The 72089-nt window shown below is 35.5% G+C and overlaps 1 protein-coding gene, 1 non-coding gene and 1 pseudogene across 2 annotated transcripts; all 3 read left to right on the forward strand.

Moving 5' to 3' along the window:
• Nucleotides 1-22439: 22439 nt before the first annotated feature.
• On the forward strand, nt 22440-23835 carry LOC116639325 (annotated as a pseudogene).
• Nucleotides 23836-32543: 8708 nt separating this feature from the next.
• On the forward strand, nt 32544-32631 carry LOC116639644. Its single transcript, XR_004300891.1, has one exon. It is a non-coding gene; the product is annotated as a small nucleolar RNA SNORD79 (small nucleolar RNA).
• A 5298-nt stretch (nt 32632-37929) lies between these two features.
• Nucleotides 37930-38415, forward strand: LOC116639584 (peptidyl-prolyl cis-trans isomerase A-like). Its single transcript, XM_032416100.1, has one exon. It carries the CDS (start codon nt 37930-37932, stop codon nt 38413-38415), a length of 486 nt encoding a protein of 161 aa, XP_032271991.1.
• The last annotated feature ends 33674 nt before the right edge of the window (nt 38416-72089 follow it).

The raw sequence follows: 72089 nt of genomic DNA on the forward strand, positions 1-72089 counted from the left end.
TTTCAAATAATCAAGAGCCACGTGTGGATAGCAGCTATCATACTAGACAATGAAGATGTAGCACATTTTGAATATGTTACATATGTAACACTCCATCATCTACTTCATGAATGTATCCAAAAGTGGCTGCTCAAACCAAACTTTTTTTTTTTTTAAGATTTTATTTATTTATTTGACAGAGAGAGACACAGTAAGAGAGGGAACACAAGCAGGGGAAGTGGGAGAGGGAGAAGCAGGCTTCCCGCCGAGCAGGGAGCCCGATGCGGGGCTCGATCCCAGGACTCTGGGATCATGACCTGAGCTGAAGGCAGAGATACTTAACGACTGAGCCACCCAGGTGCCCCTCAAACCAAACTTTATAGCAGTTCCTAGTTATAGGTACTAATGGAGACTGAATTGTATGGTTTTCCAATTCTAAATTGCTGAGGAAGGTAATTTGATGGCTCCAGCTGGGTCTAGTAGCTGAATTTTATCTAATCAATTGAAGCAAAGGAACAGGTAGATTATATAATATAAATATAACCAGGATATGATCCTTCATTGGGAACAATCTCAGAAAGAAACAGCTCAATGCATATTGCAAAAGCTAATTAAAAAAGAGTAAATATTAATGACCCATAAATTTATTTAATGTTTAAAGAAATGTAAATTAACTGCTAGATTTAACTAACAATATAACTGCCAAATTGCTAGTTTTGTTTTATGTTTTGTTTTTTATAGAAGATCCAGTATTGGTAGGGTTGGGCCAAATGAACTCTCATAATTTTCTAAATGCACTGTAATTTAATATGATATTGTTGCAGTGCAACTTTGTAATATTTGCCAAAAGCATTTTAAATGGTTGTATAAAGAGAACCAGGAATTTACAAAAAAGCAATATTCAGAGAAGCATAAAAATGTTTATATAATCAAAACCTCTAAGTTTTCAGTTCTAACAGCTAAAAATGAAAACAAATATAATGCTTATATCAATCAAAGTCTAGGCTGAATCCATAATATTCTGGCAGAGAATGGGTGCCCAATTAATATTGCTTATAATGGTTAACATTTTTTTGCTATTATTATTTATGAAATGTTGATAATGCATTTCAAATAAGATTATAGAAGTATACCTAAAAATAGGGGAAAAAATGGCTGGATGGGAATAATATTTATCTCTGGGAACTGATACCATGAGACATTTTTTATTGTGCCTTCATATATATGTTAGGTAGAAGATAGATGTAAGCAGTGGAAGGAACCCCTAAGGAGCATTCATCCCTTGACCTGAAAGATTTTAGAGTCCCCAGTTCTTGACGGGGGGAGATAGAGTAGGCGGTTAGACAGGAGCTGAAGGCAAGGATGGTGATAAATAGGTTACACATTAGAAGCCCAGGGACAGGACATCCTGACCTTGTGGCTTCCGAGACCCTGGGGCTAACAGACCAAGAGCCACAGGTGCAGAGCATGCGCTCTCCTCCTGCACCTGTGACCCAGGGTAACCCCTGGATTCATCATGATGCATCCACAGCGCAGTTACAGCCACCCTCCCCACCCCCGCATGGGGGAAAGCCTGCCATGACCAGTCTGGTACAAAACTTGTAGGGTCAAAAACTCCTCCTCCCAACCTGTGGGAGGAGTCCCCCGAAGATTGGAAGCAGCCTCCATTAGAGACCACCCTACTGGACATCACAGCTCCTCCCAGCCCAGAAAGACCAAATAAAAATCCAATTCCGAAACAACCAAGGGGCAGGTTCCAGCTCAGGGAACCCGCCGGCTCGCCCCTAGAGAGTGTACTGATGGCTTTAATCATACTATTTTCTGCTCTCCCTTGGGGCCCGGATCTCTAATTCTTTATTGCATCCGTGACAAGAGCTGGACCACAGTGCTTTTCGCGCTGACATATACATCCTCATTTTATTTCAAGTTTTTACAGAGAACTTGTGCTGTTTTTATAGTAATAACTTAAAATCAATGCTATTTAAACATCTGATATTTTTAGATTTGTGGTCTAAAATGATAACATTCTTGCTCACCTGATAAAGTCCCTTTGATTTTCTCATTTTAAAAAGTCATGAATGTTCATAATTCCAGGAAATTTTTCATCATAGGAAACAAAATATACCCTTTAAACAAAAAAGAAGAACTTTCCTACAAGTGCATGTCTAATAAAACTGACCGAAGCAGAATACAATGATCTCTTAACACTTTGTTTTCTGAAACGGAATGCATGACCAATTTGAGCCTATTTTGTTGACCTCTAAAACACAAAAGAACTAGCTATTTTACTGGAAAAATGAGTTTATTCAGGAACAGCAGAGAATCACAATTCGGGAAGAGTGAGCTACGGTGAACCATAGGCAAGCCTGGGGAACAGAGGAGAGGGAATTGCTTTTATACAGGCAAAAAGGAAGCTGGAGGGGTTGCTGCAGCTTCTTACTGGCTGGGTGTGACAGTGTCTCATTGGCTGGGCTCCTGCTGGGCAAGGAGAAGTTGTTTCTTCCTACGACTGAGGTGTGTACTTCTTCCAGTTGGGGAATTTGAGATACGCTTCTTAGGGTGGGTGGTAGTGCATGAGAGCTCCCCCTTCAGGGATGCCCAACTCCAGTTTTTTCCAACTCCATTTTTAATGAGGTTTCCTTTATTTTCACAATTAGTTTGTAAGAGCTGCTGTTACAAAGTACCACTAAATTGGGTGGCTTAACCCACAGGAATGTATTATCCCACAGCTCTGCAGGCTGGAAGTCCAAGGTCAAGGTATCAGTGGGCTGGTATCAAAAGCTGTGAGGGAGAATCTGTTCCATGACTCTCTCCTATTTTTTGGTTGTTTGTGGACAATCTTTGGCATTTCTTGGCAAAGGGTGCATCACCCTGGTCTGCCTTCAACTTCACGTGATGGTCTCTGTGTCCAAATTTCCCCTTTTTATAAGGCATATTCGTATTGGATTAGGGCTGCCCTAATGACCTCAGCTGAACTTTGTCAACTGCAAATACTCTATTTCCAAATAAAGTTACATTTATAGGCACTGATGGCTAGAATTCAGCATATTTTTGAAAGACAAAATTCAACCCACAACAGGAAGTAAATCAGAAGAAATAGCCCACTGGGGTGCCTGGGTGGCTCAGTCCTTAAGCATCTGCCTTCGGCTCAGGTCATGATCTCAGGGTCCTGGGATGGAGCCCCATATCGGGCTCCCTGCTTGGCGGGAAGCCTGCTTCTCCCTCTCCCTCTCCCCCTGCTTGTGTTCCCTCTCTCGCTGTCTCTCTCTGTCAAATAAATAAATAAATAATAAAATCTTTAAACAAACAAAACAAAACAAAACAAAAAAAGAAATAGCCCACTACTCTCTGTTTCTACATTTGATATTTAAAGCCATTCTAATTAGAATCCTGAGCAGCTACTACCATCATTACTCTCCAGTTGCTTAAGTGCTATTTCCTGAGGAAATTTGCTTTTTCCCCCCCACTTTTCAAACACCTGTCACCAACTCTCTCATTATAATCATTAAGGGACTAGGGCATACCCAGAAGGAAAGGGGAAGAGACAGTAGAACCTTGCTCAGAATAAACATGTAATCCCTTTGAGAAGCAATTCCGTGTGAAAGACTGGGGAATTTCCATAGGATTTCCCAGAGTGGGGAGGATTGACACCGAATTTCAGTAGGTAAAACAGATAAATGGGAGGTAAGGGAATGGAGAATATCACCTGTGTAGGTTACCATGTCAGAAATCTTGCCTAGGAAAGAATAGGTAATATTGAGGAAGTTGTTATGGAAGGTTAAGGTTTTTAATTTGGTTCGTTAGTTTTAAGGAGAAGAGAATTCCGTTGAAGTCAAGGGTATAATGAGAGAAATGGAAAACATATTTTAGAAAGGAGAGAATACATGATAGAAGTTCTAGGTAGAATGGGATTTACAAAAGTGGAACTATTAGTCTCAGACATAGGCTAAAAGTCTTTTGCCCTGTATTACAAAGAGGGCGCCCAGGATTGCAAATGACAGAAAATAAACAAGTTTTTCATTACAGAATTATTATTGCATATTTTTGTAATATTTTGTACACTTTTTGTATCAAGTGCTATTTATCCCATGTCTTTGTAATCCCTATGGTAGCAAGATCACATGTGGGAATCTGATCAAAGTTGGTAAATCAAGGGCTAAAAAATAGTGCTGTTACTCTGGATTTAGTTATGATGATGACTTACAGCTCTAAAAATTTTAGTAAATAAATGATAATAAATGAAAAAGACTTTAGTGGCCTTATTCAGAAGCAAAGAGAGAGACCTTCATTGTGAAAGAACTCTATTTTGTGTTTCTGAAGTTCCATTTCCTAAGTGATAGTAACTTGAAGTTACTTTCTAATGTGTGTTGTATCGATCATAAAATATAGAAAATAGGGCTAGCAAACATTTTTTCACATTTATCAAGTTTTATCTCTAAGTTGCATTTATTTTTTACAAACTTCTTTCTCTACCACAGTACATTTCCATATGAATTACAGTATAAAAATTAGTATGCCCATGCAGCTATTGATTGAAAGGTAATTTGTAGAACACCTATAACTGCTATCGTCTGCTCTATTATCCTAAGCTGTCATTCAAACAGTATCTTCTGGTTATACTTAAGAGTCAACTCTATTCTCCCTGATGACTGACAGTGCAATAGTGCTTGCTAAATACTGCATTTTGAATTTCACCTCAGGTTTTGAATAATTAGTTTATTTAATAGTTGACTAATCAGAACCCAGAAGAGAATTTCTGAAATGAACTGATCTGAGCCTCCCTAGCTTGCTCTTCCAAAATGCCTCTGTAAATGGAGCAGGCTTGACATTCATTTGAAAGTTGCTGTTATTATAGGTAGCATTAGCCATGAGCCAAAAAATGTGAATTCCCTTACTAGAAGAACATATAATACCGTTGCTACTAGAACTCCCCCAGAGGAGTATGAGATAATTCAACATTTTTCTGGCAGCAAGGTATTTTTAATATTAAAATATAAGATTTTTTTGAGATATATTAATCACATTAATGTTTATCTTAGGTTTTTTTTGTAAGATAGCCAATATACCCATTTTATTAATATTTTTCTTTCTCTATTGCCTTTGATAATAATTTAACTTTAACTTGTTACTGATTCTTTCCTATTTTCATATTTATATGAAACAAAGAGTCCTACACATACTTATTTAGAAATTAACTAGTTATCATTAATTAGTTGCCACGTAATATGTCACTAGCTTCATAATGTGAAAATAATGTTTGGAGAAAATGTGAAGAAATTAGTATCTTGAAAGATTTTACTTTGTCAAAAATATTTCAAAAAAATGAAAATAATCTCTTCAGGAGAACATAAATAACTGCAAATAAACGTGTCAAAGATATGATAATTTGTAGCCAACCAAAATTGGGTTACACTAGCCAGCATTATTGAAAAAAGCACTATTCTTCATTTGCTGTACAAATTCTATGCTTAAATTCTTGATTAGAAGTGAAATTTGAAACTATACATTTTCAAGAACACTCTAGCAATATTTGAAGTTATCTATACTCTGAACATTTTAAGTGCAAACAAAAGGATTAAACCTAAATTTAAAAATGTATTGTTTACTAAATATTTAATATAAACAAATATTTCTATTTGTATATTCTTGCATATGTGTATTTATATATAAATGTGTATATTATATATTTACTATATTTATGCATCATAGTTATATATTGCATTTTATGTTTTATGTAAATATGTGTTTATGTACAAATATGTATGTAGTATGATTATATATAAATATACATAATCAATATTATAATATACCTATTTATGTACCTATATATAGTCTGTTGTGCCAATCAGCTTTTTTTTTTTTAAGATTTTATTTATTTTGGGGAGAGAGAGAGTGCAAGCAGGAAGGGACAGAGGGAGAGGGAGAGGGAAAAAGAATCTGAAGCCCATTCACACTGAGTGTGGAGCCCTACACTCGATCCTACAACCATGAGATTGGGACCTGAGCCGAAGTCTGAGATTCAACACACTGAGCCACCCAGGAGCCCCTTGGCAGTCAGCTTCTAAGATGGCTCCCAATGATCTTCACCTTCTAGTATTTTAGTATTATACATAATCCATACTCCTTAGTGTGGGCTGGACCTAGTAACTTACTTCTAACGAATAGAATATGGTGAAAAGCTCAAAGATTAGGCAACAAGAAGACCTTGGCTTCTTTCTTGCTCACCTTCTCTTGCTCTCTCACTTGTTTTGATGGAAGCCAGTTTTCATATTGTGAACTGCCCTGTAGAGAGACTCATGTGGTAAGTAATTGGGCAAGGCCTCTGGCCAACAGCCAATGAGAAATTGAGTCCCTCACCTCAACTACCCCTAAGGAGATGAATCCTGTGAATGTTAATGACTGAGCTGGGAAGCAGATCCTTCCCTGCCTCCAAGCCATCTGGCCTGTTGAGCCTTCAATTAAGATCACGTTCTTGGCCATTATCTTGACTGCAGTCTTGTAAAAGATCCTGAACCAGAGAACCTAGCCAAGATGTGGCTGAATTCCTGAACAACAGAAACTGTGAGATACCAGATTGTTGTTTTAAGCCACTGCATTTTGGGATGATTTGTTATGCAGCAAAAGCTAACTAATGCATCTATGTATTTATCTACAAATGCACATAAAATGATATAAATATTGTTTATTGGAGTATTTACTACCGATTCTCCCACTTCCAAAGGTAGTGGTACAAATCTTGAGTTAAGCGTCATAAAATTACTCTGGTTATTTCTGCTCCTGTTAATTATTGCAGAGATAAATTTAAATTCTAGATATTAGGAAATATATGCTTTTCAAATGTGAACTATGGAAAATATTGTCATGAAAGCCTATAGATACCTTGTGGTGACTCTTCCTCTCTGCTGTTTCAGCAATAACATATTTTTAACCTTCTCTGACTTTGCAGGCTGAGTGCTATTTCAACATGTCTTTATTTTTTTTCTTAAAAAAAAAAAAAAAGTTTAACTTGCGTCCTCTTGCTTCCCACCATGAAATGACATTCTTACTTCTTTTTTCATACTCTGCTTCTGATGTAGCAGCATGATGCTTTCCTTTTTAATTATATCATGTGTTCTTATTTGGGTCTATGCTGACTTTTGAAAATTAATTCCGGGAGTTTATAGCTATATGCTTCAAAGATAGCCTTCTCAGAAATGAAATAAAAAAGAAAATGCTGAAATTCATTTCTCAATTCACATAATGATTCAATGTTTTAAGGAAACTCATTTTATGAGTTGCTTACAAATTGAAATATTTTGCTTTAATTTTGGTTAGTAATAATACTAATGATAAAAGTAATATTTATGAGCATTGAATAACATTTATTGGTTTTCACATATTTTATTTTCTCTTAATTACAACTCCCATACTAGCTACTAGTATTCTCATTTTTCATATGAAGAAACTAATGCTCAGAGATGTTAATTAACTTATATATGGTCACAAAGATGGTAAACAAGTGTGTTAGAAAATGAGTTAGCATACTTTGAATTCAAAATTCTGTTTTTTATAGCAATTAAGAATATTTACCCTAAACAACTAATATCCACAATGAAGTTACCATCAGTTCAAAATAACATAACTATGTTTTCCTTTTCTTCATATTCTTATTGGTATTCTTATCAATAGAATAATGGATTAGATTGGATAATTTCTAATGAATGTAAAAACTGTAATATACCATGATTCTACTCAGGTGCCCATTCACACTTGATGGCAAAACCTATCACAGTGTGTTGAAATAACAGCCTAAAGTATGTTTACTTTACCTTACACCTGTCAGAATAGCTCAAATAAGAAATAACAAGTGTTGAAAAGGATGTGGAAAAAACAGAATCTACATGCACTATTGGTGGAAATGTAAATTGGATAGCCAAAGTGGAAAACAAATGGAGGTTCCTCAAAAAATTAAAAATAGAAATAGCATATGATCCAATAATTCCACTGCTGGTTACTTATCCAAAAAAAAAAAACCCAAAACACAAATTCTACTGCTGGCTATTTACCCAAAGAAAACAAAATCAAAAAGATATATGCACCCTTATATTTATTGCAGCATCATTTATAATAGAAAGGATATGAGAGAAACCTGTGTCCATCGATAGATGAATGGATAAGGAAAATGTGGAAATATTGGAGATGTTCTAGAGTATTACACAGCCATAAAAAAGGATGAGAGTGTGCCATTTGTGACAATAGAGATGAACCTAGAAGGTATTATGCTAAGTGAAATAAGTCAGAATGAGAAAGGCAAATATCATATGATTTCACTCATATGTGGAATCTAAAAAACAACAAAAAAAAATGAATAAACCAAAAGCAGAATACAGAGAACAAACTGATGGCTGCCAGAGGGAGGGGGTGGGAGGATGCGCAAAATCGGTGAAGGAGAGTGGGAGAAACAGGCTTTCAGTTACAGAATGAATAATTCATGGAATAAAAGGCATAAGGAACATAGGTAATGATAATGCGATGGCATTGCGTTCGACATATGGTAGCTACACCAGCAGTGAGCAGAGCATAATGCATAGAGAAGTCAAAGGCTGCCTTTTGGTTTTCTTGATTGGTTTCCTTTGCTGTGCAGAAGCTTTTTATCTTGATGAAGTCCCAATATCATTTTTCTTTTGTTTCCCTTGCCTGTGGTGATGTGTCTGTAAGAATTTGATATGGCCGAGGTCAAAGAGATTTCTGCCTGTGTTCTGCTCTAGGATTTTGATGGTTTCCTGTCTCACGTTAAGACCTTTCATCCATTTTGAATTGATTTTTGTGTATGGTGTAAGAAAGTGGTCCAGTTTCATTCTTCTGCATGTTGCTGTCCAGTTTTCCCAACAGTATTCGTTGAAGAGACTGTCTTTTTTCCATTGGATATTCTTTCTTGCTTTGTCGAAACTTAGTTGACTATAGAGTTGTGCGTCCATTTCTGGGTTTTCTATTCTGTTCCATTGACCTATGTCTGTTTCTGTGCCAGTACCATACTGTCTTGATGATTGCAGCTTTGTAATAGAGCTTGAAATCTGGAATCATGATGCCTCCAGTTTTGATTTTCTTTTTCAAAATTGCTTTGGCTATTTGGGGTCTTTTGTGGTTCTGTGAAAATTTTAGGATTGTTTGTTCTAGATCTGTGAATAACGCTAGTGTATTTTATGGGATTTCATTAAATGTGTAGATTGTTTTGGGTAGTATGGACATTTTAACAATGTTTGTTCTTTTAATCCATGAGCATGAATGCTTTTCCATTTCTTTGTGTCATCTTCAATTTCTTTCATAAGTGTTCACAGTTTTCAGAGTATAGATCTTTTACTTCTTTAGATTTATTCCTAAGTATCTTATTGTTTTTGGTGCAATTGCAAATGGGATCAATTCCTTGCTTTCTTTTTCTGCTGCCTTGTTATTGGTGTATAGAAATGCAACAGATTTCTGTACATTGGTTTTATATCCTAAGACTTTGCTGAATTTGTGTATGAGTTCTAGCAATTTTTTGGTGGACTCTTTGGAATCACTATGTTGTACACCTGAAACAAATGTAACTTTGGGTGTCAACTATACTCAAATATCTAAGTAAATAAAGCAAATAAGCTAGTGTTACAACAACAAGAAAAAGAATATTTACTTTATAAAGTAGATTCTATTCAAAGGTGAGAGAACACTTTCCAAATCAAAGTTTCTGAAGTTTGAATATAATATGTTAAATAGCTTACATTTCATATTTTAGCAAGAAATCCACTCATCTCTTTTTTGAAAAAGGAATGCTATAGGTTATTACATAAAATAATCTAAATGTAACAGAAGATTAAATTTCAGGAAACAAAATTATTGGAGATGTTCTAGAGTAAAGTTATATATTGAAAAAAATAAAAAGAATTAAAAAAGACTTGAGGTTGATTTGCTGATTATTCTCCTCTTGTCTCCTGACCACATACTCCCTCTTTTGTGCTTCTTTCTTATAGATGTCATATTCTTCATTTACAAATTGTGACTTTAAATCTTATCATTGAAGTTTTTTGGTTTTTTATTTTTTTAATGTCAATTTGCTTGGTCTCCACACAAATAATCAAACATCTTGATTGTTCCATTCATTTTCTTTCTCTGGTGATTCCAATATATGATCCTTTTGAGGATATTATTTTGTTGTCATGTGTTGACTTTTAACCATTTTAATCATTTGGCTTTCAAGCAATTTGGTAGGGGTTTTTTTGTGGGTTCAATGAATTTTTTTTTTCAGTTGCAAATTTTCCATGGATTTTTTTTTTTTTTTTGGCAGAAAATTGAGACCTGGATATAAATGATTCCTTCAGAGAGAATTTTACTTTTGTTTCAGTGAAGTTCCTGGCTTTACTACGAGACAGGAGCTACCTTAGACAAAAATTTTTGTTCTTTTTTTTTCTTTAAACCATACAAATCTTGTGAATTTTGTCTGCAAATATGCTTGATAATTTACAAATCCTCAGAGGAGTTTTTTTTCTCCCTTGTGCTCAGCAATAGTGAAGGAGGAATAAGGTAGAGGTGTGTGTAGGTGTGGTGATAGGTGTATGGATTTATTATGAGCTCATATTTGTTTTTGTGATGATGCTATAAAGCCCATCCTTATACAGATTCATCCATCAGCCACCCCTCTATGAATTGATCCTTCCTCTACTTTTGGTTCCCCAAGCTCCACAAGACCACGAACAGTGATACTTAAATTCACCAAGTTTGATAAATGCCCTCAAGACAACTGGTCTCAATGCGGATTCTAGTCCATGTGTATTCCCTTTTCCATAAAAACCCAGCACTGAATATCATGTGATCAAATTATGCTACTTACTAATACCTCATGTTTGTATTCATTCACTGGCTTTCAGGCCATTCCCTTTTACTTCTAAACTCATTTAGCTCCTGGCTCTTTGTAATTATCTCCAACATCATTCATAATTTAAGGACTGGTTACTTCAGTAGTGACAAGATGATTCCTTAACTTCTCTCTTATGATTCAATCTCAACCATTCAGTTTCAAGTGTAATGCCCTCTTGGAGCCTGTCAGTGTCAGGAATGTCCATTCCTTATTTTTTTCTTTTCCCATTTTCTAAAAAACAGCAAAACAAAAACAAAACACCTTATTTTTCTGGCTCACTTCCTCAATTTGTTTGTCCATCTCTGACAATTCCTAGGACCCTTTAGGATCTTACTCCAGTATACTTTCACTTTTCAATGCACCTTTCTGCCTCAGTGTCTTTCTTCCCTGCTTATCCAACCCAACGGTCAATCATAGTTTCCTTGAATGCATTCTTCACTCTCTGTTCTTTCTGTGCTTCCTCAAACTCAAATGGAAGAAACAGAATCCCAGTTAACTGCTTATCATTGCCTTTACCTATCTAGCACGATAACCTGCACTTACACCTTTAAAATATATTTAGAGTCCAATTACTTTTCAAAACCTCCACTGCCATCACCCTGTTCAGAGCCACCATCCTTTCTCAGAGATTTTGTAGAAAACTTGCAGAAATCTTCTGACTTGTCTCCTTGTTCTCACCCTGGTTTTTCTACCATCTGGGCTCAACACAGTAACGATGGTCATCCCTTTAAAAATTAATTCAGATCATGTCACTCACCTGTGCATGCGCATGCACACACACACACATACACACACACAAGGAATATCTCCCCACTTCGCTCAAAAAAACAGGAAATGTATTAAAATTATGTACAATTAAGGGGAACCTATGTCTTAGTTTGCCCAAGAAAATTTCAGATTATGCCTATTTTCTTTGCATAATTATTATTAGTTCATATTTTCATTCTTAAAAGGGTCTTAGTTTATGCAATTAACTGTATTATTATTGCCTACCCTTAAGGCCCTATAAAATCTACCTTACTTCCATTATTTCACCTCTGACTACATCTCCTACTATGTACTTATTTGATCACTTACCTTTGATTTCTCTCTTGATCATTACCCATCCATGCTTACCCCCTTGAACAATGAGGCATGTTGCTGCATGGGATCTTTGTGTTGACTGTTCCTTTTTCCTGGAAAACTTAACCAGATAATCAAAGAACTATTTCCTTCATTTAATTTCATGTCTTTTTTTTTTTTTTTTTTTAATTTCTCTTTCCCAGGACAGCCCATCCTAACCACCCTATTGAAAATTGCAATCTGCCTCTGTAACCTAAGACTTCCAATTTCCTTTATGCTGTTTTATTTTTTCCTTGGTCATTGATCACTTTTTAACATTCTTTGAAATATGTATATTTTAAAAAATCTGTCTACTTCCATTAGAATATAAACTGCTTAAAGGCACAGATTTTCTGTTTTATTCTCTCTTGTGTTCTAAGTATCTAAAACACCCTGCAACAAAGTAGTTTCTTAAACTATGTAATGAAATAAATAATACAAATAAGTTACCTAACCGAAAGACATTATTTTCTAGATTGAAAGGATCAACCCATCAATAATCATCCCAGTACATAAAAAAATCCTCATACCAAGCAGAAAATATTCAAAATATTATAAAGAAACAGTCTTAAAGCTTACACAGAAGGAAAGAGACACAGTTAGAATCAAAGTTTATAAATAAGAATGATATAAGAATCTTTTGTAGCCACATCTGAAGTAGAAGAACATGGAGAAAAGCTTTAAGTGTTTTTAGGTAAATGTCCAATCTAATATTCTATCCCAAGGCAGTTCTCCCATCAAGGATTCATATTGAATAAGGATATTGTAAGGTATCTAAGGTCTCAAAAATTCACCTTTTATTCATCTTTTCTTCCTTTCGGGAGCTAGCGCAGAATGTGCTTCACTAAAAGAGTAAACCAAGAAAGAAGAAGGTCCACAAGTGATAAGTGAATAGATATCTCAAAAGAAATAGAGGATGAAAATCCAAAGATAGCAAATTTGAAACAGAGTGGGAGGGCACCCAGAACAGGTTGGAGCATGGAGGCCTGGGGTTTTGATTGTCATTCAAGAAGAGTTGAGGCAGTAAGCTACATATTTTTAAGGAGCTGGAGCTGGTCTTCCTGAAGAAAATGAGGAGTCTTGAGAGGTTATGCCATCACAAAAAAAAGAGCTAGTAAAATTCTATCCATAAGCTTGATCGAGAGAGCTTGATAACATTTCAAGACAATCGCTCAAAAATAATTAACTGATGAGAAACTGAAACCACGGATCTCAGATACATGTAGTAGTGGGGTGCTAATTCTTAACAACTGATTGTATGTGAATCCTCAAGATAAGGACGTACTATCAAACTGCTCCGTAGCCTTAAGGCTTTTATCTGTAGAAAGGATGAAAGGAATAGAAAATGGAACAGACTGTGACAAAAGGTGGTAACTAGAATAGAATATTAAGTCAAGGGAGGTTTATGAATATAGAATAGACTTCAACCTATGTGAGGACAGAGAAATTGTGTTATAAATAAGGAACAGCTAAATATACAGGTGAGTTAGGACCCAATAATGAGGTGATAGTTCTCTTTGAGTAGGAGGAGAGGGAACCAGAAAACAAGAAAGCAATCCTTCCTTTGTGACAGAAAGGCAGAGTATCAATGAAGATAATGAGCAATAACGTATTTGTGATACTGAAGTATATTTAAAAACGTTTAGACACTCAGACACTGTTATTGAAGGTAATTAGTACAAGACTAATGTGCTTGCAAATTTATTTTATAAAAACTTCTTAAAATTATCTTAAGAAAAGAGATTGAACTTTTTCTTCTAAAATTAAAGTCAACTGTAAAAAAAGAAACTACCATATGCAAGATCAATTTATTTAATAAGTATTTACGAAGGACCCTACTGTATGCCAGATACTCAATTAAATGTTAATTGAATAAAGATAAAATGGTTGATAATTTGATTTCTATCTTTTTTCATACTCTAGTGCTAGTTTTTCTTGAATAATATTTAATTCACTGAGGTGGGGAAATTGTGCAGAGACTTCATGAGAAAATATATTTAGTTTGAGGATAAGATCAAGATACTTTATTTTGGAAAAATATCAAACTATATTAAGGGAGAATGGCAGTTCCCACTTTCTATAATGATACTAAGTTATATAATCTGAAATTGTAGAAATTACGTTTGAATATGTTGACATTTATTTTTTGAAATGGGGTGAGACTCAGTCCTATTTTTCATTTTGTGTTTTTTTTTATTGCAGAAGTCAACCATTGTATAAACAACTGTTTGTTAAGATATTGTCTGGTACATTATACATTATATAATTTGTTAAGATATTGTCTGATACATTTTATATTATATAATTATATAATTATATGTATAGTTAAGACTCTTCTGTATAATTGGTGATATTATATACACCAATCTCCCTTTAGCAATTATTCTCCCCACAAACATAAGAGAAGTCTTATTTATGCAGCTTTGTAAAAGGGTAACAGCATATTATTAAGAGAAAATACACAACCTACACCTTTCCTTTAGTCTTACAAAAGATACTTCACTTAAATTATACAAGATACTTTCTTTTTTTTTTTTTTTTTTTTTTAAAGATTTTATTTATTTATTTGAGACAGAGAGAATGAGAGAGAGAGAGCACATGAGATGGGGGAGGGTCAGAGGGAGAAGCAGGCTCCCTGCCGAGCAGGGAGCCCGATGCGGGACTCGATCCAGGGACTCCAGGATCATGACCTGAGCCGAAGGCAGCCGCTTAACCAACTGAGCCACCCAGGCGCCCCCTTTTTTTTTTTTTTTAAGATCTTTATTTATTTGACAGAGAGAGACACAGCGAGAGAGGGAACACAAGCAGGGGGAGTGGGAGAGGGAGAAGCAGGCTTCCCGCAGAGCAGGGAGCCCGATGCGGGGCTCGATCCCAGGACCCTGGGATCATGACCTGAGCTGAAGGCAGACGCTTAACGACTGAGCCACCCAGGCGCCCCTATACAAGATACTTTCTTAAGACAAAGATTGTTTGAACATATTTCAGATAGAATGTGTATATAACTCATGATTACATTTCAAGATACAGTGTTTTAAATCCAAGCCTTTACTGGGTTTGAAGTCATTATTGTATTATAAAGAACCAAGATTTAAAACAATAATAATAATAAACACACTTATCATGATGGAAAAAATAAAGTGGAAAAAACCAAAAAATATATAAAAAATTAAAAAAACAATCAAATGAATTTTTCAAAGTACTGCATCTTGAGGATAATTATATATATATGTATTTCAAAGCTGCATTTCAAAGGTATCCTTAATATGAAAATAAAAACCCAACAGAACTTCTGTTGAACCACTAAAGACTTAGAAGAATCAAATAATTTTTCAAAGTGGAATTTCAAAGCAAAGTATTGATTTGCACAATATTTATTAGCATTTTTGTACCATATATGAGACACTCTGGTAAGTAGGTACTATGGTAATGGAGATGTCTGTAAATTATCACTTTTCCTCAATGCACAGACTAGTAAGTAAAATAGATTACTGAATACTTACTATATACAATAGAAAGTAATAGATTAAAAATGTGTGAAAAATACTATGGAAGGGGGTAACATTACTTTTTAAAGATGAGAATAAACCATTGCAAGATGAACAGAAATTGGTAATTTGGTCAGTGTATTAGATTTCTATGGCTGCTATCACAAACCTTTACAAATTTGGTTGCTTTTAAAACAACAGAAATTTACTCCCTTATGATTGTGGAGGCCAGAAGTCCAATGTCAAGACTATGGCTGGGCCGCACTCTTTCTGAAGGCCCTAAGGAAGAATCCTTTCTTGCCTCTTCCAACTTTTGGTGGTTTCAGGCGTTCCTTGGCTTGTGGCAGCATACAGCTAATCTCTGCCTTCGGCCTCACGTGGCCTTCTCTATAGCTACCTCCTCCTCTTCTGTCTCCAAGGACATTGCCATTGGATATAGTGTCCATTCAGGATAATCTCATATTAAGATTCTTAACTTAAATACATGAGCAAAGACTGGGCAAAGTCATATTCATTGATTTCATGGGATGGGACATGAATTTTTGTTTTTTGGCCATTATTTAACTGGCTAGTCAGAAATTGGTGTGAGGGATTCTTGGGGGGATAATGTGAACAGATTTATAGAAAAAAAAAAAAAGAAAGAAAGTAGCATGCTTTAAAGTGAAAACTGACCAGTGTAGAAAAATAATATAATGTATAAATATGTGGAAAATCAACTGAGACCAAAAAAGACTGAATAGAAGACCAGGAATGTTGGAAGTTATCTGGTAGTCAATGAAGAAGTATTGAGTTACATTTAGGAGAGAGATCACATGCTTAGAGTTTCATTTTTAAAACCATTATGTATGAGGAGAAAAGGTTAATGAGAGGAAAGAATGAAGACTGAATGTTCTAGCCAGTCAGTCATAAGAAAGAAGGAAATCCTGCCATTTGCAAGAACATGAAAGGAACTTGAAGGTCTTATGCTGAGTGAGACAAATAGTGCATGCTCTCTCTTATATGTGGAATCTAAGAAAGCCAAACTCGTGGAAACAGAGTGGAGTTGTGGATATCAGGGGCTGGGCAGTGGGGCAATTCGAGAGATGTTGATTGAAGGATTCAAACTTACAGTTACAAGGTGAATGAGTTCTAGAGATCTAATGCACAGCATAATGATTATAGTCAACAATACTGTATTATATATTTCAAAGGTGTTAAGAGACTAAATCTTAAATATTCTCACCACAAAAGGAAATGATAATTATATGACCTGATAGAGGAATTAGCTAACGCTAGGTGATAATCATATAGCAATATATAAATGTATCAAATCAACATGCTCTACACTTTAATGTTACACAATGTTATATGTCAATTATATCTCAATTAAAAAAAAAAAAACAACAGAAAGTTAAGCTGGTAGGAGGAATATTGGAGCTGACCTTTTCCTAGCCATGATATTTCAGCCCATGGATGACTTTCACCAATGAGAGTTGAGAGGAAGAAGGGACTTCTTGCCTTCTGTGGCATGAACACTTTCCCCTTCACAGGTCTTTTTCTTCAACACCTCTCTAAACCCTCTGGGCAGCACCCACAGGTACCTCTGCTTTCTTTAACACCACTACAGAATATAAATGCAATGATAGCTACATATATCCTTTTAAATTTTTCAGTAGCCACATAAAAAGTAAAATGGAACAAAATAGTTTTAATAGTATTTTAAGCCAATATAACTAAAATAGCATTTCAACATGTAATCAATATTAAAAATTATGAATAAGATCTTGCTACAGATTGAATGTTTGTGTCTTCCCAAAATTTATATACTGAAACCTCTATCATGATAATTGGAAGTAGAACCTTTGGGAGCTGATTACGTCATGAGGATGAAACACTCATGAATAGGATGTGAGTTTTTATAAGAGAGACCCTAAAAATCTCCCTCACCCTTGCTGCCATATGAGGACAGAGTAAGAAGACAGCCAGTCTATGAACAGGATGCAGGCTCTCACCAGGCACTCTATCAGTGCCTTATCTTTTACTTCCCAGCCTCCAGAATTGTGAGAAATAAATTTCTGTTGTTTAGAAGCCACCTAAGTCTATGGTATTCTGTTATAATAGCCCAACAGACTAAGACAGATCTTTTACTTTTTTTCCCAAGGCTTTGAATTTGGTGTGTATTTCATAATTACACCACAGCTCAATTCAGATGAGCCACATTTCAAGTGCAAAGTGGATATACGGGGTTAACAGCTATCTTATTGATCATCACATCTCTGTAAAATGTCCTTGTCTTTGTGTTTGTCTCAATAAGATAATTTGAAATCTGGCAGTCATATCTCATAGAATTAAAGGAGGGTATAGAGAAACAAGTAACAATGTGTTTCTATGCATGCCAGTATTTCTTTCCTCTATATATTTCCTTCTCTTGCTCTTTCCTTTCTCGTTTTAAGCAGAAAATCACATCCATCTCACTTGGGAACTGGTCTTCTTTATTTATATGTTTGCACCCCTCCCTCTGATATTTTCCATATTACCCCATGCCCCGCCCACTAAAGACAACTTGTTTGAGCATGCCTACTTAATGTTGCATTACAACAATAATTACGATTTATTTTGTTCACATCATGATCCTAAAATGCTGAAGAGTTGGCATTAACATTTACCTTCTCCAGATACTCCCAGAGGCAACTGTACTTTGCAATTTGATGTGAAGTGCAGGTGTTAGAAATAAACATGGGCCTGAAAACAGAGCTGCTGGGTACCACTGTTATTTTGTATCCTTCTGGCTTGAAATGTGATGCTTTGATGGAACCAACTATACATACTAGCCTGATAGATCTCCGTGTAGGCACATTTAATGGATGAAAAGACTAAGGCAAAGAGGAAAGATTAATTAGCTTGTCTGAGGTCCCTTAATAAGACAGTGGCAGAGACAATAGCAGAGATATGTACCCAGAAACATGAATTTGTAGGAATTTACACAAAATACTTGGCAACTTAATTTTCCTTGATGAGAACCGTAACTATAGTGTAAAGAACAGTAACTTCTGGATGCCAGCCACTCTAAATGAATTTAAACTCAGTCATGAGTGTCATGTAAATGCTTTTGTATTAATTTCATATTTGCTGTCAATCTTTCTCCCATGAAAACTGATCTGTATCTTTAACTTGAGCTATCTAGGGGCTGTTATTTGTTATGCAATCTAATGAAAACAGGTGTTTGTTGCTGAGTTCCCCAAAAGGACCTTGCATTTCTATTTTATATGAAAATATTTATCTTCAAATTCTTATAAGAAATTACATCAAAGAGTTCATGAAAATCTACACATTAGCTACCAGTTACATACAGATCTTTTCCGTTGCATATTTGAAGCCAGAAAGATGGAAGTTTGATCATGCAAATTTGATGATAGAGCAGATGATGGGTATTATAAATAAGTCTTGCATGAGAAGATCATGTAAATATTAGTTACCAAGTTATAATACTAAACTCCTATAAAATACTAAAATCCTAAGTTTGAAGTGTGAGGGATGGAAGAAAGTAAACTGAGCTGGTGATGATGGTGACACAATACCTGAAAATATAAGTTGTCTCAGCACAGTCTTGGTTTATTGATTTATTTATATTCCAAGATGGGCTTATTGTTCTCAGCTTGACTAAATTTTACGCAGATTTCTTCCTGATTATAGGCCTCAACCTCTCTTTTCTTAGAACATTTACTTTAGAAAACTTGCAATTATAAATTCTTTCTCTGCCTCTTTGAGATGTAAATATTCATGTATATATAATGTTTTTATATAATATTATATATACAGTTTTAAAAATATATGGTTTTGTCACCAGTTAGACCCCAAAACCTGACCTCTACTGCCCACCTGCTTATACTCACTGACCCTTGTCCCACATTTTTCCTTAAGCTCTTCTTCCCAGCTTATCTCTCAATTCAGACAAATGGAAACCAAAACCACCCTCAAGTGACAGCAACTGCCCTAACAAGACCTCCAACCAGCCCAGACCACCCAAACCAGTTTGATTGTAACCCTGAACTCACGCCTGTGCAGATGGACCATGATATGACCTCTAGAATAACTGACAACTACCTTTACCTCATTATAATATTAAAATTTCTGCCCAAGGAGGAGCACAAGCCTCATCTACATAACATGCAATGTATGTATAGGCATGTTTCCTTAAGGCATGTGCGCAGCCTTACGTGCCCCCCCCCCCCCGCCTCTGCATAGAGGACAAGGCTTCCCTATCTAAATATCCATCCTAACCCTAAATAAAAGGGACCCATTTACCCCTGCCTGGGGAGTCCTGGCTTTGAAAGTTATTCCCCGTGATCTCCTTATTTGCTGCAAATAAAGTTTACTTTGTGTGACAACTTCACCTTGTGTATGTGTGACTCACCAAGGAGTGCACTCACATTGGTTTGGTTACAATTTTAGGTATATATAATTTTAGATATGTACATAGTTTTAGGTATATATATAATTTTAGGTATTACATAGTTTTAGATATATGTATTTTAGGAATGCATTCAAAAGCAATAATCACAGATTTATGAATAAGGATATTAAAAACAATATTATTTATTTTGAAAGAAGATTTTATTTATTTATTTGACAGAGAGAGAGAGTAGCAGAGGGAGAGGGAGAAGCAGACCCCCACTGAGCCGGGTCCTGATGCCAGACTCCATCCCAGGACCCCGGGATCATGACTTGAGCCGAAGGCAGACGCTTAACCGACTGAGTCACACAGGCTCCCGAAAAATAATATTATTTAGAATACTAAAACAATTACAGCAATTAAAAGTTTCAATAATAAGGAATCATAATATGGAATACTATAGAAACCTTAAATTCATGATTTGAGACTGACTGTTTTTAACATGCAAATGCTCATGTTGTATTTGCAGTTTAAAGACAATAGTACAGGCGAGTCTGGGTGGTTAAGTCATTTAGGCGGCTGCCTTGGGCTCAGGTCACGGTCAGTCCTGGGATCGAGCCCCGAGTAGGGCTCCCTGCCCCTCATAGGGCTCTCCAACCTGCGGGGAGCCTGCTTCTCCCTCTCCCTCTGCCTGCCACTCCCCCTGCTTGTGCTTGCTCTCTCTGTCAAATAAATAAATAAAATCTTTTAAAAAGTTTTTTTGAAAAGTCTATAGTACATCTATCATTACTCCATTTTTAATTTGAATGCATTTATATAGAATATAATTTTGAATAAATTTGTATATAATAAAATCCAAACTTTAAAATAGTAGCTGCTGGGTTTGAGCAACTTTAATTTTCTTCTTTAAAAATACTGTATCACTTAACTTCTCTGCAATTAACAAATATGGTAGAAATCAAAATTTATTACGATATTTTCCTTAAATTAAAAAAAATATTCAAACTTCCTTGTGTGAATTTATGATTTTTTATAAACTCAGGTCAAATTTCGCTGAATAGATGGTGGCAGGGAAAATTGACTTGTGCTTGTTCCATTATTCACACAGCTGTCTTAATTACTAGTAAATTTGAAACAGTGAAGGTTTTTGTTTTTCTTTCCGTCATGCCCTTCAGCTATTTTTTAACTTCTTTATCTTTTATGCCTTACGATCAACTGAAATTAAAAGGAAGTAGTTTTAATTTAATACAAAAGTTAATTGTTCAGCACATTCTGCCAGTGAGTCTGGTCTTAGGTCTGCAAGTACTTTGCCTTAAGCAATACAATTGCAGTTACTCAAAATACATACCGTTCAGAGGATGTATGTATGTTAAGACCCACTTTGCACAGGTTGGCGACAGAGCTCCCTTCTGTTACCAGTATGTAATGATCCCTTCATTGAGCTAGGTATTATTTTTAGCAGAGTTAGTCTTCTATAGCTTGTAGCAAAGAAGATAGAAAAAAATGACAAAACACTAGCTTTCCATTTTGTGACGTGTGTTACTATCAGGCACTATATTATGTAGACTATACCACCTGGAAAACACAGGAAGAAATGGGGAGAGGGTGAATTATTTTCCTTGTACATATTGTAGGAATGTAATTTCTTAAGGGGGTGGGTGGTGAGGGAAAAAGATACTGTGTCAATAGTATTGTATCCAGTATGCAGAATAATAGCGGCCATCCTTTCAGAGTTAAGTATCAAAGCTCAGGGACCTGAGCAAGTAAAATAAAAATCAATTTGAGACATTTTTCTTCTCATTTATCTGGGCCAAACTAAATTTCTTTCATAGATTCAGATTAGCTCTGATTAATATTTCTGATTTTTATGTTCTTCTGATCTCAAAATTTCTTTGGTGCAGTCTACCAATCCTGAAGATTTTTTAAAATTTTTGAATGCAAAATTTAATTTTAACAGAGGATATGTCCATACTAGATTACTAATCTTTTCTTTTATACCTGTGTTCTAAAAGTTCTTCTTATAAATATTTATTTATTTATTTATTTGAAAGAGAGAGAGAATGAGAGAGCACCTGCATGAGTGGGGGGGGGGGGGAGGAGCAGAGGGAGAGAATCTTCAAGCGGACTCCTCTCACCCCTGAGCTTGAAGCCTGACACAGAAGGGCATGCTCATTGGTCTGCCCATTCTTGGAGACACCTGCTTCAAACGCATCAACACCAGCAGCCACAATCAGGACAGCATAGTCAGCCTGAGATGTGCCTGCAATCATGTTGCATGCCCATGACCCATGAGATTGTGACCTGAGCTAAAATCAAGAGTTGGACTCCGGCCACTGACTGAGCCACTCAGGCACCCCTAAAATCTCTTCTTATAATTTCTTCTAGTCGTCAATCTTTATGAAAGATATTAAACATAAAGTGACATAAGTAATAAATAAGCTTTCCTTTTTTAGGGAAAGAAAAAATTGTTTCAAATTTCCTAAATGTGAACAGAATATAATTATATTATCTATGCCTCTTTCATAGGAATCTCTTTATTTAAATTTTCTGAAATAATAAAATGAGCTTTTTCACAACAGGTTTGCTGCCAAAATACAGGTGTCATGAGAACCACCACTAAACCTAAACCAAAATGGGAAAGGAAAAGACTCATATCAACATTTTGATCATTGACACATAGATTCAGGCAAGTTTACCACTACTGGTCATCTGATCTACACATGAGGTGGGATCAACAAAGGAACTGTCAAAAAATTTGAGAAGTAGGCTGCTGAGATGGGAAAGAGCTCCTTCAAGGATGCCGGGGTCTTGGGTAAACTGAAAGATGAACGTGAACATGGTATCACCATTGATATCTCCCTGTGGAAATTCACATTGATGTTTCAAAGCTACTGAGAATGAAAGTAAGTATTATGTGAAAGACCAGTAAGTATTATGTGACCATCATGGATGCCCCAGGACACAGAGACTTCATTAAAACATGACTGCAGGCACATCTCAGGCTGACTATGCTGTCCTGATTGTGCCTGCTGGTGTTGATGCATTCGAAGCAGGTGTCTCCAGGAATGAGCATGCCCTTCTGGCTTACACACTGGGTATGAAACAACTAATTGTTGGTGTTAACAAAATGGATTCCACTGGGCCACCCTACAGCCAGAAGAGACACAAGGAAATCGTTAAGGAAGTCAGCACCTACATTTAGAAATTGGCTACAACTCCAACACCGTAGCATTTGTGCCAGTTTCTGATTGGAATGATGACAACATGCTGGAGCCAAGGGCAAACATGCGTTGGTTCAAGGTGACTACTTACAAAGATGACAATGCTAGTGAAACCACACTGCTTGAAGCTCTGGATTGCATTCTGCCACCAATTTATCCAACTGACAAGCCCTTGTGTCTGCCCCCCCAGGATGTCTACAAAATTGTTGGTACTGGTACTGTCCCTGTGGGCCCAGTGAAGACTGGTGTTCTCAGACGCAGCATGGTGGTCACCTTTGTTTCAGTCTATGCTACAACTAAAGTAAAATCTGTTGAGATGCACCATGAAACTTTGAGTGAGTTTCTTCCTGGAGACAATGTGGGCTTCAATGTCAAGAACATATCTGTCAAAGATATTTGTCGTGGCAATGTGGCTGGTGACAGCAAAAATGACCCAACGATGGAAGCAGCTGGCTTGATGGCTCGGGTGATTATCCTGAACCATCCAAATCAGTGCTGGATATGCACCTGTGCTGGATTGTCACACAGCTCACATTCCTTGCAACTTTGCAGAGCTGAAGAAGATTGGTCGTCATTCTGGGAAAAAGCTGGAAGATGGCCCTAAGTCCCTAAAATCTCGTGATGCTGCCATGGTTGATACGGTTCCTGGCTAGCCTGTATGTTGAGAACGTCTCTCCTCTGAGCCGTTTGGCTGTTCATGACATGAGACAGATGGTTGTTGTGAGTGTCATCAGAGCAATAGACAGAAAGGCAGTTGGAGCTGTCAAGGTAGCCAGATCTGCCCAGAAAGCTCAGAAGTTTAAATAAATATTGTCTCCAATTTCTGCCACCCCAGTCTTAATCAGTGGTGGAAGAGTGGTCTCAGGACTGTTTGTGTCAATTGGCCATTTGAACTTGAGTTAAAAGACGGATTAATGATAACCATGTATGATAAAACCTCAGAAGAAAAGGAGGAGGTTTTGTGGACCATTTGTTTTTGTGAGTGTGTGTGGCAGCTTTAAGTTACTTAGTTTTTAAAATCAGTACTTTTTAATGGAAACAACTTGACCAAAAATCAGTTACAGAAATGCTGCAAGTTTGAAGTACACAGGCTCTGTGACCTTCATGATGAATGGAGCAGGTCGGCTGAATTATGGTCTGGTGAGTGATACAAAGCAGCATGGCAGTATCCCAAGATATGAGAGGAAGTAAACTGTAATTTTGTCCAAGGATGGCTGGAGAGGGATAGAAGACAAAGACCAGAGACATGATCATGAAGGTCCTCATAAACCATGTGAAGAAAGAGTTTGGGGGCGCCTGGGTGGCTCAGTCATCAAGCGTCTGCCTTCGGCTCAGGCCCTGATCCCGGGGTCCTGGAATCGAGCCCCGCATCGGGCTCCCTGCTCAGCGGGAAGCCTGCTTCTCCCTCCCCCACCCCCCTGCTTGTGTTCCCTCTCTCGCTGTGTCTCTCTCTGTCAAATAAATAAATAAAATCTTAAAAAAAAAAAAAAGAGTTTGCACTTTTTTTGACAACAATAGGAGCTAATGAGGAGCAGGTGAAGGATGGGCTAAGATTTACATTTTAGGAAGACCACTTTAATGAGATTAGGATGAGAGAGATATAGAGAAGACTATTGAAGGAAAATAGGTAAGGAATGAAAGAGCTTCTGATTCAGGGGCATAGCAGGGGAGGTGAGAGAGGAGGACAGCAAACTTGAGAAATATTTACATGACGAAATTAATAAATTTGGTGATTGATTAGCTTGGAGTGAGAGGGAAGAAAGAAATTCTGTCTTAAATAATTGAGTGATATGTTTACTAAGAGAGCGATCAAGGGAATGGCAATTCTGGGGAGCAAGATTGGATCAGAAACAGTGGGGAATTTACATTTGGAACTTTCATTCTCAGTAACTTTGAAACATCAATGTGAGGATGTCTACTGGAGAACTGGGTGAATGGTTCTGGCTTTGGAGTTTAAAAAAAAAACTTAGAAATTGCAGAATTCATAACATTGATTTTCATCCTGCCCACCTCATCTTTTTTTTGGCAAATGAACTTATTGGGGGAGACAATATTATTTTTATATGTTCCTATATTTTTTATTCAATGTGACACTCATATTTTCCATCTCCTACCTTGTATCTCTTACTTAATTTTACAAAAAAGTTCCTCACTCATATACTTAGAGGGAATATTGATGATGGGATACACTAAAAATGCAACCGATTACTGGAGGTTCTTTAAAAAATGTTAATTATATCTTTCCAAATGAAGTCCCACAATACTGTCTGTTGTTTATTTTTTAGATGAAAACATTTGTGTACACATGGTTTCTTAAAGACCGGTTATCAGGTATTCAAATAAGCTTTATTTTCTCTTATTTCAGAGGTTGTCAGAAGTTATATTCAGATTAGAGTATATCCCTTTACTATGAGATAATACCAGATGAATGTAGTAGGAAATTTTTACAAGAAATATACTATCGGGCGCCTGGGTGGCTCAGTTGGTTGAGTGTCCAACTCTGGATTTTGGCTCAGGTCATGATCTCAGGATCTTGGGATTGAGCTCCGCATTGGATTCTGCACTGGACATGGAGCCTGCTTAAGATTCTTTCTCTCCCTCTCCCTCTGCCCCTCCCCACTTGTGCCTTCTCTCTCTCTCTAAAAAAAAAAAAAAAGGGAAAAGAAATATACTATCTAAATTTAAAGATTTTATTTATTTATTTGACAGAGAGAGACACAGTGAAAGAGGGAACACAAGCAGAGGAAGTGGGAGAAGGAGAAGCAGGCTTCCCGCTGAGCAGGGAGCCCGATGTGGGGCTCGATCCCAGGACCCTGGGATCATGACCTGAGCCGAAGGCAGACGCTTAACGACTGAGCCACCCAGGTGCCCCTAAATTTAAACTAATATGTACCATTACTAGATAGAATATGCCAGTTGCTCTTCCATCACAGATATCCTTAGCTCCTGGGAATAATACTTTATGTGCTGTCTTTGAAATTCAAAAGTGCTTCTAAACCATATGTAATATAACTTGTTCCAAACATCTCTGAATTAGGTTTTATTATCCTTCTTTTATAAGTAAGATAAATGAACCTCCATAAGGTCACACAGTTTGTCTAGCATAACACAGGTCATTTGTGAATTGAGCTGGGACTAAACTGAATATTTCAAGTCCAGTGATTTTCTTTTTCTCTCTCATAAGGTTTTTCTTTTTACCAATGAATTCTGTTTTCAAGGTGGCTGGCCCACTTTAGGAATGTCACTCATAGAAATAAAATCACAGGTCCCCAAAGGTATTGAACTCAAAATTTTGGCAAGACAGTTATTAAATCAAATCAAATTTATGTAATCAGTGAAAGTTTTATTTGTTAATTTAACTTGTAATATATAATTTTTTTTTATTATATACGTACACACACATATCTTTATACCAGGACTCAGTGCTGGTTAACAATAAGTCTTTCACACCCACGCACATACACATGCACACAAACACATATATCAGTATTCAATATATATCAGTATTCAATACTAGTTAACAAGAATAGCACTCATTTATATAGAATGTACATACAATTTATATGGAATTTACAGATTTATTAGCTTGTTTCAGCTTACCAATGGTTAAATGGCAGAGCTAAAATTCAAGCCCTATTCTTCTGAATCTGTATAATTTATTTTACTACATCATAAATAATGCCATTATAAAATTGGGAGAAAAAATTATTATGAGAAATCTTATTCAGATTCTGTTTGGAAAAATTTTAGGTATTTAATTTTGTTTCATAAAATGCTCTGATTCAAATGAATGTTTGCTGGCTTCACACTGTACTAAGAGACTTCTATTAGTTCATACTCCAAAAACTAAACATTTCCTTTTGCTTTTCTTTTAGAGATTGCAAAATAAAAAACAAAATGTCTTTTTACTTCATAAATATTAAAGCATCAGAATAAATGCAACCATTTATATGCAACTCAACAGGATCAACTAGCATATGGTCATTGTATTCTTTTGAATATTGCATTGGAAGATTGATCACCAACTGTCACCCATATGAACTGATTTGCCGATCAAGATGGTCATATATAAAATGCTTAGTTGCATAATTTAGAAAACTAAAGTGTTTTAGCAACGAGTAAATCAGATTTTTCATAGATCACACACATAAATATTCATTCTAGTAACCTATCCCTTTTTATTCTGAGCAAATGCATCTTTTTATTTCTTTATCCTGTATCATGATGCTTGTGCACTTTCTCTTGCTTTCTCCCTATTTACCTATCTACCTACCTATCTCTATCTATGTTATTTAGAATATGCATCAGAGCCAACGAAGAAAATTCACCTGATTTAAATAATAAAGGGACTTTATTGGCTCACAAGCTGAAAAGTCTAGAGCAGAAGAATACTCTGCTTGATCCACAGGTTGATATCTTTAAGGTTGCATATCCATTTGTTTGTAATCCTTTCAATTCTGTCTTCCTTGCTATGTTGGCTTTATCCTTAGCCTGTTTTCCCTCATGGTTGTCAGATGGCTATCTATTCAGGCTACATGTATGAATTTATTTGTTTATTTACTTATTTACATCTAAGAGAAGAGCATTGCATCTATTTACAATATTTAAGATTATTTAAGAGAATTATTTACAATTATTTAAGAGAAGATACGGGCTTCCCTCCATTTGAACTAACTCAGGTACCCCAAACCAATCGCTAGGGCCAGATGAACAGCATCTGTTAGTTTATCTTAGTTTTAAACCATTGCCAAGTCTGGAACGATCACCTTGACAAACATCAAGAACAACAGCAAAAATAGAATTACTAAGATTAGCTTAAGCCAATCAGGGGCATCCCTTGGAGCTTAGAATGGAATCAAAACTCAAGAGCTGTCTAAAACGCAGAAAGTATGACTTGATTCTTGAAAGTAAAATCTATTAGATTTTACCATTACATGAACTATCAGAAGTACAGGAAATATGGGCATATACTGAGGTACTAGTATTTGTATTAGATATTCTTTTTGGAGAAGAAAAGCTGTCAACAGGGATCACACTGAAACTTAAAGGAGACACCAAGTCAGTTTTCCAATTATATTTTTTAAGGATTCTCTAAAATCTTAAAAAATAACATTTATGATTTACAATTATTATACATAGTTACTTGCATTGTATGAAATTTTACAAATGGGGGATAAGAAGAAATTTAGTGTCATGCTCTAATATTTAAGGGGGTTAAAGATTGAAGTAAAGCCATTTAATTATTAATAAATTTGATGATTTGGTTAGTATGCTAAAGAAATAGAAAAAAAAATTACCTAGTTGTTGAGAGAAGAACCAAATAAACAGGTATTGCAGATTGGAGGAGGTTCACATACATTTTGCTTTCACAGTATATTAGATAAAAGAAAGGTTTAGTTTTGAGGGATGCACAGTTTGAGAGAGCTTGGTTTGTTTGTTACTTAAGTGGAGAAGTGTGTGTGTGTGTTTGTAGATCAAAGGACAGAAAGGATAACATTAAAGATAGAAAATAGAATGATTGGTGACAAGAAGGTGTAGAGGAAGAATTGTTTCTTCAATTGACCTGGTGGAGAAGTAAGCTTTCAAAGCAAAAAGATGTGTCTTTGAAACAGGAGATGAAAGAGAAAGCTTGGACTTGGTAAGCAATTTCAGGTTCAGAAAAGAGGGGAAAAAAATGAAGAAATTCATCAGAATAGCCACAGAATTTCAGAAAGTAGGATGCAGAATTTTCTGCTAATTGTCATAATATTAGAGATTGAAAGTTCCATATAGTGAAGTATTGGAAAGACCATTTTGAGTAATAAGGGATCAATTAACAATAAAACTGATAACCATCTGGTCCAAGTTAAAGGGAGGGGTCAATAGGACAGGAGATTGCTGATAAACTGAGGAAGTTGGAAAAGATTCAAATAGCTTATGGAGGCACTCACAGGCATAATTTTCTTGTAAAAGAGCAAGGAGGGAGAGAAAGAAAAAAAGAAAAGGAAAAATAAAAGATAAAAGAATCCATTAGTCCTCAATGGAGTTGAGCCTCTTATAAATTACATAATGAAAACATCGTAACTCTACCATTTAAGTCAAATATGTATTTTCAGGTATTTATATGTTCTGATAGCCCAAATAATCAATAAACTATTGACTTGTGCAAGTTTTTCTGTCCTATTAAATGGATTCAATGCTACAAGTATATTACTATTTCTACGCCTAACCTGTTTACCTTCCCTCCCTCCCTCCCCCCTCTTTTCCTTCCTTCCTTCCTTCCTTCCTTCCTTCCTTCCTTCCTTCCTTCCTTCCCTCTTCCCTCCCTCCCTCCCTCCTTCCTTCCTATCTTCCTTTTACCCCGTTTCCATGCACAAATATTTTGAGTGCCAAATATATGCCAATTGTCAAAGTACATAGTACAGATTTGTAATGACCTCCTAGCTAATAGGAAAGAAACAGACACAGATGTTTTGATTAGAGTATGATAGTGGCAAGCAGACGGTGTTATGGTAGAGCATTAAGTCTTGAAGGATGATATGACAGACCATAATATTGTTTACAAATGGCCTTTGTCTCCTCAACTGGCCCTTTCCTGAGGGCCAGTTTCCTGAGCCTTGGCTATGTGACTTGTGGTTTATAAACCACTCCAATCTCACCTTTTTTTTTTCTGTCACATGACACACAGTGTCCTAGAGAAAAGCCACTCCTTAAGCCTAGATCCCAGAATGTAGAGTACATGAAGCAAGACCACGGCCTACCCACAATGAACATGCCCATGACAGAAAAATAAACATTGGTAAGCTACTAAGACCCAGCCATTAAGAAGGCATGGTTTACTTTGGAGCTGAAAGTTCAATGCAAATGTGTGCAAATGGTGAGAAATGGAAGGAGAGGTGAAGATAGGTGTGGTTGGGCAGGTGTGGGGGGGGCGTTGGCAGGAAACTGATTAATTTATGTCTCAAGTCAAAGAGGCTTTTATTCTAAAAGCTATAGTCATTGGGGGCACCTGAGTGGCTCAGGCAGTTAAGCATCTGACTCTTGATTTCAGGTCATGATCTCAAGGTCCTGAGAAGGGCTCCAAGCTCAGCATGGAGTCTGTTTGTCCCTCTCCCTCTACCCCGCCCCCCCACTCTCCCTCTCTCATAAATAAATAAATAAATATATAAATATATAAATAAATAAGCTATAGTCATTGAAAGAAGAAGGAGTCACACATGATCAGGTTAGATTTTTAGATGTGAAACTCTAGTAGCAGTGTTTTGGTAAATAGATTGAAGGGAAAATGAGACTGGAAAAAGAAACCAAGTAAGAGGCTTTGTAACAATTTTATTCTGTGAGGGTTTTCCAGGTTCTGGTCCCTTTCACCACCACTCCTCCCACATACCTGCCTCCTTGCTCTGGACATTTCTTTGTTTATTTGCTGATCACTAATACTCTTCAGTCTTCTTAAGGTGGCTAGGATAACTCAGTCCCAAAATACGAATTCTGAATTATATGTGATCCTTAGAAGTTTTCTTGAATAAATTAAGGGAATGATTCTCCTCCACCAAAACCATCTGATAAGGTACTTTCCTTATGGTTTTTGCCAGATCAGGTCCCTGAAGGAATGTCTATGTGAGAGAGTCCAGAGAGATAGAAGAAACATTGTATCAGCATCAACAATCAAAGGGGAGTTGGGGGCGGGGGGGGCGGGGAAGCAAAGACTGAGCTTCCAGAGGTCTGTCTTTGCTTTTGTAGTTGCCTTGGCATCATTCAGCATGCGTCAGTTTTGCATTTCACTTTCAACATGAACTCTGCAGTCTCCGCAGGGACCTCTACAAGCAGCTCTCAGCATTATGGGAATTCACTTGTTGTTGCTGCCTGAGGGTGATCCAAGGACTTGGAATCTGGTCCTACTGCAGGACCTGGCCTTTTTAATCTCATTTTTAGTTGTAACCTGCTTGAAGGCAGAGAACGCAGGATTCTGTTCCGTTCTTGAGGAACTGGACCTGTTAGGGTATTTTCTTATAATGTAAGAAGAGCAAGCAGAGAAAAAGATAATGAAATTAAGCCTACGTTGGCTCAAATTTCAAGGATCTTCTTGAACAGAATTTCTTAAACTGTGGAGAAAAGACCCAAGTTTATTTCCACCATCATCTACCTATCATGGAGCTATACTTTAGTAAAATTTAACAAAATGAATCGCTAGAAAAATAATAATGAAAAATACATACAGGACACCTGGGTGGCTCAGTTGGTTAAGAGGCTACCTTTTGGCTCAAGTCATGATCCTGGAGTCCTGGGATCAAGCCTCACGTTGGGCTACTTGCTCAGCGGGGAGTCTGCGTCTCCCTCTGCTCCTCACCTCCTTTGTGCTCTCTCTCAAGTAAAAAAAAAAAAAAAGATATACAAAATACAAGTCTAGATTTTTTAGATTCAGTAGGCATAAAATTGCTCTGTGAAATTTCTATAGTTGTTTCTAAATATTTAGTTTTAATTTTTGTATTGATATTGTTATAGACTAAAAAAGTTTGCAGACAAGAACTGCTTTAAAACCTTTTGATTAGATTAATAAAAGAATAATAGAATCATATTATGCAACATAGAAAATTCACAGATTAAAATATCAAATAAAGAGGTAAATTGTAAAATCAACCATCTGAAGAGAGTTGTCCTGACAGCATTATTAATTATCTCTTATTAAAATAAAGCTCTCTATACTGAAAAGTCCCTGCTGCCATATGGCCATCTAATTTAGAATGAGTCACCAACCTTATTTTATCAAAATAATGTTTCAAAAACAATATTTCAATTTAATTTCTCAACTCCTGAAAGTTTCATACTCATTCATATGCATTTTTTTCAGACTGAATAAATACAGCAAAATGAGGAAACATTGAAATGGTTAAAAAATTCCAGTCTATGAAATAGGATCAGAAAACCAAACTCTTCTCTCTTTTTCTTTTTTTTGTAATGAAAGTGGCTAAGTTCCTAAAAGCAAAGAACTGAATAGCTAATTGGACTTGATTAGACAAGTAAAATTGCTAAGATTTAAGCTTCTCCCTAAATTCATATATTGCTTCTATTTGAATTGGCTACTGATCTTGAATAATGGAAAATGTTGTACTATATTGTGCTCCTATTATCTCTAAAGCGAATCAAGAAGCCATGGTGATTAGCAACCTTTCAGTTGGTGGCATATAAAAGTGCATTGTGACGTTTACCAATATTAAAACATTAATGATAATAATTGAAACATTATGTATATTTTTCTCCAGGATTCTGGCAACACCACTCACTGCAGCAGTTAAGGCACTGGAGGAAATACAATTAAATTTCTCCATTGAGAAACCTCCCCAGGAATGCTAATGATGTATTTCAACATGTTATTTATCCTATGTAATAATTCCTCATGAAGTTTAATGATAGCTGTCTTTATAAATAACAACTGATAAATATGCTCTTAAGATACAAAGAGTTATGAAGCTGACTGCTTGCCAAAAGACTGGAGGACGTTAACATATACTTCAATATTTCAGTTTAAAAAGGACATGTGGCGTTAGTGATGATTTTTGAAATTAAAAACAGATGGGAATCTCTCTGAAAAAGGACATGCGGGGCACCTGGGTGGCTCAGTCGTTAAGCGTCTGCCTTTGGCTCAGGTCATGATGCGAGGGTCCTGAGATCGAGTCCTGCATTGGGCTTCCTGCTCAGCGGGAGGCCTGCTTCTCCCTCTCCCACTCCCCCTTCTTGTGGACCCTCTCTCACTGTCTCTCTCTCTCTCTCTGTCAAATAAATAAATAAAATCTTAAAAAAAAAAAAAAAAAAAAGGACGCGCTTTGTATGGCCATAGGATAAGAATGGGATGGGATAAGGATAAGCAGTGGTCCTCTGCATCGTGTTAGGGAGAGATAATCTGCAGACTTTTATCTAGTAATAAACAATGTCTTAGTGAGAGAGAATAAGATATTTTGGGCTGCAGAAAGCTTTTCACTTCACTACAGGAGCTACTACTGAGAGAGGGGATGCTCAATTCTCTCAATTTTATCATAAGCAAATAAATTAAAAATAGATAAGAAAATAATAGCAACATGAACAAGAGAAAACCTGTGGAGTGAAAATTTGTTAACTCCCTAGGAGGAATTCAATAATGCGTAAGTTAGTCTTTTTGTAAAAACGCTGCTTCACACTGGGCCTCCGGGGGCTGTTTGTTCATATGCCAGAGCACCTGCTATTAATTTCTTACATCCCATTTCAGGAAGAACAATTCTTCTCTATGTCTTCCTCACCTCTTACATCATGTTCTAGTAGGAGCATCTAAAAATAAACCAAGACAGATAGTCAAGACACGGGTTTTTGAACAAAAATTCTGCATTAGTAACCCCTCAATTTTATATTTGGAAGGGCTCGTAACTTCGGTAAAATAAAAGGTTATTAATTTGATCAAGCCATAAAGCTAGCAGGTGGTTGGGCTGGAACACAAATCTCAATCTGTCTGATTTCAGAGCTTATTCATGTAACCAACATTCTATAACCATATAGAAAATCTGCTTGCAAAGAATCTTCACGCGCGCTTCTTTAATTAAGCTATTTGCTAATAGCTGGTTATAACAGTAAACATAATTTTGTTTGGTCCTTCATTTTATAGGCTAAATATACCATTTTCTTTAGCTTTCTTTTGAAGAATTGTTACCTTGGAAAATGGGTTTGGCACTTTATCTCAAACATTCGACAACATCTCTAACATCCATCTCTGGATGGCATTCTCTTCATAAAAAAACATATCTTCTGTGAAATACTTTCTCAAAATGTTCATTTCTAATTCTGCTTGTTAGAGGGAAAGTTTCTGACCAGTGCATTTGTTTCTTATATGGAGACACATCAGAATTAATAGTGGGAAAGCAGATGGCTGAAGGAATCCCCCCATGAGAGGATCTCTCATTTTGCAGGACACACACATGGTTGTAAAGGAATGAAATATGAGGAACAACCTCATGGCACTCTGAAGTGAAAGCCAGAAACCATAGGCCAAGGAAAGGATCTTTATGCTGCCTGAAAAGCATTTCCCCCCAGGGATTGATTATACTCTTGAGCCAATCCTTCCTATCGTTACTTATGCCATTTGTTACTATGTCTATTTACCCAACTTTAACGAAAGTTGAAAGGAAATAGAAGAATTTTTTTTTCAATCAGATATATTAGGAAGAGTCTCTTTATTAACAGAAAATTGGTATGGATAAACGATTTTGCTATAAAACATTTTCCTAACAAGTGGCCAAGTTTAAAAATTTATAAAAGTTTGATTTGCTTTAGTGTTTTTCACAAAGTAATTTCACAATGTTCATAAGCAAGTTTTGTTGCATATTTTGCCCCCTCAAAATTTGAGTTGTAACACGTTTGCTTCTGAAAATTAAGAATATAATTTTTTTTTTTTATTTTGGAAAGATCATGTTTTTGGAATTTAACTTAGCTGGAAAAATTGCAATTGTCAATTTTACTATGATTTCTGCCTCCTAGAAAGGCCTAAAAGAAATATGTGCTGTGGGTATTTAATGCCCTCAAAAGGTACAGCAACTTTATTATTGATTCCTTCTGATTTAGGATTAAGCCCTTTAACAATTCTGTCTTGACGTAGAATTCAAACAGAAGACAAGATGCTGCAGAGGATAGAGAACCAAATATCAGATGGTGTAATGTGGCTTTCTAACATGCTCTGGGAAGTTCCTTCCCCTAGAAAAAGAAGGTGGTGCTGGTGATGATTGAGAAAAAGCAAATGCTGGAGTCATAAGACAGTCATACAAAATTTAGAATTTATCCTCTAATCCTTGGTTTGGTCATAGATATACGACTTCAGGGAAAATCAGTTAACCTCTCATTAATTTTCCCTGTGATAATATATTAAGATGCTTATCTGAATTTATAGGGCCTGCACCCTTTTTACCCATTTTTGTACTTTCCTTAGCATCATATGCATTTATCTGTCTGATTATATATATATATATATATATATATATATATATATATATATATTTCAAGACATCAGGGGATCCTGGGCTTTGTTAGCTTAGAGGAAATGGACAACTCCTTATAGTCATAAAAATTAATCTTGTCTATCACCCCTGATGATAAATGGAAGTATATTAAACTTTATAAAATGCAGGAAAATAAATAAAACATTAATTATATATGTAGTTAATGACCATGACAGTATAACTGTCCATAAGAACAGTTTTTTACGTCTTTTATGAGAGTTGCCATTAAATAATATATAAATTCTTTATAAAACATAGATCACCTAGGAATAAATATTCTCTCATCTGATTTAGATAAAATGACAATTTTCTATGTCAATAAGAAATACAGGTCTGTCTCATGCCTTGAGAAAATGGATATTATTTCAAGTCAAATTTTCTTATTAAATTCTGTCCATGGTTTTCTCTTCATTATAGAATGTGGTTATGCTAAGATATTATGAAATATGAGAGATTACAAATTTGTGTATTGGGAGTTGTACTCAGACAAAATCAGTTGATTGTCTCCATAGTCTCCACAGTGACACAATGATTACCAGAAAAATCTACCAACCAAATCCCTCCCACTCTCTCCTCTTTCCCAGACACATGCAGTTATCCATCCATGATGTTCTTAATTGTGTGAGGAAAGCTACACTAGAAGTACTGGTAGACAATGGGTCTTCTCTGTCCCCTCCAGGTCTGGAGCTCCTGCTCCAGGCTACTTAGATGTAGCTCTGTGTCTGCAGCATCCCTTCAATAAGTTAGTATTTTGAGAACCAGTGTGCACTGCTTCTTACCTATTACCATGTCCTTTACCTACTTTCCTCCAGCCACACATGCAGAAGTCCTCGTCCCCGATTGCTTTAGAGTCGGACCATGTTTACACTCATTTCCTTTGAGTTTATTAATCTAAAGGAACCGCTTGTTTATCTTGTGATGCTCCTCATTCCCCTGCACCCCCCCCCTTCACTCTGGGGGCAGAGTAGTCAAGAACTAGAGCTGTGACTCACAAACCAATTTTTTGTTATTTGAACAATCCTAATAACACATACAGTTGATTTAACTTCTGCCCTCCCTTTTCAATACATAAATACTCATTTTCTGAAAAGCAGGTGGAGGGTTCCTTCTAGGCTTTTTATTTATTTTTTGGTTTATGGCTTGCAGGAGATACTATGCAGCTCAAAGTATACATTGTCTAAGATTAAATACCGATGTTATACTTTACTCTTCAGGTACTGACTCAGTCTTGGAGTCCATCCGAGTGAATGAGTAAGGGGAGGGCCACAGAGAAATTAATGGGACAAAACAAGTAAATCACTTGTTAAACATCATTTTGTTAAACTATAAAAGTATATTATTTATCCACATTTTAGATTTATTGGTAAATCCATGTTGGTCTATGTAACAATTTTTAAAAAGTACAGAAATACAGTTTTTCAAAGGTCTCAATTTTAGTGAGAGTCTTTGGTTGGAATCTCAATTTTGACGTCAACTTGTCAACTTGTTGTATGACGCTTAGGTGAGTAGCTTAATCTTCTTAAGAATTATTTCTTTATCTATCATATGAGCGTTTTAAGTTTCATACTCCTGTGGTTTAAAATTTCATGACGCTGTGGTCCCCTGGGAACTACAAGGACTAAAGAGTTGTGCACAGGCAAGGAGAGGTATCTTGCCAATCATCTCAGTTCCTGTAGGCAAAGAAGAAACTCCCCCATCCCATATTAGTGTACACATGGGGTTGTAGAAGCTGCTTTAATACATATTTTAACATGATGTTTGTGATAGTATGAAGATTTAAAATAAGGTTCCCGCCATGATGTTGTCTGAAGAGGCTGCTACTGTTGTGTTTTTGTCTAACATCTAAGGAAGGGAGCAATTTAAGTGACTTCTCACTATGCTCAGTATAGCTTGATTATATGTATATAAAATCACAAATTGTAGCATTCAATGGTGTATATTACACAGTTCTAATGGTTCTTAGAGGTTTGCATATATTTGTTGTTCTAATAAAATTTTGGTTGCTATTTTGGTCAGTAATTCCACGTCCCTAGAATTCCAATAAAATTTTGGTTTCCTCTAATTGATACTCAGTTTATTTCTAAGATAAATAGTTTTAACATTACCTATACAATTATGCAATACTTTATTTCATAATTTATTTCAATATACAACATACTTCATTTTAATACTTTATGAAATACCTTATACAATAATTTGTTGTAATCTCATAATGAGGGCCACGTTCATTAATTTGTGGTTACTTAAAATGCATCAACACTGGTACAAAGATGAGTTCAATCTGCATAATTTCTAGAGGATACTATTTTTTTATTTGCACAAAGTATTTCAGACTTTATAAGTACCCCCAAATAAGTTTATTAAAATGTTTTGGTTACAGAAGCTGTATTTTAGAAAGATGTGCAGAGTTTGGTGATTTTGGCTTGCTTGTTGCTCCATTTGTTGGCTATTGTGTATATTTTTAATAGGAAAGTAACATATACAGTTTAACAAGAAGCTGCTGCTTCCCAGTGGGATCTCATGCTTTGCTACCACATCTATCATGTGAGCAGTCAGCTTCAGCAATCTTAGACTACATTCATTCTTTGCAATGTGCTACACTGTTTCACATTTTCCTACCTCACCCATGATTGTTTCTTCTATCTTCAATGCCTTTTACATCAAGGCCAACTAGAAAACTACTACCTTGCCGGTTAATCTTAAATCTAATTTTCTTAGTCAAATTCTGAAAATCATCTAAGTAGTTTGGAATATTACAATAAAATATTATGGAATTGTAAAGAATTAGAGGCAGGAACATCTGTAGGTGATGATATGGGAGATAAGCAGATAATACTGTGAAAAACAAATTACGGCTTGCAGATACGGCTGCCCAGCCATGCTCAACCCCACTATGTTCTTCCGCGTCATGATGGATGGCGAGCCCTTGAGCCGCATCTCCTTCAAGCTATTTGCAGACAAAGTTCCAAAGGCAGCAGAAAACGTTTGTGCTCTGCACACTGGGGAGAAAAGATTGTTTATAAAGTTTCCTGCTTTCACAGGATTATTCCGGGATTTATGTGCCAGAGTGGTGACTTCACAAGCCATAATGGCACTGGCAGCAAGTTCATCAATGGGGAGAAATTTGATGATGAGAATTTCATCCCGAAGCATATGGGTCCTGGCATCTTGTCCATGGCAAGTGCTGGACCCAACACAAACAATTCCGTTTTTCGTCTGCACTGCCAAGACTGAGTGGTTGGATGGCAAGCATGTGGTCTTTGGCAAGGTGAAAGAGGGTATGAATTTTGTGGAAGCCTGGAGGGCTTTGGGTCCAAGAATGGCAAGACCAGCAAGAAGATCACAGTTGCTGACTGTGGACAAATCTAATAAATCTGACTTGTGTTTTATCTGAACTACCAGACCATTCCTTCTGTAGCCCAGGAGAGCACCCCTTCACCCCATCTGCTGGAAATATCCTATAATCTTTGTGCTCTGGCTGCAGTTCTATGGGTTCTATATTTTCCTTACTCCCCTCCAAGTCTAGCTAGATTGCAGTTAAGTTTATGATGATGAAATAAAAACCGAACAAAAAAAAAGTAAGTTATGCTAAATTTTATGGAAAAAAAAATGTACGTGTCTACATTTTTATATGTAGAATACTAAAGAAAGCATTAACAGTACTTGGATCTGAGGTAAGATGGACACATTTATTTTCATATAACTTTTTACTTGAATATTTTACTATATTCATATATTACTTTTCAATTAACAATGATTTAAAAATATCCTTCACACAGTTGTTTTCTTTTCCCACTCAAGCAAAATTAATGACTTGTTTGTATCCTAAATTATTAGCCTTCAAATCCTTTGTGTCTAGTACTTTAATAAGAATTTCAAGGAACTTTATACCACATGACATATTTTTAGAGGAACATCTAAAATTTCTCACTGAAAATGGAAAAAGTTGCAAAGACTGTGAATTGCTTCTTTCTTTTTTATTGCAAAATTCTCTTTCTGTCTTTGGCTTTAGATAATTCAACTATGTATCTAGGTGTGAATTTCTTTGAGTTTTCTTTCTTGGAGTTTTTTTAAGCTTCATGGATATGTAGACTAATATTCTTAATCAAATCTAGCAAGTTTTGGCCATTACTTCTTCAAATATTGCTCCTGTTTCCCTCCCCCTGGCCCCCTTTCTTCTTCTTCTCCTTCTCCTCTTTCTTCTTCTCCTTCTCCTCTTTCTTCTTCTCCTTCTCCTCTTTCTTCTGCTTCTTCTTCTTCTTCTTCTTCTTTCTTCTTCTTTCTTCTTCTTCTTCTTTCTTCTTCTTTCTTCTTCTTCTTCTTCTTCTCCTCCTCCTCTTTCTTCTTCTTCTAGAAGTCCATTTATGCATACGTTTTTATGATGATAGTGTCCTGCAAGCCTATAAGGCTCCATTTATATATCCTTTTTTTCTTCTTTTGGATCCTTTAGATAAGACCATCTCAACTGACCTATGTTCAAGTTTTAAATAATATATATTGGCGGCTCTGGAAATCAGAGTCCTTCCCACCTGCCAGGATTTGTTGTTGCTGTTGTTTGTCTACTTGTTAGTGACTTTCCTGAACTAATTCTTTTAAGTCTAAATTCCCTGTCATATGTGGCCACTGAATTCCATGCTTGATTATCATGGTCATCTAATAATTTCACTTTGAACTCATAAGTCTCCAAACTTTGCTGAAGGCTACTAAGTGTGTGTTCATTTAAACTTTTAACATTCTAATAGGGAGTCTACTGGCTGCCTTAGGCATCATCTTCTGCTCCGACAGAACCTCAGCCAGAGGTAAGAGTCTGGGGTCTTTTTAGATCTTTCCTGAATATGTGCATGACCTTTGAGGTTTCCAGATATATGTAAGAGTTTCCAAAGCTCTCTATGACCATTTGATTCCTTAGTTGTTTTTTTGTTTTTTGTTTTTTTCTCTTCGGATTTCTTTTTTAGCCTTTGTTAACTCCAGTTGATAATCCCATCTCAGGCAGCTGTGATCTTAAACAATTGTTGCTGGTTATTTTTTTACAAATACTCTATAGGTAGGGCTGTTCCTACAGAGGAAGCGCTCAGTCAGGTTAAATAGAAACAAACCTGGAAAACTGAGCTTTTCCAGGGAGTTTTCAGACAAGTCAAGTAGTGACAATTTTCTGGCATGATGCTTTTGGTGAACCCCAAATATATTTGTCCTGCCTCCTCCAGTGGATACCAGGTTCCTAGTTTTCCTAGTTTCTGTGGTTGTGAGAGTGTTGGCTTTCAAGGCTACCATGGAGCTGGGGTGGGGGAGGATATCATCAGGGCAACTAAAAAGACAAGACTTGTTCTTACAGAGATTCTGCTTTTTCTTTCTTTTTTAAATAAATAATCATTCGGGGGCGCCTGGGTGGCTCAGTTGGTTAAGCGACTGCCTTCGGCTCAGGTCATGATCCTGGAGTCCCTGGATCGAGTCCCGCATCGGGCTCCCTGCTCGGCAGGGAGTCTGCTTCGTCCTCTGACCCTATCCCCTCTCATGTGTTCTCTCTCTCTCATTCTCTCTCTCTCAAATAAATAAATAAAATCTTTAAAAAAATAAATAAATAAATAAATAAATAATCATTGGATTTCTTCAAGCTCTCCATTAATTTTAAGATTTCAGAAAAAGTTGAATTTGACCATATGTACAAGTCTTATTATTTTTATAGGGGGCAGATTTTGAGAGATCCTTACTCTACCATTCTAGAAGTTGCTCTCTGAATATACTTCAGTTTAATTTGTGCTTACATTGGGAATGGTAAATAAAGATCTCTACCAATGTGGCTGATGTAATACTTGTCCATTAGATTGACTTTCTTTGCTCATATCCATGCTGTGTGTGCCTTTTCTTCAACTAGGTTCATGATTTCTTTGAAGTAATGGGCAATGCCTTATTTATTTTTTACTGCCACAATACAGAGCATAGTAACTGCCCTGCAGATGTTAAATGAATGATTAAATAAATACACAAAATTTCATATTCTCTTTATTTTTGTCATTCTGTATTTATAACCATCCCCCCAGCAGTCTTCTCCAACATCATCTTGCATAATCTCTCTTCAAGCTACACTGGCTTTCTTTCGTGTTCTTAAATGTATCTCTCCTCTCAAGACCTCTACAAATATTCTTTTTTTTTCTTTAAATATTTTTGCCTTGATTAAATTCTATTCATAATTCAAAATATAATTCATATTCCACTTCTTTGGAAACACTTATACTGACCCACTCTTCCAACATTAATAAAGTTCCCCTTGCCATGTGCCCTATGTGAGATATATATATTAAATCACAGGGTTTGGGGAGCAAAGGAAAATTAACAAAGTTTTAGTTTCTAAAGCATTTATTTTAAGTATATATGTGTATATATGTATACATGCTAATTTAAAAAGTTTAATATTCACTTCATATTCCATAACCTTCTGTTATATGGATAATAGCCATATACTGTTGATTCTTATTTAGCATTTAATGTACATTAGCATTTTATAAATAGTAATGTTTCATTACAATTTTGAGTAGGTTGTCATATATCCATTAATTTCAACCACTGAGAAAAGAGAATTTATGTGTCAAGGTTATGAGATGCTAAAAGACAGCATTTAATTATCCTATATTTGAATATGGAAGTTGAGAAAGAGCATGATATGGGGCTAATGGACCAGCAAAAATGCAAAGTACCATTCAGCACTAAAGTAATTGGGCAGAACAGTGGAAAAGACTACGATAAAAGATTACTTCATTAATTTTAAAATTAAAGGGCAAGATAAGGTGGTCACTATCATAGGGTTATTAAGGTAAAACAAGCCAATCAGCACATTTCATATGTAAAGTTGTCAGCTAATCATCCAATGATCACCAATTTCTGAAGAGTACAAAAGAAAGCAATTTATTCTTACTTTATCAATCAAATCATGCAATCAAATGTTTTACTGAAGGAAAAAAAAAACCTTCTTAATTTATTTTTATCTTTCCTTAATATAATTTAACTATCATGCATTGGTAGGCAAACCATAAGAATATGGTAATTTTTATTTCATCTGCATAAGCATTAGAAAAAATTACTTTCTTATCAAAATAATGTTAAATGTCAAAGTCTTTCAAGCTTGACTACACTAACATAGTGATTGTTAATGTGAACCACAGACTCAATTATATCCTCAAATCTCTCTTACAAAAAAGCTTTACTAGTAGAAATCTTATAAGCATATTATATTATAAACACCTTACTAACAAAAAGTCAGCATGCACACTGCTAAATCTAGAAATTGGAGGGAAAACTATAACAGAGAGAAACTAGTTTTTAAAAAGCACAAAAACAAAGCTAAAAACATTTTTACAAAGAAATATCTTAAATTAAGTAGCAAATAAAGAAAAAGAGCTCAGATGAGGAAAAGTTCAGATGATTATACTGGAGACCTATATTTCTTCAGTTTACCTAACAGAAGGGAAAAAAAGAGAGACAGAGAGAGAGAGAGTATTTAATGAACTCTGATGAGCATGTAAGTGAAATAGTTGTGTATAAAATTGATAAATATCAGGTAGATAGATAGACAGCTAATGGATGCATAGATGCACAGATAGATAAATGGATAAATGGAATTTTGCTCCTGGACATGATAAGGTATCAGAGAGTAGAGGTCCCCCATAGCAAAAACAAACAAACAAACAAAAAACAAAAACAAAAAAACAAAAATGGAAGCAAATAAGATGAACCATTCAATTTCTCAAGCTTTCTCTCTCGATTCAATTTCTGGTCTGTGTAAGCAGGAAGGGGAAAACAAAATAAGGCATTAATAGTTTTAATGAATCAAGTAACTGAGACAGATGGGAATTGTGTGGCAGAGTATGCAGAAGAGGGAGTATGCAATAAGAGAAATCTCAGGAGTCCTTTTAATATTTGCTGAATACACAGAAGTATATGCATAGGGTAAAACCACCAGTCTGAGCAGGAGTGATCAGAGAACTGGGAACTAAATGATTTCCTGAGCAACCATAGTTCTGGAAACTGTTTGAATTTCAATCAACCAGAGAGTATAGTTTTCAAAGATCACTTGGGGCACTTAGAGACCATAGAGACCAATGGCCTAACCTTAGTGTCTAGGCTAACTCCTCCTACAGTCAAGGCTATTCCTCACATAACATCATAGAGCTTAAAAACCTGTCTCCAAAGGAGAAAATTAAACCAAAGTAACTTAACTGCCTGCAGTGCAAGCTCCAATTCTCTTTCAAGAAAGATAACAAAATCCAGACACACAAAAACATAAAATTCAAAATATCCAAGATCAAAGAAGCAAGAAAATGTAATGAATACCCAGGAGAAAAATTAGTCAACACACACACACACACACACAGACACACACACACAGAGAGAACAGAAATAACAGCTAGAGATTAAAATAGCTCTTAGAACAATGTGCCACTATTTAAAGATAAAAATATGAACATACACAGACACACACACACACAGAACAGAAATAACAGCTAGAGATTAAAATAGCTCTTAGAACAATGTGCCACTATTTAAAGATAAAAATATGAACATAATATGCAGAGAAATGGAAATATAAATGACCCTAAAAGAACTTCTAGAGATGAAAAATACAGTATCTAAAAGGGAAAACAAACTACATGGAATTATAGGAGTCCAATCACTATAGGATAATAATCAATGAGCACTTTGGTAGAAACTAACTGAAACACCAAAAGCATTGAACCAAAAATTGAGTTACAGTGACTTATAAATAGTATCTAGTGGTCTAACATACATGCATCTGGAGTCCAGAAAGCAGTAGGCGAAGAGGGAGAAGACAAAAATGTTTCTAGAAAAAATATATATATATAGCTGATCCACTGTGGAAAATAGTTTGTCTGTTCCTCAAAAAATTAAAAACAGAACTACATTATGATCCATCAATCCCCTTACAGGGATATATCCAAAGGAAATGAAAGCAGGATCTTGAAAAGATACCTGCACTCCCATGTTTATTTCAGCATTATTCACAATAGTCAAGATAATGGGAACAACCTAAATATCCATCAACACATGAATGGATAAAGAAAATGTGACATATACATACAATGGAATATATTCAGCCTTAAACATAAGGAAATCATGCCATGTGTGACAATGTGGATGAATCTAGAGAACATGGTGTTAAATGAAATAAGTCAGATGCAGAAAGACAAATACTGCATGATCTCACCTATACAGAAGCAGAGTGTATAATAATGGTTTCCACTGGCTAGGAGGAGGAGGAAGAAATGAGGATAGGCGGATCAAAGGAAACAACATTTCCGTTATGCAAGATGAGTAAGTTTCAGAGATCTAATATGCAACAATGTGACCTCAGTTAATACTACTTCATTGTGTGTCTGAAATTTGCTAGGAAAGTGTTCTCATCCCATACACAAAAAGCAAAGGGAAGGGAAGGAGAGGAGAGAGGAGGAGAGGGGAGGAGAGGAGAGCAGAGGGGAGGGAAGATAGTAACTATCTGAGGTGAGAAATGTGTTAATTAGCTTGATTGTGGTGACTATTTCACAAGGTATATCTACATCACATCGCCAAATTGTACAATTTAAATATATACAATTTTTAGGACTATTTTTTTTTAACAGTTTTAGGTTCACAACAAAATTGAGGGGAAGGTACCAAGAGTTCTCAGATACTCCCTGCCCCCACACATGCTTAGCCTCCTCCATTAGCAACATTTCTCACTAGAATGGTACATTGGTTAAAATTGAGAAACCTACACTGACACGTTATAATCATCCAAAGACCATACTTTGCATTACAGTTCACTTTTGGTATTGCACATTAAGTGGGCTTGGACAAATGTATGATGCCATGTATCTATCATTAGCAGAGCATACAGAGTATTTTCACTGCCCTAAAAATCCTTTCTCCCTGCCCCAATCTCTGGCAATCACTGCTTTTTTTTTTTTTTTTTTTTTTTTTTCATTTTGAGTACAGTTAACACACAATGTTACATTAGTTTCAGGTGTACAGCATAGTGATTGAACAAGTGTATACATTATGCTGTGCTCACCACAGTGTAGGTACGCACCTTCTATCCTGACCCATTGTTATTACAATATCTTTGACTATATTTCTTATGTTGTGCCTTTTCTTCCCCTGACTTATTTGTTCCAAACTGGAGGCCTGTATCTCCCACTCTCCATTGCCCATTTTGCCCCACCACTAATCTTTTTACTTTCTCCATAGTTTTGCCTTTTCCAGAATGTCATATAATTGGAATTGTACAATATGTAGTATTTTAGTCTTTTCAGAGTGGCTTCTTTCACTTAGTAATATGTATTTAAGTCTTTTCATGGCTTGATAGTTTCATTTCTTTTTAGTATAGACTAGTATTCCATTATTTGGACATAGCACAGTTTATTTATCCGTTCACCTACTGGACGAATTCTTGGTTGCTTCCAAGTTTTAGCAATTATAAATGAAGCTGCTATAAACATTCGTGTGCAGGTTTCTGTGTGGTCATATTTTCGGCTCTTTTGAGAAAATGCCAAGGAGCTTGACTGATATGTTAAGAATATGTTTAATTTTGTAAAAAAAACCCACCAAACTGTCTTCCAAAGTGGCTGTAACAACTTGCATCTCCATCAGCAATGAATGCAAGTTCCTCTTACTCCACATCCTCATCAACATTTGATATTATTACGGTTCCAGATTTTGGCCATTCCAGTAAGTGGGTACTGCTATCTCATTGTTATTTTAATTTGCATTTCCCTGATGACATACCACATAAAGCATCTCTTCATGTGAGTATTTGTCATTTATATTTCTTCTTTGGTGAAGTTTCTGTTAAGGTCTTTGGCCCATTTTTAAATTGGGTTGAATGTTTTCTTTCTGCTGAGTTTTAAGGGTTCTCTGTACACTATGGATAACAGTCCTTTATCAGAGCTGTTTTTTTGCAAATATTATCTCCCAGTCAGCGGCTTGTCATCTCCTTCTCTTGACATGGTCTTTCTGCAGAACAGAGGTTCTTAATTTTAATGCGTTTCACCTTATCAATTCCTTTCTTTATGTATCCTGCCTTTGGTATAATACCTAAAAAGTAATCACCACACCCTAGGTCATCTAGATTTCCTCCTACGATGTCTTCTAGGAATTTCATGGCTTTACGTTTTATATTTAGGTCTGTGATCCATTTCGTGTTAATTTTTGTTAAAGACGTGATTAATAGCAGGTGCTCTGGCATATGAACAAACAGCCCCCGGAGGCCCAGTGTGAAGCAGCCTTTTTACTTTTTGACTGAATGTAATTGTAATTCTTCCTGATTATATTTTTTCCATTTCCATTAAGATCTTAAATTGCTGATCATCCTTTCATAATATCTCCAAATGCTTGTTTGAGGATGTTTAATTCACTTTTGAGTGTTGTGTGATACTCAGTTTTCTTTTGGTTGTTTTCTTGGTTGTTTTCTTCGTGGGGTGGTTTCATCAGCTGACATGTTTTTATTTGAATTTTTAAAATTAGATTTGTATGATTTGAGTTGATTGTTTTTTCTCTTTCTAGAGGTTTGTTAACACTGGCTCTAGTTCAAGTACACATTCTTCTGTCAGTACAGTAAAGTATAATAATTTTGTTAATTGGTTGTGTGGTGAGGCATATGTTGTTTCTTTCATCCTGTAAGAATTTTAATTTTCCCTTCTTACTTTCTTTGTTACCTTCACTGTCACTTACACTGTCACTTACACTTGTCTGACCTTCCCTGTGGCAGTGCTTCTCGGAAGTTCCCACCTTTGTCCCATGTACCTTCAAGCTCCTACCTTATAGTGGGTGTTGTGAAATACCAATTCCCAGACTTACAGTCTGTCGAACACTAAACGTGGAGGGTTGGGCTTTCTAGTCATGATTTTTCCTATGTTTCATCTATGTTCTCCACCTTCCTCTTCTCTTTTCTCACACTCTCCTAAGGCCCCTCTCCCCTGACAGGTGGGCATTTGAGAACAGTTCTGTTGGAGTTTGGTGTTTGTAAAAATCTCTGCTTCTAGCTTTTTTTTTTTAAGATTTATTTACTTATTTGAGAGAGAGAGAGAGCAAACACAGTTGGGGAGGGGCAGAAGGAGAGGGAGAGAGAGAATCTCAAGCAGGCTCCACGCCCAGTGTGGGGTCCGACATGGGGCTCCATCCCATGACCCTGAGATATGACCTGAGCCAAAATCAAGAGTCAGATGCTTAGCCAACTGAGCCACCCAGGCACCCCTGCCTCTAGTTATTTTTAAAAGGTAGGCCATGTGTGTTTGTCTCCTGGATTGTGCTCACTCTCTCTCAGTCTCCTCTCTCTACCTCTACCTCTATCTTTTTCTCTCAGAAAATATAAGGGTAGAGATTCAGGCCACCTTCATTATCCTCCAGACTCAGAAACTACAGAAATATATTCTTTTTAAAAAATCCAATTTTAGTATAAAGCTTATGATTTTATTTCTAACATATTTATTATTAACTTAAAATAATTAAAAAGTCAGAATATACATTAAACATTTACAATTGCATATAGACATATTTTTCAAATTTTCCCATAATTTAATTTATTGAATTGTCACAAAATCATATTTTATTAATAAGAAAACTATAATTAGTCAGTGACCTGACTAAAGCCAAATGATAGTAGGGATAGACTTAACCTGAGCCATTTAGACATAAATTTATTTCTCTTCCTACTATATGATAGATAGCTCTCTGGGTGCAGGCATCTAATTGGACAAATTATTTTTTTTAGTGAATACTAATCTTTAAGATAACAAATTCTAACCTCATTAATGGGGGCATTCACCCTAGTTCACCTTGGTTATGAAACTGTTTTTACTTCACCAGATGTCTGAGCATCACTCTTAAATCCTTTATGTGTGTAAACATAAATAACAGAAATTTCTTTTTATTAAGATTTATTGGAAAAAATGCAAGTGGCCTCAAGGTCCTCTACAAATAAAATTTTATTGGATTTTAGTCAGTAGCTATGATATTATGAAACATAAAATACCTATCATAACTTTGCAAACCAAGAGTTATAATGATTTGTTTACTTGGGAAAAAAAACATTTAATTTGTCTCAAGTTCAAACTAACATGCCTGCCTGACTGTAATTTTTATCTATTCATTCCAAATAAAACATTGAAAAGTAGCATCTCTTGTCACTTACTAGCCCTTGGGTCTCTGCTTTTATGTTTAATTTAATATCGACTTGTGACTTCTTTTCCTTTTACAGCTGATAATGAATTAAAATAAAATAATGATTTGCTTTTACTGCCAGACAAGATGCTAGATGTCCTATTGCCAAGTTTAGAGTTTATAAGTAACAGCATGACTTTAATAAAAAGTTTAATAAAAATACAAAATAAAAACTAAAATGTTGAAATGCTTACCTTTTACCATAAAATCATTAGTTCTTACCACATCAAATCAAGGAACACATCACTGGTGTCTACATAATTCAAACAAATATTTTGACAAGCAGTAAACCCATGAAGGAAACACTGTTTTAAAAATGAAACATCCAGTAGTATAGAAAGGAAGTTTCTTGTCAAAACAATGTTCATCATGCAGTTGTCCAAAGGAGTCTGATAGCTAGTGCACACTATATTAAAAAAAAAACAAAACACTAATTTGATATTACTCAATGCTTACTAAAATTGTTTTCAGTTAGATATGAAATCCGTATATATATATATGGTTTGGCATAACTCTGATAGAAAAGGAAAGAAAAATTACCCTTTTGTCATTTTAGGCACGGAGTAAATGACAAAAATAACATGGCCCAGCCATTATTTTAATCTGAACAACTATTTGGACCATTGGTAAATTGAATATGTAAATAGAATATTATTTCACCCAAGTGACTGTAAGTGTCATACAGCATGCTTAACTATTTTAATCGGTGGACCCAAGCTCCTAGGGTTTCTGAGCTCATATTAAAAATCCAAGTTTATTGTTCTGCCTCCCTATTATTTGTTAGTGTGGTATAAATAGACTATCTAAGAATTAATCTTTTGAGAGATAAATCCATTATAAAGTGACCCATATACATTTGCAAATCTAATAACTTGCAACGTTGAAAGATTTTGAATGGAAAACATATTTGTTTTATTCCTACATATGCAGTTCTTATCATAGCCAATAGAAATGTACCTTTTATGGGTAGTACTTATTACCAAAATAAATATTATCAGTTTATTTGTTTAGCATCCGCCTCCAAAAATTAGAGTGTTGCTTTATGAGAACATGACCTTTGTGTGTTCACTATAATTATAGTCCTAAAACCAAGGACAGTGCCTGGCACGTGATGGAAACTCAACAAATATTTTTTGTATTGGAAAAAATACCTGAAAATCAATACTTCTTTTTTCAATGAAATAATTGATTTAAATTATAGTACACAAATATATCATAAACATCTCATTTATTTAGAATGCTGACATTGCTTTGTGTTATAAAATAGCTTTTCAAACTAGGCAACTTTCAAAAAGAATATATTTGGACATATACTTGACAAATGACAATTAGAATTAATGGATTTTAGAACAACATGTTAAAATAAATTAATAACAATCTAAATACCTTTGTACAGGGGCGCCTGGGTGGCTCAGTTGGTTAAGCGACTGCCTTTGGCTCGGGTCATGATCCCAGGGTCCTGGGATCGAGCTCCGCATCGAGCTCCCTGCTCGGCCAGAAGCCTGCTTCTCCCTCTCCCACTCCCCCTGCTTGTGTTCCCTCTCTCACTGTCTCTCTCTCTCTCTGTCAATTAAATAAATAAATAAAATCTTAAAAAAAAAAAAACCTAAATACCTTTGTACAGATTAACAACTAGAGCATGAAGGGGGTGGCTTTTTGAGTCTGGAGTCCAGTAAGTAAAGATAACCTTCTAGGACATGATGATTTCAGAAAACCTTTAAAACAAAGACTCATAGTAAACTTGTAAGCAGAAAGGCATTGTTGACTGTTGAAACAGCAATCAAAACACCAGAGTATTGAGTGGGAGAAACAGAGGTGATCAATTTATCATGTGACCAAATGTTGAAAATACATAAAGAAAATCTAAAATAAATTGTCTTTGTTTTAAATACAGAGTCTTTGTTTTATTTATTTATTTATTTATTTATTTATTTATTTATTTTTTAAAGATTTTATTTATTTATTTGACAGAGAGAGACACAGCGAGAGAGGGAACACAAGCAGGGGGAGTGGGAGAGGGAGAAGCAGGCTTCCCGCTGAGCAGGGAGCCCGATGCGGGGCTCGATCCCAGGACCCTGGGATCATGACCTGAGCCGAAGGCAGACGCTTAACGACTGAGCCACCCAGGCGCCCCCAGAGTCTTTGTTTTAAAGGTGGTAGTACCTAATACAGAATTGACCATGAGAAATGAATGGCATTATCAAAAAAAAAAAAAATGAAAGAAAAGAAAAAAGAAAAAGAAATTAATAAAATAACTACCTAAGTAAATAAATACTGGAACTGTCTGAAATGAGAACCTAAAACAAGTCAAAGTGAGCCTTAAAACAAAGTGTTAAAATAATGATAATAATAATTCTGGCAATTACCAAAAAATTTAAGGTTCTTAAATTTTTTATAAGACTTTAAATCCTCATAACCTTTTATAATTTTCCAAATGATTTCTCATTCAATATCTCATTTACATTTCATGAGCCTTCTGATATAGTAGGTGTACTGAGTGCCTACAAAAATATCAGATATTATGATAAGATCTGGGGATCCACAAATGAACAAGGAGCATTCCCTGACCTTTAAGAACTAAGTCTATAGGTGAAAACACTGAGTTTCAGAAATGAAATGGATTTTCATTTATCCCACAACCAGATCTTCTTATTCTAAATTCAGTACTTTTTAAAAATAAATGCCTAATGATATAAGATAGATTAGATAGATGATAGAACGATAGATAATTTATTTTATTAACTCTTAGGGAAAGAATAATGGATTGGTATTATTTATCACAGCAAAGTTTATAATAGCAATGAAAGTTGGGAGCAATCTGAATAATCAGACTTTGGAACTGGTACACAAAATATGATGGATTCTCACCAGGAGTAATACCTCTTACAGTAGGAAAGCATGATGGGTGATTATTAGAAGCGTGGATTGTGGCATCAGAAAAGCCTGGTATTGTAGGCAGCCTCGAAGACAGCACACAGTGACCTAATGTTCATGAGAATCTCTGATAGACTCCCTGTGATTCTCTGGGCAAATCGATTTGCTCTTCATGAATAGATGATGACAGAAGTGATGGGATGCCACTTCAAAGACTGGGTTACTAAAAGACAGTGGCTTCTACTGTGGGAGCTGCTTCTCACTTGTCTCTCCACATGAGCCTTGAGAATACTGCAGTCCTGGTTGACACCTTGACTGAAGTTTGCTGGGATATCCTGAACCAGAACCACCTACCAGAGCCACTCCCAGATTCCTGAGCCACAGAAACTGGAAGATAATAAACGTGTGTACTTTCAGTCACGAGGTTTTATAGTAATTTGTTATACAGCAAAAAGTAGCTTGTCTGGACACCTGGTTTTAAATCCTAGTTCTTCCTCTGACTGGCAGGTGGTCCTTAGACTTTCTTTCATCGTCCATTTCTTCCTCTATAGAATACGCATAAAATAGAATCACATATAAATATATATAAATCTGCATAAAATATAATTATTTTAGGATTTTATAAGATGATACATCAAAAGCATTTACATTAGGGTTTTACCATATTATGAATATGCAATTAAGTATTTCATTCGTTAAGTTGCAGAAGAATGTTTACTGATATTTAAACTATTCAGAACATATTAAATGACAAAAGGCAGAATTAAAACATGTGTACACAAAGCGATTGGCACAAAATATTAACAATATTTAAATCTGGGTAAAGGGCATTGAGTATTTGCCGTAGTGTTTTTATTCTTAACATTTTTGTGTAAGCTTGAAATATTTCAAATAAAGTGTTTTTAAAGTATATACAGTATAATGACTCCTTTAAAACTACAAATTTTTATAGAAAAATATTCAAAAGCTATATGAAAAAATATTAATAATGCTTACCTCTGAGTGCAGTGATTATGAGATACATTTATTTTTTTCATTTTTGTTTTCAAATTTTGTACATTATGTATAAATTAATAATATTAAAATGTCTTTTAAAATATATATTTAAGCTGATTTGTAATCTACATTAGTTAATAAGAGAACAAAGATCTAGAAAGAAATATAGAAAGAGGCATAGATATATAATAATTGAGTAGAAAGTACAATATGAGATTTGAACTAGAATGAAGAATTGGAAAGTCAATTCATTTAAAAAGAAATGAGGGCTCTATTTTAAGTACACTTTTTAAATGTTTTTAAAGCATTTTTATTTTATAGCTTTTAGAAGTAATTTATGCTTCACTGTTGTTATAATTTGATTTATTAAAAAAAAAGTTCTATTTAGGAAAAAAATAGGACGGAAAACTACCTTGATCTGAACATTATTTCCATATGTAGATAATGCACATGGAATGACACGAATTACAGTTTTCTGCTTAATGAGGTGTTATCCACTTTTATCTTTGCAAGTAGGATGCTTTTTGGTTCTTGAAATCAGAGATCAGTTTGGTTTCTTTACTTGAGTTTGAACTGCAAATTTCTGCTACAGAAACACATATATTTAGTTCTCCAGTGCTTCTGCTCAGTCTTTATCACCCTCCATCTGCACGTACACTATGGCTCCCATGTATTCTCTATCTTCAGCTCAGGAAAAGCTTTTAGTATCATAATCAGGAAAAACACTTCTTTTTCCTCTTTACTTTTATTCTAATTTGAAAATGTCCTTCCCTATAAACTCACATCTGTTAAACCTTAATAGTGAATGTTATAGACAAAAGAAAAGATATTTCAGTTCCTTGTAAATATTGCCTAATCCTAAGACTTTGTTTATGAAAATTATTTAAACATGTTGCCTTTCAGAAGTATGCTAGTGAGCACTATAATAGAAAAATCTAGGCATTTCCTTCATTTGATTACTTGTAAGGTTATTGCGTGTATTTGTCTGTTAATATCAGTGAACGAATTTTCCTATAATTTCATTGGAAGAGTATCTTACCCTATATATTAGCATTGCTAGAAAATATCTTCAAACGGAGTAACCCAGAATCATGTGTGGCTTTACTAGATTAATAAACACATTTTTGCCCTCCATTATCCTTACCACTTCATGAAGAGCCTAAATTCTCATTGTCACTTTGGGCTCCAAGTTTCATTCACTCATGCTTGCTTTCTTCTGTCTCGAAGACCTAACCCTAAAGCAACAGCATAGCATGGTCATTAAGAGCTCAGAATTTGAAAGCAGATGGCCAAGATTCAAATCTCATCTAGGTTACTTATCCTTTCTGTGTTTCACTTTCTTACATGTTAATTGGTTAATTGGGAGGATAATAATAGTACTACGTCATAGACTTGTGAGATATAAATGACTTAATGCATGTCATGTGGGCAGAAGAGTGTCTGTTGTACAGTAAGTATCAAATTATTAGCTATATTTATTATTATATTTTTAATTATGGAGATCAACCTCTTCTACATGACTTTGCCTTTTTTTAAGTCTAAGGGATTTCTATTTGGTTCTATTATCTATTGCTGCCTAACAAAGTAATAGCCTGGCTACTGCATTCTTGCATCATCAATTTTTTCCTATTTTTCTTGACTGGCTACTTACACATGTTCACATTTCTGGAATCTGTTTCCAAAAATAAAGAAAAGGAAAGGAAAAGAAAAAAACACATCCAAATCGCCTCTAGCGATTACCCTATCTCTGGTTTCTATCTCTCTCTTCCCTTCACAACCAAGCTTCTTTAAAGAATAGCTGAAGAATGTCAGCCAAAAATATCCTAGGATACTTCAAAGCTACAGAGAACTCTGATGCCCCTAAAAGAGAAAAAGGGGCAGGACGTGGGACACATTGGTTCACTCTGAGCTGAGAACCCATTATATCATTTTTATTACTTGATTCCTTTTCCTCTGCCTCTCTCATTAAAATTGCTTTATCTCACCATAAAATCTTAGGTCTTTCTTCCTCTCACTCATCTACAAGCTGAACTCTCAAGGAAATCTTATCTACTCCCTTGCCTCACCAAAAATTGATACTTCAATAACTTCCAAATCAAGAATCCATCTCATTTTCTCTCTGGGCTTCAAATCTCCACATGCTATTCAATACTTCCTCTCTATGTAATAGATCATTTGACATAAGATGTCTAAAAATTAGGGTGCCTAGCTGGCTCAGTTGGTTAAGCATCTGCCTTTGGCTCAGGTCATGATCTCAGGGTCCTGGGATGGAGTCCTGCATCAGGCTCCCTGCTCAGCGGGGAGTCTGCTTCTCCCTCTGCCATTCCCCCTGCTTGTGCTCTCTCTCTCTCAAATAAATAAAATCTTTAAAAAATTAAAAATAAAATAAAGATATCTAAAAATTATTCCAACTATTCAAGCACCCCAACACCACAACTGATTCTTTTCCTACATGATCTAGCTCATGGCTTGGCATACCATGAACACATTTTTTTCTTCCTTTCTAATTATTACAAAATAGAAGATATACAAAAAGCTATAAATAACATAAAATATATCTTATGTCACACCTAATTCAAGCAATAAACATTATAAAATTATACTAAAATCCTCTGTATAGCCCCTCTGTATGTATTACCCTTCCTAAATCCAGACGTAACCATTATCTTGAAATTAAAGATTCTTCTTTCCTAATGATAAAATGTGTTGATGAACTCACTGCTTCAAAAACAAATGAAGTTGTTTAATGATTAAGTTATTTTAGTAGGTCTATAATATACTACACTATATTTTATGTATTTCATGTATACTGATCATCTCTGGAACCCAGAGGGAAAATAACTGCAGAATAATCTAATCCTCATAAAGACAGTAGCAATAAAAATAAATAAATAAATAATGGTAAAAATGATATGTCAGACTGGAGCAATAGGTTGTTACAACACAGAAGAGAAGGAACATCTAAAGAGATGAGGTGCTGGGCCTTTCTTGTTAGCACAAGTTCTTTTCCTACGTCTGCATTGTATTTTCTGTGTCCTTGGTCACATTACTCACTCATAAAAGCTGCATAATACAGAGAGTAATACTTTATGTAAACTGGATAAAGCACTTTACAAAATACTGGCCACCCAGCAACTTCACAGGAATATCCTGAGGAATAATGAGATCATGTTTGCCAGGTTTTATGAGATCCATGGATGAAAGCAGTTATAAAAGTACAAAGTCCTGGAAGAAATTCTGGTGTGTTCTGAGTGACAGGTATAGCATCTATGCAAGAAGAATATATAGTTTTGTGTGCTAGCTGAACTAAAAGATATTGTGAGAAGTCAGATGTATAAAGTAGTGAAAGAATACCAAAGAAATGAAGTCAATTGGAGGGCAGGGGAACCTCCCCAGAAAGCTATTATAGATATTATTTAATCATTACCTTGTTTTCTTGTTTTTCATTAAATCTTTATTTAAAAACTGAGGTGCATTATAATTGCTTGAAATTAGTATGCATTAACAAGGAAGGATAGTGTCCTACTTTTCTGAATCATCCTTTACAAGGGTCCTGACCAAATATCTATTTCTGGTGAAGAAAAGCTATCTTTCTCACAGTATGATGGAGAACTAAAAATGGAATTTCAAAACTTGTATTGTTCATTCCAGTTTCCTGTTCATTGAGCACATCTTTCCAAGGACATATAACAGGAAAAAGTTTCATAAAGTAAATCAAAATTCCTCAAGCTTTGTTTCATGAAGTGTTATTCGATTGAGTTGCCCCATGAAAAATAGTAAAACTGTAAGACCTAAATAAATAAGTTTAATGTTATTATTACCATTATTCACCAAATGTTTTTACTTAGTTAATATTTTACATTTAAAGTCTAAGAACTTGGGTTCTTCTAGAACACACATTTAAAATTAATCAAAATTTCTTATAGGTATGACAGTAATTCTGGGCATTTAAGGAGCAAGCTTCAAATGCCATGAAAATTTAGAAAACTAGGCATAGCAACTCAAGAATGGAAAAACAAAGGGGATCAAACTAGATAGAACAAAGCTACATGTAGAAAAAAAATTACAAATGCTTATACTCTGTGTGTTGGAATAGGATGAAAATGTACATTTTTTTCTAAATAATTGGTTTAATCTGTACCCTGGTGTGGGAGATTTTGATAATTTTGTTCTTTAAAATTTGCATTTGACAATGGGAAGAAATAGGGAATAATGTAGAAATAATAACTTTATCCTGAATAACTTAAAATTTAACATAAAGAATAATAAATCTTATTCTATGGGCACACACAGACACATCCACACATACAAAGAGAAACACATGGACTTAATATAATAGAAATTCATTTTTTCTCTAACTATAAAATTAACAAGTTTTTCATTAATATGCACATAAGTCCCAAAGACTCAATAATATAAAATGTTAGAGTGCTTTGATTATGTCTGAGACATTTTTTCTGTCAAAAAAATAACTGATTAAAAGATCAGCATTCAAGGAGTACCTGGGTGGCTCAGTCAGTTGGGCAATCGACTCTTAATTTCGGCTCAGGTCATGATCTCGCGGCCCTGAGATATAGCTCCAAGTCAGGCTCCTCACTCAGTGCGAGAGTCTGCCTGAGATTCTCTCTCTCCCTCTGACCTCCCCTCCTTGGCTTGCGCATGCACATGTGCTCTCTCTCTCTCAAAAATAAATAAATCTTTAAAAAAATCGGCACTCAGGGCGCCTGGGTGGCTCAGTTGGTTAAGCGACTGCCTTCGGCTCAGGTCATGATCCTGGAGTCCCGGGATCGAGTCCCGCATCGGGCTCCCTGCTTGGCAGGGAGTCTGCTTCTCCCTCTGACCCTCCCCCCTCTCATGCTCTCTGTCTCTCATTCTCTCTCTCAAATAAATAAATAAAATCTTTAAAAAAAAAAATAAATAAATAAATAAATAAAAATAAAAAAATCGGCACTCAAAATTAAGCAGAGAAAAATAAATTTGAAAATATTTCATAAACCACTTCTCAAAAAATTTAAAAGCCAGAAAAAATAAAATTCAATAGTATGTAGAGGGAAATGTATTTATTTGCAAATCAAGAGCATAATAAATAAAAATAAGTAAAAGTCCAAGTAAATAAAATGTTGATGGTCAGATTATAATATGAGAGGCAAAATGTTTAAGTTAGGAAGTTAATCAATCCTCTTACCATATACAATGCATTATAACAGAGAATGCTATTAATTAATTTGGCCCCCAGAATGCCAAAAAGGAGACAGAATTGGTCCAGTCGTAAAAGTTCTGTATTTGAACACTCAACTCACTCAATTTGCACCACATCCCTGAGTCTGGGGCTTCTTGTTAGATACTGGAACTGCCTTTTCTGCCTTATAACACCATTGTGAGATTTAAAGGATCAAAAGCTCTAGTCTTAGTGTTAGAAGATCCAGGTGTTAGTTATACCTCTGGAAACTCAAAGCTTCATTTTATTTTTCTATAATGCAGAGATAAAAACACCTCTTCAAACAGCTGTGACAACTAAAAAGGAAACATGGGGATTGAATACTCTTCACTGTAAAGATCAAATCCAAGTGTATATTGCACTTCTCTTACTAACCCCGATTTTAAACAAAATCTTACATGAACTCTCAGTATTAAAAACAGATCAAAGTAGAGCTAGTTATAGCAGAGCTGCATTCCTGCTTAAAATCCCTCCAGTCCTCAGGTTCCTTCACCAGGAAATTTCATAAAACACTGAGATTCACCCCCCCCAAAAAAGCAGCATGAAAACAAGCTTTCCATAACAAGTATTATTTATTTTTATTCAAGTATAATTAACATACAGTGTTTTATTAGTTTCAGGTGTACAATATAATGATTCAGCAATTCTGTACATAACTCAGTGCTCATCTGAGTAAGTGTACTCTTAATCCCCTTTATCATTTTCATCCATCCCCCCACCCACCTCCTCTGTGGTAACTTCCAGTTGGTTCTCTGTATTAAAGAGTCTGGTTTTTTTTGTCTGTGTTTGTCTCTTTTTTCCTTTGTGCAGTTGTTTTTCCAGGTCTGGGCACATGCCACCATATCATCCTGCCTTTCCACTATCATCAAGTTATGCTTGAGTTGTGAAGAGGTGCTACTTGAGGAATAAACAATTAAGAACTAGAAGATTTCATAAAAAACTAAAACAGATCATTTGATAATGATTTGGATAGGCACAAAAAACTTAATATACACGTTTCTATTATGTTCATTTAACTAGTTTTCCTTGTTTTCATTTAAGAATTGAGTTAAATCTCACTACTGCATATTAACATTACCTTCCATATTGTTTTTGTCCATCATCTCTTCCTCTGATTCATAGAGAGAAACATTACATCTTCAGTTGGCAGCAATTCTTTCATTCAAAGACCATTATTATATATGGAAAGAATGGAGCTAACCTGATTATTTTGATCTCTAATCCTCAACTTAAGGCTAGTACCTCTGGAGGCATGTTTGGGACTGCAGACTCCATTCCACCAGTAATCTTTGACACCCACACTTTCTCAAATCAACACTTCCAATTTACAGCTTTGAGGCTGATGAAGTATACAAGCTTCTTAATTAATTAGATTTGTACAGTTCACCTTCCTATTTTTCTTTTGATATTATATCTTTGCAGGCAATTGCTAATCTCATATCATTTATTCCTTATATTAACAAAATCTTCAATATTAGTCACTATCAAAGATCTTAGAAGACAGGATTAACCACTGGGTTTATGGGTTTCAATGTTGCTTGCCATAAAAAACAAATCCATCTTTTCTACCCTAATTTGTATAGCTGATTGTTATTTCCATTTATGCTATAATGTCTTGTTCTATCTAGATCTTCTTCCAAGAACTGTCACACTAATACTTAGATGGATCTCAGGAAACATTTAATTCACATACTCTTCTATAGAGGTGTCATGATCTTGGAGATAGGGCATTAATCTCTGGTGAAGTTACCATTCTTTTTGGTGCTACACTTCCAGTACCAAATTGTCTATCCATTAGGATTGTGTTTGGCTCCGTATATTAGACAACCAGATTTCACTGCCTTAACTTTATTTCTCTTTTATAAACAATGTCCAGGATGCATATTGGTGCAGCTACTGGAGAATATGATCAAGGTATCTTTCTTTCAGTTCCTCTCTCATTAATGTCTGGTTTTTGTCCAATCTATCATAGAAAGGATTTTTTATTTTGGTAAAGTGGCTAATTCTTATAGGAAGAATTGGTACAACAACAGTATCTCCCATTACAGCTTTAGCTTGGGGTTAACATATCGGGTTGATTGTCTTACCATCAATTTGGTTTCCAGAATCTGTTTTCCCATATGGTTCCAATTTTTAGAATCGAAGTGAAGTTGCACAATGTTTGGAAGTTGAAAGTGAAACAATATCTATTAAGTTCTGAAGATTGCCATTGGTTGAGTGCTGAGAGTGGTGCCATTTTGTTCTTGCTGTTCCTAAGTTTTATATTTGTATCTCCTTCTCAACTGCTAGCCAGGACAACCAATAGCAAACTCAAGCCCACCATCATATATTTCACTGCAAATTTACAGAGATAAGGCCAAAAAAGCCAACAATTTTCCGTGGACTTAGTCCTAGCCTGTATCTCAGTCCTACTCCAGCCCTGTATCTAGCCCTAGCCCTGTATCTCAGTCCTACTGTATCTCAGTCCTACTCCAGCACCTGCATATGCGTAGCTTTCAGATTTCCATGTAAGATCTGATTCATTCATCATAACAGGGCTGTTATGACCTGTCTTAGATAATTCTTCTTTTCAAACATTTACTTTCCTAGCCTAATACTGACCTAGGGAAATAAAAAGTGTTATAAAAGAATTCTATAAAAAACTGTACCTCAACAAATGAGATAACGTAGCCGGAATTCACAAATTCTGTAAAATCCTCAAATTACCAAAACTGACTCAAGAAGAAATAAAATATCTGAACATACCTATAACAAATAAAGACATTGAGTTGGTAATAAAAAATAACCTGGCAGAGAAAAGTCCAAGATTGATGAGTTCATTGGTGAATTCTTCCAAACATTTAAAAGATTAGTAGGAACCCTTCTCAAACTTGTCCCAAAAAGTAGAAGAGGAGGCAGCACATCTTAACTCATTCAGAGGCCAGATGTACTCTGACACCAAAGCCAAAGACAACACAAGAAAAGAAAATGACACATCATATGCCTTATGAATATAGATGCAAAAATAATCAACAATTCACTATAAAAGTGAATCCAAACATATTAAAAGAAAAAGATTTAAAATAGATAATGCATATAAGTGATTAACTTATCTAGCAGAGTATAAGCATTTAATAATTGCCAGTAGTCATTATTATCATCAATATTTCTATTGATGTAATTGTTACCATTTTTTGTATTCATAGCACAGAGTCCACAGCCCAGCACATATTATGGTTTTCTGTTAATTTGGTATTACTTATTTAAAGACAATTTTATCTATCTTTGTGTGTGCCCAATAATGAATGTAACAAAATCTACGGAATGATGGTATTTTTTACTAGACTATCCGCTCCTGTAATAGAAGAATCCTATAATAGAAGAATCTTTTTTGTTTTCTAATTCCTTCAAACTAAAAGAATTTCTTGTGCATAATTGTTCCAAATGCATGGTTGATGATACAAAATACATGGCTATTTGAATAAATTAATTAACACAGATTTTAAAAATCTGGTTATGCTAGAACATAGACTTTAAACTCAAAATAAGGCCTAGATGTTGATAAATATTGATTTTTCTTCAAACTGTCAATAGTTTAATAACATGTTAAACACCAGGAAACCTCTTGGATGTGAATTTACAAAGATCATTGGCCATTATCTTTTTTTTTCCTTGCATTTTCATACATTGCCAATTATAGCCTGAGAAGCACAGATGCTCAATAAGTGGGGATGGAAGTGAGACTGGAAGTAATTCAGTAAGTCACTGATACAACACTATACAGAAAGAGATCTTTTTATATGCTTTTCTGAGTTCTCTTTTTTAAGATCAAAGGAAATGCTACTAAATTGCATTTAAAAAAAAAAAACCCATGTAGGGGCGCCTGGGTGGCTCAGCCGGTTAAGCGTCTGCCTTCGGCTCAGGTCATGATCCCAGGGTCCTGGGACCGAGCCCCGCATTGGGCTCCCTGCTCAGCGGGGAGCCTGCTTCTCCCTCTCCCTCTGCCTGTCTCTCTGCCTACTTGTTCTCTCTCTCTCTGTCAGATAAATAAATAAAATCTTTTAAAAAAAAAAAAAAAAACCCGTGTAAACCACTGGATGAAAAACATAAATTTACATCAGGGCATCAAGAGTTAATCACTTCATATTATGAAACATTAAACCAAACAAAATATTCAATTAAGGCAGTGCGAAAGTTAACTGAATATTCTTTATTTACCTATAGAAAATCATGCCTGAAACCAACCAACCAAAGAAAAAAAACCCAGTTTTCATTTAATCCCTTTACAAAGATGAAAGACCTTAAAAATGTGATCATTACTTGAGGTAGAGAGTATATTGGAATACTTCATAATAAGTACTTTTATTAGTTAGAGTTTTTTTTTTTTTTTCCTTAGCCCAATGGCTAAATGCTTCTAAATGTACTTTATATATTCTTTTTTAATTTTTTAAGTTTTTATTTTAATTTCAGTTAGTTAACATACAGTGTTATATGTTGGGGTTAATAATACCTGGCTTGCTGAAATGTAACACAGAGGCCGCTGAGGGCAGGGAAGGTTTCAGAGAAAGGGGAGGGCCTTTGGAATGCCGAGGCCCGCGTGACCACTCTGGCGGGGGAATGCCGCAGGGAGTTGCCTTCCCTGAAGATTTCTTAGCCCAAACAGCCGCCCTGTGATCCAAGATGTGTGCATTGTCCCTTAGGCTATGTTTAGTAGAACACGCAGATTAGCATATCTTATCTTTCCCATAAATCCTCCCAGTTTCAGTAAGACCCCTTGTCACACATCCCGTGCTTGAGAACCACTGATAAGGATTTGTGATTATCCTGAAGGACCAGTAAAAGCGGGAGCAAAGAAGAGCAAAGGGTCTTTGTCTCTGAGCATTGACCCCCCCTTGCCTTCTTCACTCTTTCATAGCAAAGTTTGGAGTCATCTTTCATCCATCGGTACAGGGATTGCTGGCCATTCCCGGCAGTTAATAGTTCAGATGTTACTTTACATATTCTTTCCATACAAAGAGAGGAGCTATGGATATCACTTGTTTTAAACTACTTCTTTGATACAATGCACTTATAAAATGTAGTTAAAATTTGTGAAAAAGCTTTGTTCTTGCATAAAATGCAAATAAATGTACTATATTGTTTTTACCAAAGTGAAGACTCCTTTACAGTAGCATGGACTTTTTGAGAACTATGATAAATAAAAGGAAGTTATATCAGTTCTTTTGCAACTAGAGGGAATTTATGTATACGATTTTGTCTTATAGAATAACATGGTAACTAATTAATGAAGGTCTCCAACTGAGCTCCATAATGGATGATCAGAAAATGGTTAATACAGGAAAAAATAAGCCATCCTCCCTTGTTGGTGCTTGATCTTCTCCTTAATTCAGAGATATTTCTTAAAAGAGGATCCTTCCAAATTTCTCTGTAGAGTGGTATGAATTGAATACACTGAACACATTAGGAAATATTTCTTTTATGTTTGTACAATCCTTTTCACAGATATCTGTAGTATGGACACAAGAGAGCAGTTACTGATATCTTCACCCTCTCTTTGCCGAGACTTTACTTCAGTTACCTTACTTTAGTTCCATTGATAGTGTTACAGAACCTGGACTGGATCGCCCGACTGAAGAACTAAGTGGCATCCGGAGATCTTGGAGGATAGGAGGTTTATATAATGCTGGCGGGCTCAGAGGAGAGTGATCTCCAAAGGTCTGAGCCCTGAGCACAAATGGGGTAATTTATACACTTCTACTTCCACATACTGGGCACTCTTGGTGAGTGCGGGAAGCGGGGCAGGGAGAAGAACCGGAAGAGCCCCAGGGCAGGGGCTGGGACTCCTTTGCTGCCTCCGTCGGCCATCTTAGGACACAGATTTCCCTTATCAATAGTTTTAAAATTTAAAGAATTTGTTTAACGGGTGAATTTTTATGCATGAATTCAACTTCCCATGCATTTTCAAAAACAGTATTAATCACATACAATTTTGAGACTCATTGATAACTTCCTCTAGAGCATAGCATAGAAACTCATATTTAAGTAGAACTCTATTAGATTTCATATCCTGAGACCAAGAATTATGCCTCTAAAAAAGAATATATTCCTCTTTGGTAAGTATCACTGTGCTATCTACCCTTCCTCAGGTATATGTTGTCTTTTTATAGTATTATTTGGTGTTGTCTATTTGGATTTGAATAGTGTAATGTCAAACACATATCATAAACTATTATTTATATCTTCTTAAATTTTAATAAAATGTAATTGCTTATAAAACTTTACATTCCTGACTCCTCTACCTTATACTTTAAACTTTATGTGAGGAAAACACTTTTTTTCATTCATATCACATGCTTCAACTGGTAAGAATTTTAGGAAAAAGCAAAAAAATATTCTACAAACTCAGTTCTTTTATTGCACTTGGAATATGGCTAATCAGGTAGATAAATTGAACTATGCTGCATACAGAGCTCATCAAAATTCACACTGTTGGAAAAATTACTTTTCATTGGAGATTAAATTTATCTTTCTTAAGTTCAATTTCCAACAATTAGTTTGGCAATTTAGAGGTTAATGAGAAATTTGGTTGGATAAATTCTACATGTTAGAAATTAATTTGCAAATAATTCTGATAGGAAAACAAAATACTAAATGTCTATGTGAGATTATTATGAGGCATTTGATCCTATCTCCTGTGTAATTTTTCCTTTATTGAAGTATAATTGACAAGTATAATTGTAAGATATTTAAAGTGTACAATGTTATAATTTGATAGATGTCTACATTGTGAATGGGTTCCCCACATGGAGTTAATAACACATCCATAACCTCTCATCTTTGGCTTTGTGTGTGTGTACGAATATTGAAGTTCTACTCTCTCAGCAAATTTCAATTATACAATACAGTGTTATCAACTATAATCACCATGTTATACATTAGATACTCAGACTATATTCACCTTATAACTGAAAGTTTGTACCCTTTTATTAACCTCTCCCTATTTTCCCTAATTTCAGCCTCTGGCAACCACTTTTCTACTCTCTGATTCCATGAATTCAACCTTCTTTTTTTTAATTTCACATATAAGTGATAACATGAAGTATTTGTTGTTCTCGGTCTAGCTTATTTCATTTAGCACAATGCCCCCCACGTTCATCAATGTTGTCACAAATGACAGGACTGCCTTCTTTTTAAAGGTTGAATAATATTCCATTTTATATAAATATATACATAGATAGATATAGATATAGATGTAGATATAGATAGAGATAGATGATATAGATATAGATAGATGTAGATAGAGATAGATAGAGATAGAGATAGAGATATAGAGATATAGAGATAGATACATCCCACATTCTCTTTATCCTTCATCTGCCAAAGGACACTTAAGTAGTTTCATTTCAGGGGTTAATTCATTAAGAGGTTATAACATTTGTAAATATTTATACCCCCAACATAATATAAATATATTAAGCAAATACTGATGGATCTGAGGGGAGAAACAGAAAGCAATACAATAATAGCAAGGGACTTTATTTTGGTTTTATATTCTTCAGCTCTGTGATTTCTGTTTAGGATGTTTGTTTATTTTCTACCTCTTGTTGAAATTCTCACTTTGGTCATACATTGCTCTTAGATGAGCATCTTTATGACCATTATTTTGAACCCTCTATCAGAGAATCACTTATCTGTTTCATTAAGTTCTGTTTCTGGAATAAGTCAGTCAGAGAAAGACAAATACTATACAATTTCACTTATATGTGAAATTTAAGAAACAAAACAAATGAGCAAAGGAAAAGAGAGAGAGAGAGAGGAAAACCAAGAAACAGACTCTTAACTCTAGAGAACAAACTGATGGTTACCAGAAATAGGCGATGGGGATTAAGGAGCACACTTGTGACGAGCACCACCTGTTGTACGGAAGTGTTGAATCACTATATTGTACACCTGAAACTAATATGACACTGTGTTAACTAACTGGAATTTAAATACTTAAAAAACCTGTTTCTGGATATTTATCTTGTTCTCTTGTTTGGAACATATTCTATTTCTTCATTTTCCTTGACCTTCTGTGTTGCCTTCTACACATTAGATAAAACATCCAGCTCTCGGGGCACCTGGGTGGCTCAGTCGTTAAGCGTCTGCCTTTGGCTCAGGTCATGATCCCAGGATCCTGGGATTGAGCCCCACATCCGGCTCCCTGCTCAGCGGGGATTCTGCTTCTCCCTCTCCCTCTGTCTTCTGCTTGTGTTCCCTCTCTTGCTGTGTCTCTCTCTGTCAAACATATAAATAAAATCTTAAAACAAACAAACAAAAAAACAGCCAGCTCTCCCAGTCTTCACCGAATGGTCTCATGTAGGAGATAAATCTCATCAACCAGCCGGTCCAGGGCTCTCAGTTGTCTCTCAAACCTTTGTGTTGTCCAAGCCACCTTTTTTTGTACTTGGTGACTTTCAGTAGTTTAGTGTATGTCTAGACTCATCAGTGTCCCAAAGAGGAAGATCACAGTGTCCCAAACAGTGATCTTCCTAGATGGGAAGAGTATGTTAGGAAAGTATACAGTTAAGCCCTTTCCACAGAAAAACCAGGAGATGGACTTTTTGTTTGCTCCCTCTGTGCTGGGCCCAGGTGTAGAGTATGATGTGGTGAGGTGGGGGTGGGGGAGGGACACCTGTGCCAATTTAGACGGTTTCCTGGTTTGCTTTTGTCGTGTGGGACTTGTGAATACAAGCCCCTTTGGCTATTAGACCAGGAGATCTGGATGCATGCCATTCAGGTGGCAGCTACAAAAGCTGGAGCACCAGATGTGTCTATAAGCTCCTTCTAGGGAAGTAACTGGTGACTCGGTTTTATTACTGGAGCAAGCTGGGAAGAGAGGGCCAGAGAGGCATCTGCTGGCTTCACGGTCTTTGAGGAGTAGCACAGCCAGCTCCCAGTTCCTGCTAAATTAGAAATCTGGCCCTCGGGCAGCAGCTTGTAAAGCATGCAGATATACCCCTGTCAGGGTAGGACTGGGAGATGGGTGGTTTTGCCTGCTGCCTCTGCACTGAGCCCTTGTGGGGATAGCGGTGCTGTGCTAGCACGCCCATTAGGAATTGCTTTTGTTTGATATAGTCTTATGTGTTTCCTGGACATAAGCCCCATTGGCTTTCAGAGCTTGATGTTTGGGAACCTGTCCCTCAGGTGGGAGTCTTTAAAGTTGGGGCTCAGGGCACCTGGGTGGCTCAGTCGTTAAGCGTTTGCCTTCAGCTCAGGTCATGATCCCACAGTCCTGGGATCAAGCCCCGCATCAGGCTCCCTGCTCAGCGGGAAGCCTGCTTCTACCTCACCCACTCCCCCTGCTTGTGTTCCTGCTCTCGCTATGTCTCTCTCTCTGCCAAATTAAAAAAACAAAAAAAACAAAAAACGAAGTTGGGGCTCTAGGTGTGAGGTCCAAGTCCTTCACTCCTCAGGGAGAAGTTGGGAGTTCCCTCAGGATTCCATGTCACTGTGCTGTGTGTGGGGTTTATGGTGAGAGTTTATGTGTCTTTCCTACTTGGTTCAAAGTGGGTATTTTCTATTCATTTAATGTTTATGAGTGGTTCAGCTAGTTTCTCCTCTCAGAGGGAGTCTCTCTACATGTAGCTGTATGTTCAGCATGTCTATGGAAGGAAGGGAGCTCACGAGCTTCCTATGTCACCATCTTGGTTAACTCCTCTCCTGTGTAGTTTGAAAAAATTTTTCTCCCTTTTAATTTGGAAAGCTTCATCTTACTGAGGAAGAAGATATACAGATTAAGCAATATATTAATAGTCTTATCTAAAATTGGGTGTTTATTCTATAACTTTTAGTAATAAGATTTCTCCAATATAGTAACAATTTAATAAATCATAACTGGTATTATTATTATTTTTCAAAAGAGTTATTTGTTTATTTTAGAGAGAGAGAGAGAGTAGAAGTGAGCAGGGGGAGGAGCAGAGGGAGAGGGAGAACCCTGAAGCCGACTCCGTGACGAGTGTGGAGCCTACTGCGGGGTTCAATTCCAGGACCCCGAGATCATCACCTGAGCCAAAACTAAGAGTTGGCCACTTAACCAATGGCGCCAGCCTGGCGCCCAGTATTATTATTAACATTCTGACTATTATTGGAGTGGCCATTGCCAAAGATCAAATAGTTAATAAATGATAGAGCTGGAACTCAAACCCAAACAATCTAGATTAAAATTAGAGGTCAAAATTATAAGTATTGTCTCCGTAGTAATCATGTAGAATATTTTGAAAAAAAAAATAGGTTTTTGGTAGAACTTTTCTCTCACAAACTATCTGTATTGTGAGAAAATACATCGAAAACTGGTATAGATTTGGATAATGAAGAATCCTGAACACTAAGCTAAGACTGTGGGATTTGGAACTATTTTTTCCCATAAGTAAAGGAACCATTAAAGATATTTTTAACAGAGGAAAGGCTTATGTGCATTAGTATGTTTCATTTGGGATTGATGCTAATGATGGGTAGGAAATTTTTGAAAAATGAAATGCAGAAGAACCATTAGGATGATATTGAAATAGGCCTATAAGACTTGACGCATTCACCTTCCAGTATGGCTGAGCAAGTTCCTACTGGGCATAACATTCTCACAGATAATTATAAAATCTGAGGAAATAAATGAAGCTTAAAGCAACTGGAACATGATCAAAAGCAGACAGATTCTAGAGGGGAGTCTAAATTTGGAAAAAGGGAATGACACTGAGTGAGCAACCGTTTTTATGGCTGTTAGTCAGGGCGCAAGACAAATCAGTATCAGTTGGGGAAACTAAAATAAAACTGAAGATATTTCTGAACTGAAAAATCAGAGAGACTTCAGAACAACCTCAGCTACCGGAAACTAATGCAAGGACAGACAAAACCAAATGTGAGCAAATAATAGAGCAACTGAAATCTCATACATAGTTTATAGGAATGTTAATTGTACAACCACTGTGGGAAAAAATTAGTAGCTTCTTACATTCCTAAACATAATATCTAACCTATAATGTAGCAGTTCTATCACAAAGTATGTATGCAGGAAAAATGAAAACATATGGCTATATATAAGAATTTTCAGAGAATCTCATTCATACTAGCCCCAAACTGGGAACATCCTAGGTGTCCATCAATAGCAGAGTGGATAAACAAACTGCCATTTTTCATAAAGTAAATTATGGATACAAATACCGCGGATGAGTCTCAAAAGAATTTTGCTGAGTGAAAGGCATCTTACATAAAGTACATAGATAATAATCCCAATGGCAAAACTAATATGGTGAAAAAAATCTTAGAACAGTGGTGGCCTCTGAAAGATGAGAGTGAAAACAGACTGGGACGAAGCAGGAGGGCACTTTCTGGTATGATGCTAATGTTGGATATCTTGATAGAAGTTTGGATTACACAGAATTTGTGTTTCACTTTTACTATGTCTGTATCTCTCTCTGTGTGTATAAGTATATATAATGAAAAGTAATATATATCTTTTAATATAGATAATATATATCTCTGTATCTGTATATATATTTATATAGCATCCATATCTATACACATACACAGTATCTGTATTTGTGAATGTATATGTTTGTGTGTATATATATATATATATATATATATATAAAACATCAAAAGTAAAACTGGAAGGCAAATCTGCATATGTATTATATTACATCATTATATATAGCATTAGATATATATTACATCAAAAGTAAAACTAGAAAGAAATATAAATGTTAAATATGCATGCTGGAGTATAAAGAACAGATAGTCCACTGATATTTGCAGTTTACTTTGAAATAAGACAGATTGATGCATGGATTGAAGGATGGATAGAATGATAGGTGATAAGCAACTATAGTAAAGTACTAATGGCAGAAATTAGGTGTCAGGCATGTGGGTTTTCACTCTGAGATTATTTCAATTTGCTGTATTTTTAGGTTTTTGTAATTAAAATATTCATAATAAAGAATTGATGAGCTGGTACACTAGGGTAACTTTGCTAATAAATAAAATTAACTACAATGTATTGAAGTTTGCTACTTTACAAATGCTATTAACCACTCTCTTTCCTCCTCTATTAGCTCACTTAATCATTACAACGACGTGCAGCAGTTATTATGATATCTATATTATAGATGAGAAAACTGAGACTTAAAGCTGGGCATAGAGTTATTAAAAGCAAGTATTCTGATAAGAATCCATGTTGGTAAACCACAAAGCTTGCATCTTTACATAAAACCACTACACTAGAATTAAAGATAAAGAATTTGTGAAAGGCAGAGAGATACAGTATAATACTATACTATGTCTGCAATTTACTTACAGTTCATGAACTTGTAACAATTTCAAATTTACACAATAATAATGTCAATAACAAAAACAGATGTATAGATTGTAAAAGCTTATGTGGAGGGATACAAACAGGAGGAGAAAATTATAAATTCAATTAAGAACATACTGAGTAATTAATTTAATTTTGATATCCAAGCAAAGATGTCAATCAGCAATAAGAAGTTTTCAAAATAGAACTAAGAAACACACTGAGAGTTCAAAATATGTATTATAAATCACTTACATACAAGTAGCTGTTAGAAGGCACAAATAAATGGAAACACATCCTGTGTTCATAGATTGGAAGAATTAATAGTGTTAAATTGTCCATGTTACCCAAAGCAATCTACAGATTCAATATAATTCTTACAAAAATTTCAACTGCATTTTTCACAAAACCAATCCTAAAATTTGTATGGAACCACAGAAGATTCCAAAGACCCAAAGCAATCTTGAGAAAAAAGAACAAAGTGGAGGCACCATGCTCCCTGATTTCAAACTATATTAAAAAGCTGTAGTAATCAAACAGTATGGTATTAGCATAAAACAGACACATAGGTCAATAAAATCAAATAGCGAGCCCAGAAATAAAACTCCAGATATATGGTCAATTAAATTATGACAAAGGAGGCAAGAATAAATAGTAGGTAAAAGACATTCTCTTCAATAAATAGTATTAGGACAACTGGACAGCCACATGTGAAAGACTGAAACTGGAGCCTGTCTTACACCATAAACAAAAATTAACTCAAGATGGATTAAAGACTTGAATGTAAGACTTGAAATCATAAAACTCCTGAAAGAAAACATATGCACTAAGCTCCTTGATAAGAGTCTCGATGTGATTTTTTGGATTTGACTCCAAAAGAAAGGGCAACAAAAATAAAAATAAAAAGATGGGCCTACATCAAACTAAAAAGCTTCTATACAGAGTAGGAAATCATCAACAAAATGAAAAGGCAACCTGCTGAATGGGAGAAGATATTTATAAATCATATATCCAATAAGGGGTTAACCTCCAAAATATATGAAGAACTTACGCAATTCAACACTCAACACCAAAAAAAAAAAAAAAAAAAAAAAAAAAACCAACCCCAAAGAATTGGATTTAAAAAATAGGCAAAGGACCTGAACAGACATTTTTCCAAAGAAGACATACAGATGGCCAACAGACACATAAAACATGCTCAACATACCTAATCATTAGGGAAATGTAAATTAAAACCACCATGAGATATCACCTTGCACCAGTCAGAATGGCTAAGATCAAAATGATAAGAAATAACAAGTGTTGGAAGAGGATAGAAGAAAAGGAACCCTTGTGCACTGTTGGTGGGAATGTAAATTGGTGCAGCCACTATGGAAAACAGTATGGAGCTTCCTCAAAAAATTAAAAATAGAACTTACCATATGATCTAGCAATTCCACTTCTGAGTATTTATTGGAAGAAAATGAAAACACTAATTCAAAAAGATATATGTTCCCCTATGTTCACTGCAACATCATTTATAATACCCAAGATATGAAAGCAGTCTAAGTGTCCATTAATGGATGATTGGATAAAGAAGATATGGGATGTATATCCAGTGAAATACTACTCAGTCATAAAAAAGAATGAAATCATGTTATTTGCAATAACATGGATGGACCTTGAGGGTATAATGTTAAGTAAGAGAATTCAGACAGGGAAAGACAAATACTGTATGATTTCACTTATGTGTAAAATCTAAAAAACAAAACAAATGAACAAACAAAACAAAATTATAGATGCAGAGAACAGATTGATGGTTGCCAGAAAGAAGTGGGGTTGAGGGATAGGAAAATACATGAAGGGGATCAAGAGGTACAAACTTCCAGTCATAAAATAAATAAGTCATGGGGATGTAATGTGCAGCATAGTGACTATAGTCAATAATATTGTATTACATATTTATAAGTTGTTAGAAGAGTGAATCGTAGAAGTTCTCATCACAAGCAAATTTTTTTAACACTTTATGATGACAATTGTGATTATTTCTCAATGTATACAAATATCAAATCAGTATGTTGTATGCTTGAAACTAATACAATGTTATACGTCAATTATATGTCAATAAAAAAGAAGTAGCTGTTGAATATTTAAAGTCAGTGAGATTATCAGAGGAAATTACTTCAATGTGAAGAAGAAAGTAAGAGAAGAAAATATAAGGTAAAGAAAGGCCTAAAAAGGAAAGAAGAAAACAGGAAAAAAAAAATCAGAGGAAAAGAAGCCATGTGTGGGTCAGTACTCCCTTTACAAGAAACATAACTCTGTTTTCAGTACAGTGAATGATGAATTTGTATAATGCAGATCATAACACTTGCAAGATGTTCTGAAATGTTTGCACCAGTGGATATAATCTCAGAAACAATAGCAAACTGATCATTTTAGATCAATCACCTCAAGAATAAATTATGCCTAGTTTATAAGGTACTATCTT

Source organism: Phoca vitulina, unplaced genomic scaffold, assembly GCF_004348235.1.
Source record: "Phoca vitulina isolate PV1807 unplaced genomic scaffold, GSC_HSeal_1.0 scaffold18, whole genome shotgun sequence".
NCBI lineage: Eukaryota > Metazoa > Chordata > Mammalia > Carnivora > Phocidae > Phoca > Phoca vitulina.

What these genes read in the sequence shown, in the direction of transcription:
- LOC116639584 (XM_032416100.1), top strand. Translation starts at nt 37,930, where the DNA reads ATGATGGATGGCGAGCCCTTGAGCCGCATCTCCTTCAAGCTATTTGCA.